The sequence below is a fragment of the Gopherus evgoodei genome, chromosome 4 (genome assembly GCF_007399415.2).
Source record: "Gopherus evgoodei ecotype Sinaloan lineage chromosome 4, rGopEvg1_v1.p, whole genome shotgun sequence".
NCBI classification, from domain to species: domain Eukaryota; kingdom Metazoa; phylum Chordata; order Testudines; family Testudinidae; genus Gopherus; species Gopherus evgoodei.
Window position 1 is genome coordinate 140,355,318 of NC_044325.1, and position 60,948 is coordinate 140,416,265.

The 60,948-nt window shown below is 40.6% G+C and overlaps 1 protein-coding gene across 9 annotated transcripts; it reads right to left on the reverse strand.

Moving 5' to 3' along the window:
* Positions 1-1,561: 1,561 nt before the first annotated feature.
* USP49 (ubiquitin specific peptidase 49) lies at positions 1,562-59,761 on the reverse strand. 9 transcript variants are annotated; one of them, XM_030561454.1, is made up of 11 exons: positions 59,301-59,356; positions 49,183-49,269; positions 34,894-35,125; positions 34,644-34,771; positions 26,060-26,132; positions 23,906-24,053; positions 21,192-22,602; positions 17,874-18,078; positions 13,379-13,487; positions 11,836-12,041; positions 1,562-11,077 (listed from the first exon to the last, which is right to left on the reverse strand). In XM_030561454.1, the coding sequence occupies exons 7-11, from the start codon at positions 22,572-22,574 to the stop codon at positions 10,887-10,889; spliced, it is 2,094 nt and encodes a 697-aa protein (XP_030417314.1). In that variant the 5' UTR covers positions 22,575-22,602; positions 23,906-24,053; positions 26,060-26,132; positions 34,644-34,771; positions 34,894-35,125; positions 49,183-49,269; positions 59,301-59,356; the 3' UTR covers positions 1,562-10,886. The 9 variants fall into 9 exon arrangements, with proteins under 9 accessions (XP_030417314.1, XP_030417309.1, XP_030417310.1 ...); XM_030561449.1 differs by lacking the exon at positions 26,060-26,132; XM_030561457.1 differs by lacking the exon at positions 26,060-26,132 and having other exon boundaries at positions 10,948-11,077; positions 11,987-12,041.
* Positions 59,762-60,948: the final 1,187 nt, after the last annotated feature.

The window sequence follows — 60,948 nt, forward strand, 5'->3', positions numbered from 1 at the left end:
GAAATTCTGACTAATGTAATGTATGGCACAGTCTCACCCTAACCTTATGGTCAGTAATGGATATTACAGTGGGCTTGTCTACATCACAAAGTTGCAGCGCTGGTGAGGGAGTTACAGCGCTGCAACTTAGGAGGTGTACACATCTGCAGGGCATCACCAGCGCTGCAACTCCCTGTTTGCAGCGCTGGCCGTACTCCCGTTTTGTCTCGGGTGTAGAGGATCCAGCACTGGTGATCCAGCGCTGGTAATCAAATATAGACACTTACCAGCGCTTTTCTTGACCTCCGTGGAATAAGCAGGTATCCCAGCATACCTGAGGAAGCCTCTCTGGTAATCCAGCAGGTCTCCTTCCCCGGTTTGCTCTCACGTTCCCCGAACCCCAGTGCAAGCAGGTCTCCTTCCCTGCGGTTTGCAGGGGGGTTCGGGGAACGCGAGAGCAAACCGCGGGGAAGCTGGTTTCCTTCCCTGGTTTGCTCTCGCGTTCCCAGAACCCCAGTGCAAGCAGGTCTCCTTCCCTGCGGTTTGCTCTCGCGTTCCCCAAACTCCCGAGCAAGCAGGTCTCCTTCCCTGCGGTTTGCAGGGGGGTTCGGGGAACACGAGAGCAAACCGCGGGGAAGCTGGTCTCCTTCCCCGGTTTGCTCTCGCGTTCCCCGAACCCCCCTTGAAGCCGCCCAACAGCGCTGCAGTGTGGCCACATCTAACACCACTTGCAGCGCTGGTTGCTGTAAGTGTGGCCACTCTGCAGCGCTGGCCCTATACAGCTGTACTAATACAGCTGTAACAACCAGCGCTGCAAAATTGTAGATGTAGACATATCCAGTGAGCCCTGACCTGATTTTTAAGGTTACCTTAGGCTCCAAAATGCCCTTCAAATGGACAGCAAAATTCAAATTACACAGATTTTTCCTTGATCTACATAATTATATAACCAGGTAAACATGCAAAAAAGTAGATCCTGTAAAACTACAGGTATTTATATTGTGCCCTAAAATAGCATTCAGCTACAAGACTGAACAACACCCATGCATTACCATTAAGAGAACAGTAAGTTGTTTCACAACTCAAAGTGGCATTCTAGGGGAAAACATGATTACCTCAAGTACTTCAGTGACTTCTCACCCAATACCATTTTAATACACTAGACCAGACACTTGGCTCTCTAACCCATCCTTTGTCTGATCTTTAATTGCAGACGTGAATCAAGTGTACCTGCCTCAAGTCTGAAGAGCTTCTTGTCCCAGTGTGACAAGATGACCAAAATGACGATCAGAAGAGTTGTGTGGTGTTTGTTGCTTTTGTTCTCGGTAACTAAAAGTTCAGCAGCAGCTCTAAAATTGTATTTTAATTCAAGCATACTATCATTCCGCAATGAACAGAAGCCATTTAACTCGTGAGATGTTAGTTGTATGTTCAGTTCACCCCACTGAGCTCAATGTATATTAATCAGTTATATTTTCAAGACTTGCAAAGCTGTTTCATATTGAGTTTAATTCTGTACCATGTCTAGAAGATTCTCATTAAATTATCATAAAATGTGTGAAATGATGACATTCTACTGCACTGGAATTTTATTCTTTTAATAGGAAACTTCAGCTTACAAAACAAGGTGTAAAAAAGAGTAAAGATTTACAAAAATCATAAAAACATGATTCATATTTCACACCCAAGAGAGAAAGGAACAAGTCCTAATCCTGTGTTGTAAGCAGGACTTGTCAGCTATTTATTCAAAGAGAAAACAATTTTTTAAAAGCCCTAGGTAAACTCTAACCACCATAAATGTACACGGATAAATGTTCAGACAGGATAAAGCTGGTGCATTTCTTTTATCTTAGAGGAATTATGATTGTATGTTATACTTGGGGAAGAAGCTGTTTGGTGTTGCATAGCATTTTAGTGCCTTGGACTGGTTCTGCTAGTTGCCACCATTAAGTTGTTGGAATCCAGCTGATAGTGGCAAGGCTATTCCATGGGAGGTGAAAGTGATGATATGGAGGACAGGCTCAGAAGCACCACTATTTTCTAGCATTGTTGTGCTACAGCTACACAAACAGTAGCACACGTTCCAGCCCTGAGCATTTTGCAGCACCACTGCAGCATGGCTTCAGATCCTTTGGAATTTTATGCATGAGTTCATCTATTACTCTGTGTTCAAAGGAATCCTACATAGCACTGCTTACAGATTAAGGGTTCTGTTTGGTTTGGGCCCTTAAGAGCAGATGGAGGATAAGTCAATTTCAGCTTTATCAAGTAGTAAGTTAATTGGAAATAATTTCTGCCTAAATTTTCAGAAGTAGTATTCTCATTGTGAACTTAAAGCTCACTAAACTGGAGACACATCCTCTTCCCGCAAAATAAAAAGGGGCCTACGAAGAACATTGGATAGATTTAAACTTGATTCCTAAAGGTTTTTGACTTAACACCCTAACTTCTTCTTAGGACTTGGGTTCAAACAGGGGCTAGGTTATGCAGTTCTAGGTGCATAATTCCGTCATGTTGAGTTACTGGATGTTGTCTTCACAGGCCTTTGACTGACATAGAGTTCGTTTAACTTACATAAGATTAGGAGCTGTCCTTCACCAATACATCTGTGCTCTGAGCTGGCCTGACAGCTGGTCCGTGCTATCAGAAATAGTCGGATTCTCAGCTATCACTTATTAAAGTCCTTGCAGCTAAGACAGCCTTGTTAATTACCAGAGCATGGTGTGTATCAGCACATGTAATTATTGATCAGGTAGCAGAAGCCTGTAGTACAGCTACGCATAGCTTTGACTTAAAGCCCTCACAAAAGTCACTGAAAAGCCAACAACCTGGCCAAGTTTTTCTCTCTCCCCCGCCTCCCTTCACACTTTGGGTTTCTCACTCTAAAAAGCAAAAGAAACAGCCATCCTTCATTTCTGCTTTCAAGAGAATGTTTAGTGTTAAAAGAAAACTCTGTTCTTTCCAGCCTTTGCAAAGGACAGCAGCCTTCCAAGGATCACCAAGCACTTGGCTGTGGGAACAGTCAGCAAAGTGTTACTTTATAATGGGATTTTCAAAAGTACTTGGCCCTGGTCTAACTGCTTCTATTGAAGTCAATGGTGTAATTCCTATTGATTTAATGGGAGAAGAATTAGGCCAATCCAAAGGCTCTTCAAAATCCTAACCTTAATCACTATTCCATAAAGAAGCTTGGAAATCCACAATCAGAAATTGTAAACTGAGTTTAGCTCTTATGTGAACATTTGTTTAAATCAGATTTTAAAACATGAAGAAGGGGAAGACTATTGGAAAAACATTGATGGGGACTTTATTTTGGGCAAACTACTAACTTTTATAACTTGTTTTTCCTCTCATATGAACTCCCTCTTTAATGGACACTAATAGTTATGGCACTGAGTAAGTGTTTCCCCCGGAATTTGTAAATGCTTATTTAAAGCTAAGTTAAAACGGGTCAGTTCTACTTCACACCTTGGGCTCCTCATGGTGCCAGCATCAAGGTCACTCGATTGCCCCTCAAACACTTAAGCAAAGTTGAGTTTTCACACATTTTTGTGTGGTTTATTTGAGGCCGGAGGAAATCTGTACCTATGTGAACTTTAATTGCTGGGCTGAATGGTACTGTCAAGTGGTAAGGGCTTTCTAAGAAGATTAGGCAAGAGTGTATACAGTTGTAGCCTTGCCAGACCAGCAGTACTGAGTTAGACAGACTTAAGGCAACATTACTTATCCAGTCAGAAAGGTGCCAAGATGTATCTAGGCAACTGTTTAAGTTAAGGGGCAGATTCTAGACTAGAGTGCAGCAAAAGTGATTCACCTAAGGCTCTAGCTTGTCCCTTTTGATAAGATACATTCTTTAGGCCTTGTCTACACACAAGAGTTGTAGTAGTTTAACTGTAGCGGTATAGCTAAAGTTGTACAATTCCCCCCTCCTCTCTAGTGTGGCTGCTGTTATACTGATATATACGTATACCACTGCGGCTTATTCCACAAATGAGAAAGGGAATAAGCCATACTGGTATAAGCACCAGCCACAGACAGGAAGTCGTATCACTTTTTTAAAAAAAAAAAAAACCAACCAAATAACTAAGCAACCAAACTACACAACCCTAATCAAAGGTTATAGTGATACAAAATGTGTGCAGATCAGGCCCATTAATGTGCAATACACAGTAGACTTCAGAAAAATACACTCCCAGAGCATGTATTACCCCACCATGTAGACAAGCTCCTAGACTGAGTCTCTAATTATAAGTGCACTAAATGCTGTTCCATCCCAGGCCCTAGATGTTCTTTCTGCTCGTCAAGCAAAAAGCCAGCATCAGAAAGTTCTCTACAGAGTTTAGTTTTAACACGAAAAGAATTCAGTTCCTCCCTCTTATCTAAGGCAATAGTTTTTTACCCTGAAATGCATAACCATGATTTTTGAATATTAAATCCAAGTACAAGCTTTTAATTGTGTCTATCCATTCCTTTCCTATCTCCAAGTATTCACAACATGTTTACACAGTTAACCATTGTGGGGTTTAAGCAGGTGACTTCCTTTATATTTTTCTTTAAATCTCCAGAGAAGTGAGTGGATAGTTTCTGAGAAGGAACAGTTTTCCATTAAATTCACAACCATTCATTCTACAAAAAAGTAAGTGGCAGGCCCTCAAGGGTTAGGATTTTGCTGCTGATCAGATTCCATGCTTGGATTTTACGCCCATCGTGGCTGCCACCACCACCCACCCACAAAAAAAGCATTCACTGCTTGATCCCCTTGTCATTAAACTCTTCCTGCCCCTTATCTACATATAATCAAAACGTTTCACAGTGGTCACCTTCAGCTTTGTCAATGGGTTGTTTTTTTAACTCCTTCCCTTTCCCAAACTCCAACCTGAACAGAATTCAATAAAAGGGCTGTTCAGACAGTGCCCTATAACTACAACGCATTCTGTATCATGCACAAGCTTCAAACAATAAATAGTTAACAGTGGTTAAAGTCAGTCTTGGGCCCACTGGGCTGGTCATTTTTTTTCTCCTTTTGGAAATGTAAGTTGAAAACATTTTTAAGATGACTTGTTCCAGTTTAAAAATTCCTTTTGAAAGCATTTTGGCCAACCATACAAATTTTTCTTAGGACAACTGGAACTCATACAGACACACAAAATAAAATAAGCACAATGGAAGAGATGGCCCAAGCCATACCCTAAAATTAACTAAGACAACTAATTACAAATTGGTACAGGTAACTAATATATGCAGTTTTTGATCATGAAAACTGCTGTGGTTTTACAAATTTAAAACCTTACAAGAATGCTTCATATTCCCACTTGTAAATAAATGGATATCAATGTAATAGAAACCAAAAACCCTCCAAGTTTAGGTTTTATATTCCCACAGGCAAGAAATTCCTACTCAACTCCTTCCTCCCTGCCTAATCTCAAACCAGGTGCAGAGATTAGTCACAAAAGAAGGCAGCGTTCAGAGCAGGCATTGGGTTTTACCATCAACTGTTCAAGTAGAGATATTCAGCAACCTTAAAGAATTGTGCATCTTGCATATGAAACTGCAGTATTGTGGGATTGTTTGCTACACCGCTAACTGTAAATCTGTGCAAATAGTACCATGGCAAAGGTAACTATCTTGCCCCCCACCCTCCCAACCCCCTTCTTAAGTCTCCAATTATCAATCAATATGTTTAAATCAGAAAGGCCTTTCCAAAACTCCTACTACTCTACCAAAATGCTACAAGTGGAGTTTTTATCCCTCGTATAACACAGGTCTTATAAATAAGGTTCTTGTTTTGAGAGGAGTAACCTTACTGACCTGATTGGAAGTGGCCTGAGTAACATAGAAAGAAAATTAAGAAAACAAACATGTTCTGCCTTTGAACAAGTAGTCATTTGAGTTATTACAAACACAGAGATTTCAGACATGTACACCAAAATACACCAAGTTCTGAACTTGCTGGTAAGAACCGTTTTTTTTTTTCATTCACATACAGATATGAAATGTAAAAATGTCAATGATACTGAAAAGTACTTGTAAAAAACATACAGATTTGTCTGCCACTTGAATGATGAGAGGGGAAATTCTCTTAAAACTCCCAGCTTTTCGGTCCCATGCAAAATGTAATTGGATACAAGGCACCAAATTTAATGAATCATATAAAAATTAGTTCACAAAGCTTTATCAGTAGGTAAAACTAACCCATTTCCCAGTCTCCCATTCCACCCCCCCCTTTTTTTTTAAATTTTTCATTCTGTAATACTGTCGACCTCTCCCATTTTATGTTGGGGTATTTTGATGACAGCCAACACCCACTTGCTTGTCTCTCTCACTGGGAGGTAACTAAGCATATTCTGTCAGAAACAGAGCTGTATGGCAGAGAGACTATTTATACTAGAAGCCTTGGCTTTTAAAAACAAAAATAATCTCTGCTTACGAGTCCATAGGACACATTTAACATTTTTACCATTTCCAATTTTATTTCTACACTAAAGATGTCTGGAAGTTCTTAATTGTGTGGAGGTGGTACTGTCACCCAGAAGGAACAATTCCAATATGACAGCTCAGTCCCAGACTGTTTAATATGCATTATTCCATCTACTGCCTCACCTGTGACAATGTTTGAAGTTATCAAACTAGAGTTCATGTAGTCAGTAGATAACAAAAAACTTTGTCAGCTTTCAATATTTTGCATTCAAACTCCTCTTCGTCCAGTGCATAGTTTAACTTGGCAGTGCAGGCAGTAAGAGAGTAATGTATCGGGAAGTAGTTGTAATTAACTTGCTAGTGGTGAAGTTCGCCTAAAACAATGTTTTCCAACTACCTTAGCAGACCTTGGGACTTAACCTGACCATGAAGTTGTAAATTTTAAGATTTTCATTTTTAAAAAACTAAGTGAAATAAAGCGGGTTTACTTAAGATTTAAATATATTAAAGAGGTGCTGGTGGTGCCTCCATATTTCAGGTTGCACATACCTACGAGTATAAGTAATTCATTAATTTACAGCAGCTTCCTATGCTTCTAGAGCCCTATCCTGTAAGGTGCCAATCACGTTCAATTCCCATTAGCTTTGGCTGTTGCTCAGCACAACAAGCCTCTCAGGAGGCTCTATTCACCTGACAGGATTGGGCTCCTAGAAAGCCACAGGAGCAAAGGTAGGACAGAAAAAATGGTGACAATTATTTTTCATCTACTGTAGCACTCTAAGGTTTAAGGCTAGCATTAGTTGCTGCTCCAGAGCCCCACAAATTTGGCCATCGACATCCTTGTTTTTGCATATGCAGCAGCGACCTTTTGCAAAGGGTTTCCATCAAGCTAATAAATTGGTACTGAGCAGGCATAATTTCTTATTCATCCAGTCGTTAAAAAAGAATTGAGATATTAGCCTGCTCCAACCATTTTTTCTTTTTTAAATTGAAGAATTTTAGCTACACATACAGGACCAAATTCTGCTCTTAATTACACCGATTTAAGGAGCTGATTCTGCCAACACTTAGCATGTACACAACTACGCACATGAATAGTCTTATTAAAGTAAATAGAACTACTTGCATGATTCAGGTAGCTCCCATGTGTTATGTGTTTGCAGGATAGGGACCTAAATCGGGAGTAATTCAATTGACTTCAGCTGAGCTACTCTAAATATATGCCAGTGTCTGAGCATAATTTGACTCATAGAATTAAGGAGGGTCAAAGTTTATTTTATAGGTTACACTTCTGTCAAGCTTTCACTTAAGTGGACTTCACTGTAATTGCAAATAACATCTTCATCTTATTGACCTAGACACGTAACTTCCAATCAGAATTTCTGGCAACCAGGACACTATAAAACAGTGTACAGTGCAGCAGGAGCACTGGGCGATGCTTATATGAAGAAGCCTGCAGTAGACAAATCTAAACCAAAACAGCATAAAAAATGCTATACGCTATCGCTTCCAAATAAAAGCTAAATATTACAGAAACCTCACAGTGTTGGAAAAAGCAAGTTTAATTTAAAGTATAATTATTTCCTTCCCTACCAGGGTAAGTCATTTTTCCTGACTGCAATTTCACCACATCTCAGCACTACTGGGTTAATGTCATATGGAGAGGCCACTAATCTCAAAAGATGTCAACAGCAAATGCTACAAATCTGCTTGGGAAAGCTGATACATTGATGGCTAAATGTACATCCTCCTTCCAGCCTCCCTTCCCTCTCTGCAACCTACTCAATTCAAGTGACAACTGTATTACTACCTGAATTCAAATATTAATGCAACACACTCAGTCAAAAGATGAGCATTCATAGTGATAAGTCTAGGCTCACTGCAGTAACAATTGTAATGCTGCATTGTGGTTTGCCTTTATATCACAGACTTTTTTATAACAGGGTTACCATGGCAGGAGTTTTCAGAACGTAAATTTGCCATTATGGTCATCAGTCATGGTCAACTGTGAATCTGCAGTTTAAAAGCAAATAATCTACTTTCTGTTAAATAACGGATCCAATTTCATCTTAAAAGTATTGATAGGCTTGGAAGGATAAGCAGTGCTTTGGAAAAGATCATATCGTTTGGACTAATAAGTATGTACTTTTTGTATTAGCAAAGAACCAATCATGCTTATAAATATTTCATAATCACAACTGCATGATTTTGTTTCAAAATCTTACAGAGCTCAACTTTTACATTCCCTGGGCCACATTTGGACTGCAGTGAATTCAGTGCAGTTGAATCTGCTTACATTCTGCCTTAATTTGGCCCATTACATTTTAAAGAGTTACTATCTATGAGGTTTCTTTTTATTTCCTTGAATTGCCCCCCAAAAAATCAGTACATACATGTAGGAAATAAATACCTGTCAGAATTCATAAGAAATAAAAATCAAATCCTTCCAAGCCTAGTTACAGATAAGGCTTTAAAAAAAACCCAAACAATTTCATTAGCACTTATGGGACTGCCTCAGATTGCTTTGCCTCCAGTGAGTAAAACTGTAGAATTCTGAAATTACAGTTACTAGCAAAACAAAACCAGGCAATTTTTGTAGTCTCCAAAGCAATACGTTGCTCAGACATACAGGAAACATGGATTCCTGAGCAACTCCCACTCCTCAGGACAATGAAGACCAGTGTCTCCTTGAGGTGACACACTCAGTCTTTGCTCTGGAGACAGGAAAGGAGTTGGTTGGTTGCCTGCCCTGCCATACTGCTCCCTCCCTCCCTTCTGGATAGTTGGAGTGATTAACAACAACCTGAGAAGAGAGTCTGTTTTGCCCTTAAGACAGGAGGTTAATTGTCACGATAGTGGCAATGGCAAGAGGGTATTACTTCAGGAAATTTATCCCACCCTTTAGAACAACAGGATGGGCTGGCTCTGCCAATTAGTTTATGTATGATGGGCAAATGCTGAGAAGAATAAAAGGAAATAGGGAAAGAAGGAAAACCAATAATTTCAGGACTTTTTGCCTGGATTCTAAGTTTAAATTTCTGAGGTTTAAAACATCCCACAGGAACACTGGATTTTTAAATTGTTTCCACCTTAGCCATCTCCACCAAACAAGACTGACTGCACAGGGAACAAGAGAACCTCTTTCAAAGTCTCAAGTCTGATCTCTAAAATTGAACATGGACAGCACAATCCTCAAACTAAATAAATGTTTTAAGTGTGGTTCTACTGAGAAAAGGGACTAAAAATGGTACCATGAGGTCCCATGGTTGCTGTGTTTCAGTGATTTCTAGATCAAGCTCAGATTGCAAGTATAAAGATATTTTTACAAGTCTGCAGTTCTGCAAACTCAAACTGGGATTTGAGAGCTAAGCTATCACTTGAAATAAAGATGTGGCTGGCCAAATTCTACCCTCCATAATGTCTATGCAACCTCACTGTCTTCAAACTTGCATAAGTGTAACAGATTGGAATTTAGTAAGCAATTCTGTTTATGCACAAAAAGAAACAAAATCGAACCCACTCCCCTATAGCTGTGTTGGCACTTTACTGCTAACAGGAGTAAAAAATGACTCACACTTATTTTTGCTGCTAGTGTCTGCAGACAGGATTCTGAACATGTACAGGGGGCAGATCTGATCAGTCAGAAGGTTCCACTTTTACATGCTCTCTCTCCAGAGCAGAACCACATTGATCACGTTCCATATCAGAAGTGAACACTCAATTTCCAAGCCCATCCAGTCCAGTTCAAGAAAAAGGCTGCCACGTGTGTACCAATGCTATATTTAGGCCCTGTCAATACTAAGAAAATGACCCGTTGCTAGTCCCTTCCTCTACTGGCGTTGTTCTGTCTGCACTAATCTGTTTTCAAAATGCTTTCAACACTTACAGATAATGTAAGGCCTAGGGCAAAGGGCCTTAGAATGCCCTCCAGCAAGAATGCCTTTTGGAAAAGTACAACTCCACCTCTTCAAGATATTTTGGGGAAACTCAAGTCATTTGGATAAACCCAGGTGGGAAGAGATTGGGTAAGTGATTCACACCAGAGAATATAATTGACAGCAAGGGAATGAAGCTTAAATGAGATTCTACTGTACTTCTTTTTTCTGGAGATTTTTTTTTGTAATCAGTATTAATTACTAGCGAATTTGGGAGTCAGTTGTTTGATAGGTTTGTATTCTGGTTGAACAATTGGGTTGTACTTACTTTTACATGCTTAGTTTAATTTCTGTTTGAAATAAGATGAATGATACTAGGCATCGATGGCTGTTTTGAGGAAAGTGAGTTTTACCAATTAAAAAAAAAGATTCTGACTACAATTTTATATGATGGAATTGCACAGCCTGGTGCACATTTTTCTGGACCCTGCAGTGGCAAACATGGGGATTTGATCTGTTCTTGCAGTAAGCCTTTATTCCTACAAAGAGGAATGATGTGTGAACACCAATGGTTTAAAAAACTGAGAGAGTCAGTTGAGTTATTAATGCTTCCCATCATGGGAATGTCAGTCTTCTGTCCTCATCACTGTTTCTGGACGGCACCTGAGCTTGGAGTTGTGTTTCTGAGATTCCTGCTTTGCCCTGCACTGTTCTTTGAGTGTAAAAAAGAATGTAGGCCTGGGTTTTGCACACCTCCTCCACACTACATACATTCAGTTTGGAATCATTGCAGTGGACCCAAAAACCTAGGAACCAAAGGAAGAAAAAGGACATTAGTAACAAGACCTTAATCCTTTTGATTGTCTCTTATAAATGAACCCAAAACAAAAACAAAAAATCACAAGAAATGGGAATTTTCAGGGGAGAGGGAGAAGAGGGGTTTTTTAACCTGCAGGTTAGCAGGCTTTCACAGCATTTCTATGCTGTTTACCACTATCTAGTTGAGCTGTAACTTCATTTTATATTAATATCCTAAAAATACCTCTTCAACTAATGAAAACTACAAACTTTCAAGACAGGCACAGTTATAATTCTCCATTTTCTGTAATAAGGTGGGGAAGAATAATATCAATACCCATGCTGTGGAAAGAGATAAGTGTTCAGGAATTTAGAAAAAACATTATGGATATTATTCATGAAAAGTCCAGCATCAGTTTCAGCACATTTTCTGTGTTATCTTCTTCCCATCCCAAGTAGGGTCAGAAAGATGCCAATCAGAGCAGCACAATCAAGTTACGTAGCACAAGAAAATGAAACGCTGATGTTACAAAGCAAGCAGTAACGCCATCCCCGTGGGCTACAAGGGAGGGAAAGGAAAAGCAGTCTTTGGTCCTTATGCAGATACATGCTACTAGCAATATGCTCTGGAAATAAAGCTATGGAATGGCAAGAAATTTTATTTAAAACAACTCTGACTATAAACCTTTAAAATACACTAAGTCTATGGAACAAAATATTGAACAGACTTTTAAAATCTGTTTCCCCAGTAATAAGGCACACGCACCTCCCTCTGTGTTGTAGCAATATGCTGTGTAGTGTCCTGAGCCAAACCCTTTACCATGATGCATCACCACAGCGGAGAGGTCATAGACAAAGGTCTCTTTGTCAAGAGAGGAGAGAGAGTCCCTGCAGCAGTAAGGTTCCATGTTTAATACCTGGTCAAAGAGGACATGGACCCCAATCTTCTCACGGTGATTACGTCCAGACCACCTGCAACACAAATGCATGCAATCAAAATAAACCCCCCCCAGACACTCAAGGACTTTACAAAGAAATAAAGTGGTAGGGAACTGGGGAAAAGTGGGGATGGGACCAGTAACCTGCTGCTACTAAGAGATTTTGAAGAATTCTCACTGCTGGGGAGAGGTAGACATTAAATACGTTTTTCTTCTTGCTCCCACTCTGAAGTCTACTATAGTTTGTAGATTGGTGTGAAATAATCCCAGGAAATGCTCTAAGTCTAATATAGCCCCATATAAGTGTTGTCTGAGCACCACTTACGAGATTCAGTTATGGATATAAACTTCCCCAAATATTAAGCAAACTCCCCCATAACAATTACACTGGGGCTGGGTTTATCAGTCAAAAAGACACTTTCCAACCATAATATAACAGATGCTGGAACTATAAAGAAAAAAAAAAAAGAACAAAAATATGACTTAGAAGTGGCAAAAGTGGGAGGGTCAGATAAATTACCAGGGGGAGCAAGTTCCATAGATGAAGACCTACCACAAAATGGGTATGCTACTCTCATTTGACTGCAACTTTTCAGGATTATCCCCATCTTTTCTTGCATGCTTTTATCAGCGCTTAATAGATAAGGTTGACATCTAAATGGTCATAATCAGAAATGTCATTGAATGAACAGAGTCAATTTGAAACTTTTGGAGCTGTTTCAGGCTGCTGCAAACTCAGGCAGGCATTGAATGCACTGCACAAAGGATACACAGTTGTACTATATTAATACTTACACAAGCTGACCAGTGTTTGTATTCTCAAAACATTAAGGCCATGTCTACACAACAGAGGTAGGAGTGTGATTCTCCCACTCGTGTACACACATTCGTGCTAGCCCTCATCAAGATAGTCCAAATATAAATAGCAGTTCAGCCACAGTAGCATGAGTAGTGGCAGTAGAAGCACGCGTGAGCTGAGCCGAGTACATAACTTGCCAGTTTCAGGTGGGTTTGTACTTGGCATGGCTCAGTTGTTCCACCATTACCCATGCCACTGCGGCTGCACTGATATTTATACTTGCACTGGCTCAATGAGAGCTACCACAAGTATGTATACATGAGCCAGGGAATCGCACCTCTCGCTTGTAGCGGAAATGTAGCCTAAGAGCAAGCTACCCATCTTAATAAGGACAGTACACTGAGTACACAAGCATTCTTTGCTGTGAATTAAACATTTGCTGCATGTAAGATGTTTTATTTGCTTGCACTATGCAGGAAATAAGAGAATTTCATAGTGTGTATGAACCAATCACATATTTTCCATGCAATTATTTCACATGCTAAACACTACCTGTGGCCCGCAAAACTCACCTGAATCGTTTAAGGTGCAGCCGGAGGACCTGAGGTAGTCTGTAGATCATTAACTGCTTTTTAGCTTCACTCAGAACAAGAGGTTTAGGAGAAGACTTCCGTCGTTTGCCTACAAAAAATTTAAGAAGAGCATAAAACATAGGTTGGGTTGTAAACTATCTTCAAAAGAGGAAGCGGCACATTACAAACTTTCTTTTTAGAGTCAGGTCAGCTCACAGCAAAGACTTACCAGTGAAATACAAAGCGGATAAGGATAGAGGTACAGCAGGGGAAGTTTTGCTTACAACACCTGCATCTGCAACTTCTAAGCAGGAGGATTCCAACCCCATGGCTTTGTTGGAATGGGAAACCATGCTGTTTAAAATATTCACAACTTCACATTTTGTGCTGCTTATAATCTTCATGCCTTCAGTTATCAGTTTCAAGCTGCTTCTGTTAACATTTCACACTGCGATGTACAACAGGGCTGATAAAGAGATGGCTGGGGCCATAGAGCATACAGCTAGTTTCAACTGCTAAATAATGCTAGGTTGTCCCCAAGTTATTGAAAAACATTGTGGACACTTTTTTTTTTTTTTAATACAGCACCAGAACCGTGTACGGAGCTTTACAGGCACATAGAAGACAGTGTTCCTGTGCTGAAGAGCTGATAGTCTAAGATAATTTTGACAATTTGTTTGACAAGAAATTGCAACCAACATAGTGAGGACAAGGGTTACCATAGTAAGATCATGTGGTTACTGTGGGTTAGCAATGTGTGTATCTGGAAGATTTTTCACTTGTGACTGTGAGGGGGAGGGTAAGGTGTATATGGCTAAATGGAAAAGATGTGTTTTAAGAAGCCACTTGAAGGAGAATACGGTGAAGGCCTGGTGACTGGATCAAAGATGCAGTTTCAAGTGTAGGGGTCCACAAGGGAAAGAATGGAGGTGAGAGTGGGAGAATAAAAGCAAAGGGGTAGTAAGGTGTGCGGCTTGGGTAAGCAAATGGAAAACAGAGGCCCTTAAGTTCTCATCTCCACAACCATTCACTGTCAACTTCTATTTCCAATTTTTTAAAGTAAAATTTTGATCAGTAACAGGAATGTAAAATTAAGAGGTAGCTCCTTATGCTGCCTTGAGCTGAGGGTTTGCAGAGCATGGATTCTACTTTGGAGTGTTGTAATCCATGCCATAAAGTACAACCGACAAGAATAAAATAATTTATTCTAATTGGAGTGATTCGGTACAGCATTGAGTGGAGCTACCACTGCAGAGCACAGATTACAATACAATGAAGGTGCCACAATCAACACTTTTCCTACAACAAAAGCAGTTTGAGAATGAACAGTGAAAGAATCAAAAGGATTCTTAGCCACTATTTACATTCTATCAACTAGCAGATTTTTTATTAAATTAAAAATATAACCATCCCCATAAACCCAGTAGAAGTAGCTCTCTTTGATGGGAGAGAAGAGAATTAGAAAAAGCTACATTCTATAAGCGTTCTTTGTACTTCACCTTAAACAGGTTTGAATTAAACTACAATGGAGGGGCAAATCCCGATGATTGCCTCTCCATCTTTACTCACATAATTGCTCAGGCAAAATTGTTGCCCTTATTGCATCAGGACTTTGTAAAAGCCAAGTAAGGAGTTCTGAATTTGTATCTAAAAACTAAACCAATGTTTATTAACTCTGCTTGTATTCTACTAATTAATCTTCATAGAATTCGACTTATCCCACTTTTAACCATAACAACAAAGAAAAAACATAACGTTTCCCAGTGGGGTATCATTTTCATGCTTAAGCGAGTTGCTAACAAACTGAGGTGGAAGGAAAGTAGTTTCAAAGCAAAACTAAAATAAAATAAAAAGCCACTCTAGTATATATCTAGCGAACACCTCCACCCCTACCCATTGAAAGCAGAGGTCCTGAAATGATGTGCTCTATTTTTTTATAAAGAGAATACAGAGATAACTGCTTCATAACAGACCTTTGGTAACTCAGCATTCAAACAAGGACGAAGTATAGCATATAGTCATTTTGGCTAGTTGACTTTATGCAGCACAGTCTATCTTAAATGTGTGACACGTGGTTTCTCAAGAGACTAAGATGAGATATTTTACGTTGCTTAAAAAAAAATGTAAAACAGCAAATATTAAGACAAACTTTTCAATTTGAAGGAATTACCAAAGGTGGGGAAGAGGGAGAAGGAAAAGGTCTATTTGTTTGTTTTTGGAACTCACTAGAGCTAAACCGTTATATGCAACACCCTACACAATCCATTCCTATCTTCAACATTTTCGTTTTTACCTCCATCCAAAAGGACTGAATATCAGCTTGCAAAATCTGGCACTGTGTTCTACTGACACACTGATTTGACCCACTTATCACACTGCATAGATGGAGCAAGTAATCTCGCACTTCACTATCTTTGGTGGGCGAGGGAGGAGGATGACATTCATATGAATCGAGTTAGAGATGAGAGCTTTCAAGAAGATACCAAGTCCTGGTAGGGCAGAAGGGAAATGTGCCTGCATAAGGAAGCAAGTTTACTCCATAGTAAAGACTTTATTTTAAAATGTATCAACAAAAGATGGGATAAAAGTGGGTGAGAGGAGAGTCTTTTGTTCCTAATCGGAACCTGTCAACTTCTCCAGGGCACAGAGGACACAGCTTAGGGGAATAAATAAATAAATAAATAAAAAATGGACAGGTGACAGCCAGAGCTTCCAATAAGAAATGTACCTGTTAAGTGGATTTCTGCATCTCACTGCACCAATTCAGAACAGATGGGCTGCTCCTTCTCTGTCACTTCTGACAGGCAGTACCACCAATGATTTTTGGCATCCACGGGTAGGACTGCTGCCTCCTGCTAGGATTTGCTTTTTTCCAGTTAATGCTTCTTTATCCAATTCAATTATAAGGCACCTACATCAGCAAACTTAAGGTCTGCACAAACGAGAACTGCAGAATACAAGGCTAAGACGCAAGCCAAACTGAATACTGATCAGATTTGTGTGAACGATTCACAGCAAATAGTTTATCTGATGCAATTAGTTCCCTCTTTTTCTTACAGACTATCCACAAGCAGATGGCTATTTCCTCAGATTTTTTATTTGAAGTAATTAATAAATTTGTGATTAAAAAATACTGATTGCAAATCATGCCACACAAATGTTTGCTATTTCAGCTGTGCCGATTAGTTGTGACAGGTCAAATAAGTCACTCTATTTCCTTTCAACTGGATGAACATACAATGACACCATCATAAATAATCATGTGTCAGAATTTTAAATTCAGTTTTGGTGAACGTGGATGCCAGTAGAACTAAACCGCATGATTATTCACAAGCTCAAAATTACTTCATTCAAAAATGTAAGCAAATGTTCTCGGAAAGTTTTTTGCAGTATTCATCCTGCCCTAATATTAATCCTCAGACCACCAGGAAAGCTAACAAGAGAGATATTCTAAATGAGAGTACTGAGATGCACACATTCACGTAAGAGGGAATACAGTAATTTGAGAGTCAAATAGCAATTTCAGCTCATTGCTAAAGACACCTACTAGTAACAAAGAAAGGTGAGCATCTCTTCTCTGACATGGTGGCTCTGTAGAACTGTTTGCCTGAAAACTACAGCTACAGAGATAAAAATGCTCAAGTCTACCGTGCCTGAAGGAAACATGATGCTAAGCCTACACTGCAACCAGGGCCAGCTCCAGGCACCAGCTCAGCAAGCAGGTGCTTGGGGCAGCCAAGGGGAAGGGGCAGCACGTCGGGCTCTTTGGCAGCAATATGGAGGCGGGTTCCTCGGTCCCTCTTGGAGGGAAGGACCTGCCGCCGAAGAAGAAAGCGGCGCTGTGGAGCTGCCGCCGAAGAAGAAAGCGGCGTAGTGGAGCTGCCGCCGATCGCGGCTTCCCTCCCCCCCCCCCGCACCCTTTGGGCAGCAAAAACCCTGGAGCCAGCCCTGACTGCAACTTACCAAGACTACATTAAAACTCACATACTGAAGGACAAGTAACAACACACCTGCCCAGGATAGTTTGTTCATCTCTGCCATGACAGGGAAGAAAAGAAGATGATAAACTGCCTTTTGTACCCACCTCCACAATCTCACCATTCTCCCCCAATTTACTGTGACTTTTAAGTGGGGCAGAGGAAGCAACCAACTAAAGGAAGTCATAATAGGAGGGAGCAGTTCTCGATGGGGTCAAAATATAATCTTAGCAATCTGTGCTGCTGAATGTAAGGAATGATAAAAGGAGCAGCTGATCAGTTCTGAACTGGTACACAGAAGGTGCAACCAACAGGAAGAACCTGCACCAGAACAGAGTAGCGATGAAGGGTGTGGGTATTTTTTTTTTTTAAACATAACACAAACACTCCTCTCTCACACATGCATCGAGGTACCAATATATAGATTTTCACACACAAAAGTGCACTATGAACATCTCTTACCAGGAACAATGGACAGTGTATCTAAGCTGCAAGTAAAGCATCAGCACTTCACTTACTGTTGCATTGGTCACACGCATATATCCTCCCTTCCAGAGCTTCTGTTTCTGTGAACTTGGCCAACATTTCTGTCAGCATGCACTCTGTCTGGTTAACGGGGACAATCCCTTTCTCAATAGAGTGATAGCGTTCAGGGAATTCCAGGGAAAGATCCCAGAAGGGCTCAATGGTGTTGGATTTGTAGTTGCATGTTATGCAGGTGACCTGGAAAGGAAAGGTTTATATACAAATGATGTTATGTGTACACATACCTACAGTATAGGCATTTATATTCACGTGGGCCAAAGAATCATTTGGTTATGCCTGTGTGGCAATCCAGTCCAGTGGACAGGAAATTGGGCTGGCAGTCCAGAGAAATGGGTTCTATTCCCAATATTGACCATGACTTAATGTGTGATTTTGATCAAGTCATTAAACCTCTCTACGGCTCTTTCCCCATGTATATGGGGATGATACTTATCTTTGTAGTGTGCTTTGAGATCCTCACTTGAAAAGTCCTACATAACTGCAAAGTATTATACATGTCTCAATAGTTCTGAACTATTTTCTAATACTGTCGCCTCTTTTTGACCCAAGTGGCTAGTCAAAGTTCAGGGCCCTGGAGATGTTCAGTGGTAGTCAGATATTTCTTTGATTCAATCTTGTTTATTTACAAAGAACGTACAAAGTTCTGCTTCTGCGAATGCAGGAGGAACGAAAAACAAGACAAGTTTCTTAGGTCTTGTCTACACTGCCACTTTACAGCGCTGCAACTTTCTTGCTCAGGGGGGTGCAAAAACACCTCCTGAGTGCTGCAAGTTTCAGTGCTGTAAAGTGGCAGTGTAGACAGTGCACTAGTGCTGGTAGCTACTCCCTTTGTGGAGGTGTTTTTTTTTTTTCTTTTTATAGTGCCAAGAGAGCTCTCTCCCAGCACGGTGCCGTGACTACACAGCCACATTAATGCGCTGGCTAGTGAAGACATGCCCTGAGCTTACAGCCCCAAACCTCTCTAGCCAACAGACCCAAAAGAGCTCTCTCTAGCTTTTCTAGGGTCACACAGGGCTCACCAGCTACTTCTTGGCTTTCGTGTTTTTGCCTCTGCCTCTCTCTCTGTTCTTAGTATCCATGTCTTCTGCTTTCCCTCACGCACGCACACACTCTCTCTCTCTCTCATTTACTCACACACTCACCCCTTTACTCCTGATCACAATATCCAATGGAACCCCCCCGACATGGTGTTAGTTTCTGAGCAGATTCTATCAGGCCTTGTTTTAGGTGTGGCCCCTCAAGTGTTTCTTACAACTACCTTAAGGGAAGGGCACAGTCACACATCATTTTAAAGGGGTTTTAACTTAACCCATAATAAACTTTCACCCAGCTCATAACAATAGGAAGAATTCATATTAACATTTAGGGCTCAATTCTCACCATTTCTTCAGTTTGCTTGCCTGTGTATTCGAGAATACTATCTATACTCACTTTCGCTGTTATGGTCAGTTTCAGTTCCTGTTTCATGCACTAGCCCTATGAAATCACTGATGCTCTGCTCTGGGAGTGTGGAGGAGGGAGCTCAAATGCACACTGTTCCTCATGTCCTGCAAAATGGTGCTGACCAATAACAAATTGCAGCAAAGTTAAAACTAAAACTAAGGCAGCAGCAGGCAAGGGCATGCAGAGAGAGAAAGGGGAGGAGAGTATATCATGCGGGTTTGGTGTTACTCTCGGTTCTACTCAGTCTATCAAGCTGGAAAATGACCTTTATGAAAAACAAGATTTCTTGATCTTGAGGTATGTTCACTTACTGAAGGGCAAATGTAATTGGTCAGAGGGAGTGAGGACTAGTAGTTAAAGCAAGGGACTGAGAGGGAAGACTTTTGCGTTTTATTTTCAGCTCCATCACTTGCTGTGAGAGACTTTAGGCAAGACACTGCATGGCTGTGTACCTCAGTTTACCTATCCATAAAGTATAAAGCCCCAGATGAGGCTTAACGAAAGAATATTTGTAAAACACCCTGCGGGAACCTTGGATGAAAGATATGATGTGTAAGTGGGAGGTGCATTGTCACATACATAGAATAAACCTCTTGGCAGGAGAAGCATAACATATATACTGTAATGGCTCAAAATATATTCCATCACACCCATTGCATATAATTCATAAAGAGTTGTTAATACAGAAGTCTTAACATTGTGGCTACATCTATGATTTTAGATATGTATTGAACAGTATTAAACAACCAGGAGGATGTTTCTGAACACAGAACATTTAGTTAAAAAAAAAAAGTGTATGAAGAGTATGTGCACAGTAACAACAAGGAGTCCAGTGGGACCTTAAAGACTAACAGATTTATTTGGGCATAAGCTTTCTGCTAGTCTTTAAGATGCCACCGGATTCCTCATTGTTTTTGTGGATACAGACTAACACGGCTACTCCCTGATATATGTGCACAGAAGATACCTTTCAAAATGAACGGTGATTTTAAATTAACCCTTGTTTCCCAGAAAACCCGAAGCCCACATCTAAACAGGGGACTAAAGGGTGTATATATTCTCCTTTAATATGCACATCGTTTCTATTAATGCTAATTCAAGATAACCAGCACTGGAAAAAATGGTAGTAATAGTAATAGTGTCATGTGTCCATTTTTATGGCCCAGTCCTGCAAAGTGTCTCTTGCAAGGTGCTCAACACTTTCAGGGCCCTTCGAAGTCAATGGTAATTGAGGGCTTGCACAGACACACAGCAGCTCTTATTACCAGACCCTTGGGGAATAACGTGAGATACTCAAGGAGAAAATACATATACAAAGGACCAGATATTGAGAGTTGCAGAGCACATGCAACTCTCACAGAAAACAACAAGAGTTATGGGTGCTCAGCACCTCTCATGATCAGTCTCAAAATGCCTGAAAACATTCATTTTAAAACAGCTTTATTCTTTGAGAGACAAAAGACTGGATTCTCTGGCCCTCTCCCCACAACTCCCCTCCCCATTTTTTGAGCACAGAAAAAGATCAAAAAAAGCCAAATCAAGTATAAAAATATTGTGTAAAACAAAACCCACCTTGAACTAGGGCTGAGGACTTGTCTGTCCTGTGTGCAACTGCCATCTTAAAGTGATAAAATATAGCTAAGTTCTGATACCTTTAGATGTGGGTTATATGCTGAAAATGCCAACAGGTCTCTAACAGCTCTACTACAGTGCTATAATAAATTCCATCTTCATTAGGGTCACCTACCTAAGTCCTGCTGAGTATCCAGTGGTTCCACAGAAAACAGAACCTCTGCTCCCTGGCACTGAAAGCAGCAGCTGGTTTCAGTGATGAGCTATGTGCATACCTGACTGAGCAGCTGCCCATGAAAAATGGTGTTCACCACCTTCAGGACCTGCTTGGTGAGCTTCCTCTGTGAGAAAGGGATGAGAATCCTGCGCTTCGTTCCTTCTGACTCCAGCTCCTGCTGCACTTTGTCCAACAGCTCACAGAGAAATTCCTGAGCGTCCTGCTGATCGTAACCTCGAAATGCTGGAATCAAACTCCACACGGAGTGCAGCATGGCAAATGGAGACACTAATGCCCACTTCCCAGACCACATGACTCTGAAGAGGGTGTGCAGTTCATGACAGAGAGATATGTGCTTTGAGCTCGGTTCCTTGGGCTGTATTAGTTCTAAACTCCTGCTTATTGAGGAGCCACCGTTTAAGCCAACTGGCAAGCTTTGCCTGCCATATGACCCCATTTTATCATTCCTCCCTGACTCGTTAGCAGCAGATCCATTTGCCAACTTGCCAGACATTCTAGACTTTCCATTCACGGTTTTGGCTAAGAGTTCTTCAGTTTCACAGAGGTCAAGTGTCAAAAAACATTCTCTGAACTTTTGGAGGTGACTTAGCACTTGAAGAATTGAGTTCATGTAGCATGTGTTTCCCAGATTCCTTAAGCCAGTCACACCAGGAGTCATTAGGGGCTTACGCCGGATGGAATAAAACTGTCTGAATCTGCTGCTCTGCACTCGCCTTGAGGTAGGGGAACTTGCTGCCATCTCTCTAAACTTCCTTGGAATCAAATTCTCTCTGTGAACGTGAGACAGAAGTCTCGCACTCTTTCTAGGAGGAGTGTTTGCCAGTTCCTCCAAAAGTCGCCGTTTCATCTCTTGTCGCCTCTGCCTGGCTGCTTCCTTCTTTCTCTCCAGTTCCTCCATTTGTTTCTTTTGTTCTAGTTTTAGCCTGCCTCTAGAACTCTTATCAAACCAGGTCCGCAGTGCTTTTGCTAGCAAAGATTGGCGCCTGTGCCAGAGAGCAGTGAGCATCTGAGGCTGTCCCTGAGGGGTCCTTTGATGGCTATACACATCCTCCCCCAAAGCCATTGATCGCAATGTCCTCCCACTTCTTGCTGATGGGTCATGCTTCTGACTTCTAATAGCAGACAGAGAGGTTCTTAACAATTTCAAATCGCCCTCAGGATTATCATTCAAAACATAGTCTTCACAAAGGTAACAAAACACATACAGATCATTAACTTCCATAGCCAAGGGATGCTTGGTCTCTTCAAAGTGTTTAAGTGCATGTTCCTCAATGTACCTTCCACAGGCCACGTGGGAGCATTTCAGACAAGCCCATATAGATTCTGTGGTGTTGCAATCCTTGCAGTGCCACTTCTGGGGATTCAGGATAGAATGGTCCTGGGCGAGTCGTAGCCGCCCAACATGTTTGCATCTATCCATGTCTTACAGAAGTCTCCACTGCTTTAACCTTTCAAGACAAAAGAAAAAGGATTTTAGAGCCATAGTACAAATTTGAAGTCATATTTGTAAAGATATAAAAAAAAAGACATAAAAAGACAGATGTGTCATGTCCTGCCAACTCCAATTACAGTATTTCCTTTCACAGACTGAAATACCTCTGGTAGCAATTTTTAGTATCAGTGAAAGATACCGGGTTGACAGACTCCAAAGAATGAAGCTGTCTACCCACCTATTGCGGACAGCCCAGGTGGTGCCACTGCAAGCTGACAACATACCTTAGCGAGCCTGCACCCTTAAGATGGATAAATTTAAGGCCAATATTGAAGATGTTTTTGTGACAGACATATCTGTCCACTAGGAACTGGACTGAGATTATGAACTTTTTTTCATAAAAGCCACACAGATACCAGATAGTTGTCATGACCAAACTGGACTATATTTGAAAAGAAAACCTGAAAGGTAAAGGCTGTATATCACACTATTGGTTTTTTTAAGTCTCTCCTTTCCCACCATGTAATATTTTTTTTTCTGACTTGGGTAGGGTTCAGGAGCAAGAGTTTCAAATATTTCACTAAAGTTGAATATAAAAATTCAGCCATGACAAAAAAAACCCACATTTATAGGTCTCATGTCATTTATGCAGTCATATTATGGAAACCTGTGTATGTGATTGTATTTGAGCAGACATGGGTTTGGTTTTTGGCTCTTTCACCGAATTCTCCACAGCAAACTTAATTTAAAGGTAGAGTTGCAAGCAATATGGGTCACAGACTCATCTTACAAAAGCACTGGGATAAATCCTCAGCTCGTGCAACTGTCATAGCAGTATTGACTTCAATAGGGCTACAACAATTTACATCAGCTAAAGATTTGCCTCTGTACTTCTAAACCAAGGCCAATACATTTGTTTTTAAAAAGTTGTTTGCATATTACATCCTTGCACAGTAACTGCAGGTAGAAAATACATTCCAGGATTTTTCACTTGTGCATTCTGACATAATGCACAATTGAGTACGTCTGCACACAAAAGAAAAGACAACCAATTTACTCTATTTTTAAATCCCAGATGAAGAAAGTGCAAAGCAGGGATACTGGAATTCTAAAGAACCACATGCTTCCACTTGTGTCTTCTACATCCATATGTTTTATAAATGATTCATTTATGTTCTACAAAGAACACAACCACGGAGAGTTCTTCATGCTAGTAAAATGGTTTCTTTAATATAATCAAGTCAGTGATCAGACACAAATGGAAAAAAATCAGGACGAAGATGTGTCAGCCAGATACATACATACAATTCACTACTCACTGTGTCATCTTTAAACATTCTTTTTTTCGCAACTCAATGACCAGAGCCTGGAACATCCCCATTTCAGCCAATAGGAGACTTGGCAGTTCTTCAGGAATTTAATTTCTACTTAGGTCTTCATCACATAAAGAAGCACAGCTTCAAAGCCCTAGAAAGAGAATATTCCTGTGATACATGTAAACAAACTAAAAAAATACCAACAAAAAACTCAACATAGTAGGGCTGCTTTAGAACACAATTAATCCCCTTAATTATAAGAGCTACCACAGAGAATGTATTCATAACAAGGAACAGAACTAGCTGGAAGTCATGACATTAATGCACCTAACAACCCAAAAAACTGGCTGTGAAGAAATGTCAAATGGAAAGGGGTACTCCAGAATTTCATTTTTCTGATTATCTATAAATCTGCTGACCACACGCATAGCCTACTCTTCAAAAGTTTTTCATAGTGGATGGCCTACCATATGGCATAGTAAAATCTCAACAAGAAAACTAAGCAAACTTATACACCTCTTGTGTCCACTTTAGTTTCGGCTATGCAGCAGTATTATGTTTTGGGGGGGAAACCTCTCCATTTCCTATATGTTTTTCATAATAAAAATGTATGAATGGAGAGTTGTCAAATGTAGATGATATTAAAATAAAATAAGCGTAATGGGAAAAAGCTGGGGAGTGCGGGAGATTGTGAATTGCATTATCCCCATAATGGAGGAGGAAAGATAAAGATAGAAAGACAGTTGTTGTTTATTGTAATAATTAAGAAAAGACTATCTCACCTCATACACATATTGTGTGACCACAGTACCTCAATACAACTCAAAGTAATAATATCCAGCCAGACTAGCAATATGCACAATATGGTTACAGATTGTCATCATACCATTCAAAACACAGTTACAGAAGGAGCATGCAGAAAGCCTTATTTCAAAATTCAGAATGCTATTTTATGGGGAATACAGTTGAAATGCAACTAAGGAAATAGCATACTTTCCAGGAGTTTGAAGATGAGCACTGAAACAGCCAACTACAAAAAGCATGCAGATTGCACATTTGACAAGTCCATGAAAATACGCCTTAGGGTCTCTTAAATTTATTATGCAAATTTAATTTAAACTTTATTACTAGCTTCTTATTAGTACCACCATATTAAAGATGGAAGCTTTTAGAGGAAGTTAAACTTTTTCCTCTCCGTCTTTTGTTTGCCTCTATATTTGAAAATAGCAATAGAAGCGGCATCTTTAGAATTTTTATGTCTCTGCAACAGAGATACTTAAACATCAGAGTAACTTTTTTTTTTCCTGGCTGTTAAAAACTGCTCTGGATTTAACTGTGCCTTTTACTTGGGCTATGCTAGTTCATTCACACATGCCAAATAACAGGTAAGGAACTTTCAGAAATAAAGTGAAAAACAAAGAACGGAAATGGTCTACTTATAACAAGATCAAATTGTCCCCCCCGCACCATTACCATTTATTTCTCTTTCTGTCTTTCTTTCCTTCCTTCTGTTCCCTCTCAAATCTTGTCTGAAAATTGGGGAATAATCCTATCTAGCCTTGGTGAGACTAAGTGGCGATTCCAGTTTGAAAGAAAGTAGACACTATGGTAATATTGACAACCTTCATTTACATAAAAGAATACTAATTATGTTGCATCATCAACATCTGCAATTCTGCTCACTGCCATATGCGACAGTGTTGGGAATTTAACCCTTAAGTCTCACAAATGTGCCCAGAACTGCCCCTACAACCGAAATAAATTTGTTTCAAAAAGTATCTAGAATTTCTTATTATAAACAGCAGTGAAGTGCTTCCCCAGCTTCAAAAAAGACAATATTCTTAAAAGGCTTAAAAATTACCCCAATTTTCCAAGAAAACAAGAAATCCCAGTAGGTTGTTCATTTTAAACAAAACAGCCACAAATAAGATACAGCAACATTCTACAGTGTTTAACAATAAAAATATGCTGTCAGTGTTCAAATTACAAGGCCTTTATCAGTTCCTTTTATTTTTCCTGTGTGGACTAGTAAGATTTCCTATTAAAATAATGTTATTCTTTTAAATCTTGGTCACTTAGCAAAACAGACATTTGGAGAGCTAGATTCAGTTATTCATGGCACACAGATATCCTCAGTTTTGTACATACTATTCCCACCTCTTTTTCCTTATACCGCACATTTTCTTGCGAGTGCAGGCCTAGGAGCATACACCAATTACACAGAACTGCTCTGGAAAAGACAACAAAGGAACAGTTTTTATTTACTCAAAACTACTTAAACACACATTATCTTTCAGGTTTACTCCTCCTTCGGCATCTGTCACCAAATGAAATCTTTCCCTCTTCCACCACACTGGTTTTCATGTCAAAACTGAAAAGCAGAAAAAGCAGTCTGCATAGCCAGCTGGGGTGTCTGAATAGTCTGCATTGCTCACTAAACATGCCCTCCCCATCTCCAAAAGCAACTTCGACTTGCCAGATACTACAACCTGAGCTTCAGCTGCTTCCTAGAAGCAGTTGAATCCCTTCTTCAGAGCAGATCATGAATTACTGACTCATGTGAGCCACACTCCTCCTGAGGTCTGGAGTTCTCAAAGTACGAGTTTCTCAGCAACGAGTGTAATGAAGGGACCCACCAGTGTCTGTGGCTCCTATTCTGCCCACAGACACATGCAGGTAACTTCATTAATGAAGTTAGCAAGAGCTGTATGCACATAACTGAAGACAGAGATCGGCCGGTCTCTGTTTTTATACAACTACACAAACAACTGACAGCTACTTCCTTCTTCAGAGGAGAGGATGAAGTCAACACGGACCAAAGTTAATGGGGAAAAATAAAGAGCAAGAGCTAAAGGAATACAAAAAAAGAAGAAAACTGGAAGCTGCAAATAGTTCCAGGGAAAAATAATTAATCTTACTGCAAAGCCTGTAGAGAACTGAAGTAATTCAAAATGTCACAACTATCAAACATTAGTTCATATGGTTGATTAAGTAGGTCTAGTATAAACTGAATAACAGCAGTGTTTAATACTGGAAAGTTAACATCCTAGCTTTTTGTTCTAAGTGGTTAAGAAAACATGCAAGTTCTCTCTTTTTTGTTGAAATTACAGTAACTTAGTTTTATGGGCACCTTTTATCTAGCATTTGGCATCTCGAACTTTTCCATGCTGTGGATCTCATTTTAACAAAGATTATCTTATAGACCCCTCCTCTGCCAATTGCTGACTGCTTCATGAATAGCTGAAAAGCAGTGATTGCTCTGAATGGAGATATGATACACGGGGAAGTGCTAAACTGCATTAAAATACAGCTAAAAGAATACATTAAACAGATGGAAAGAAAGAAAGAAAGAAAGAGCCAGCACTATGCAACCAGCCAGCTCTCTGGTGGATCATCAGCAAGGGTTCAATGAACTGTTGCTTGAGCAACTATAATCTACAAGGATCCCATAGGACTTAAAAATGGTGCCAAATCCACTTCCCTTACTTACATGGGTCCTCCTAACCCTGTAATTTATTGGGGTGAGATTCTGTGCTGCATCTCTAAGAAGAATAGCATAAAACTCACAGTCCCAGGGAAACAGGGTATAAGGTGGTTTTAAGCCACTTTTGTAGTTGCTCTATACCAGGGGTGGGCAAACTTTTTGGCCCGAGGGCGACATCTGAATATGGAAATTGTATGGCGGGCCATGAATGCTCACAAAATTGGGGCTGGGCTCCGGCTGGGGGTGCAGGCTCTGTAGTGGGGCCAGGAATGAGTTTAGTGTGCAGGAGTGGGCTCTGGGCTAGGGCAGGGGGTTGGGATGCGGGGAGGAGGGGGGAGTTTCCAGCTGGGGGTGCAAGCTCTGGGGTGGGGCTGGGGATGAGGGTTTGGGGTGCAGGAGGGTGCTCCGGGCTGGGACAAGGGGTTCAGAGGGCAGGAGTGGGATCAGGGCTGCAGGTGAGGATGTAGGCACGGGAGGGGGTAAGGGGTACAGTCTTCGGGTGTTGCTTATCTCAAGCAGCTCCCAGAAGCAGTGGCATGTTCCTCCTCCGGCTCCTACACGGAGGCGCAGCCAGAAGGCTCCGCACACTGCCCTGTCTGCAGGTGCCACCCCTGCAGCTCCCATTGGCCGTACTTCCCGGCCAATGGGAGCTGTGGGGGTGGCACTTAGGAGGGGGCAGCATGCGGAGCACCTTGGCTGCCCCTATGCGTAGGAAACATGCCACTGCATCCGGGAGCTGCGCAAAGCAGGGCAAGCCCCCGACCCCACTCCCTGATTGCAGAGCTGAAGCAGGGCAAGCCCTGGACCCTGCTTCCCAGCAGGACCTCAAGGCCTGAATTAAAATGTCTGAAGGGCCACATGCAGCCCCAGGCCATAGTTTGACCATCCCTGCTCTATACTAACCCTGAGCTGTTCCAGGGGTTGGAGAGCACACACTCTAAGCTTGTAATTTAGACAGTCCTGGGGTCCCGTCTAAGTTACAGAAGCCTCCCTGGGCTTCCCTACCTCCCCAGTGCTGTAGCACTGAATGTTGTGTCTCGGCCTCAACATTGCACCCTCCATGCTGGAGCTTGTGAGGGGTTGTGCGTGAGGTTGCCTGATAGCTGGTCTTCCACAGTGCCTGCACCAAAGGTCTCCTACCACACTACTCCACTGTAAAGGGCTAGAGCACAGGGAAGGATCTCACCTTTACTGTCCAGCTTACTAGCACGGACAGTTCATGTAGAGTGAGCAGGATATTGTTCATGCATTTTTAGAAGGACGAAACAAACTTCACCCACCACTGAAATACACCCACCTCTGGATAAAACATGACGGCAACGTTCTGTGATCATTTAGGGCAGGAAATGAACAAAGTTTCTTTAACTCATAACACCAAAGCATACAAAAATATGAAGCCATTTAGCCACGTTTTGCTGTAACACTATTTAGTGACTATCTGAGAAGTATTTTTCAGCGACTAGATGTAAGAAGTGTTAATAAATGAACATGTGGATATATTATTATCCTTTGTACTGTACCTTTCCTGTTTGTGTCACATATCTGGAAACAAGATTGCCAAATTTCTATAGATTTCTTCAATCTATAGAGAGTTTTGTTTTTAACTAATCATGTGTGTGAGAGAACCATTCAGCAATGATGAGGAGTGTTGGACTGATAGCCCTGGAAACTGAAAGTTCTCCATTTATTCATGGGAAAGATACAGCACAGGGAGCAGCAAGGTTCCTCCACACCAACCTACCGAAGTCCCTTATCCACAACCTAGAGACCATCTTTTGATAATGGTGGGAAGAAAGTTCACCCTCAATGGCCCTTTTGTTGATTTAATCCACCTACTGAAACTGGCAAGAGGAAAAAAGAACAGTGACAGATTTGCTTGCAGACCTCTGTCTACTGTGAGCTGGAATTACATTAATACTAACTTAATTTTTTTTTTTTTTAACAATGGGGAGAGGGGAAACACCCTTGAATCCTATCAACAATAGAAAAACAGGGCTCAATCTGAGTCTAATTAGGCCAGCTAATTTTAAAATTTTTATGGAATTTTTTTAAATTTGTCCCTTTATTTTGATACAGGAGCCTACTTTTCAAACATGCATCCTTAGTCTTACAGCAGAATTTTCTCTCTGCTGCATACATTCAGAAGTTCTCAAACTGGAGCTGACAATAGTGAGAAAAAAGAGAAACGTCTAAAATTGTGTGCAATTGCTCACAATCTTTGCTCAACTGCTGATTGTTTAACCAGTCCTTTTTCAAGGATCACATACGATGGCCGAGAGTCTATGATTGCACATGGATACTGAACTTCTGAATCTATCATTCCTTCAAAACTGGGCATGTAGGTATCAAACGTCTCACAGTTAAAATGGTAACTGGCAAACTCAGAAGCATACCCATTCTGTTTGTTCATTGCTGCAAAGGAAATGAAACAGAGCAGGAAGGATGAGTTTTGTGATAGCCTCCTGTAAAATGCAATAGAGTAACATATTTATTTTCTTGAAGGAAAGTGAGCCAATACATTCTTCTTGTTTTAACTCTGCTGACCGGACTGCTTGGGTTTTATTTAATTATTCATAGGAAAATGCTGCAGGAGTGTGTTTCCTAAAAATGCCAGGCTCTCTGAGATGGTGTTTCTGTTAGTCATTTCACAAATGAAATTGATCTAGACTGTTTTCTTTAGTGAATTATTTTGCTTAAGGCATTTGCGTGTGTTCATGCATGCAGTTCACTTGTTGGTATTTATAGCAAATTGGCCCATTCTGTTGCACTAATTTATATTTATTTGTAGTACTATAGTTTGGGCACTGCAATTCAGCTTCATTTTTTTCTCCTCCAGCCTTAAACTTACTTGCAGTTAAATTACACTTGGACATTAGGGGATGCATGAACGAGAATACACCATGGGATTATTATTAGGTGTGTTCTCATTTCTGCAATCCTTATTACCCTAACATTGGTCTGGCCTATTCTTCTGGACAAGTAGGGATGGACACAGCTTTTTTTTTTTTTTTTTTTTTTTTTAAAAAGCTCATCTACCTGGTTCATAGTCAGTCAGGTACAGGGGACTGGAGACAGAAATGAGATGGATGATTGTCTAAATCAACCAAAGTAAGGAGCAACACACTCCCTTCCTCCGTAACAATCTGTGGCCACATGGATAGAGACAGGTTCATCAGCTAGCTCCATACATGGAAGAAGGGGAAAGAACTCATAACCTTCTGCTCCAAAGAGTCACAAACCTCTAAAGGAAAGTCCCTCACAGCAGTCAACCACAGTAGAATGTATAGCCGCTATTTTGTTCTCAAGCCACTAGAGAGTGAGACTATTACAAACTAATAAACAGTTAAGTAAATCTAATATTCCATTCAGAAGAAGGAAGTGCTATACATATCAACGGACAAACTAGCACTAGCACTACTTTACTTCTCTCTGTTCAGACTCTATGATCCATCTTTCTGAAATTACTGGTGTACTGTCCACCAGGATCATCTGCTGACTCCACACCCATAGTATGTGGCTGCTCAGTTAAAAACCAAGCACTTTTTTCAGCTTTTCTTTCTCCATGGAGTAGTCACTTGGCACAGAAATCCACTCTCCCAGTTAGACTCTCACTTGCTATTCTTAAGCTTTCAAATCCCATCTCTAACAAATAGTAACAGTCCTAGCAATTTTTTAGTTTGTATCTAAAGCATATTTTCTCAAAAGCTGTCTGCTCTATGTTCAAGAATTGCTGGATTATCTCTACTCAAGACGACAAATTATCAAGTAAATGGCCTGGATGCAAATTAATACAACTGCCAAAGAAATAAAAAAGAAAAAGAAAAGAAAGGAAAAAAAAAACACATTAGCAAAAGCATCAGAAGATTGTGAATATAGTGCATCTTTGAAAGGGGAAGGGCAATCAGACCAGAGAATTAAATAGCTGCTGTGACTCAGAGTAGAAAAACATGAAAAAAGACTGGTATATAAAACTCAAACCCCTAGTACTTGCTGAGTTTATGGCATTCTGAAACATACTTTGTTAATAACACACACAAAGAAGCTCTCAAGATGACTAGAGCTCTCTATTTATTCTTTTGGAGTTGCAACAAACTCACGCAAACGTTATCTTACCTCTGTATTTCAATGCACAAAATACATTAGCAAATCTCAGGGCCTAATGTACATCTTTCTGCTTTCAAGAGTCAGCTTAAGTTTGAAACCATAAACACAAGAGTGATGGACTAAAACTCAACCTTAATGCCAATTTCCACAACGAGCTCTGTTTTATAAACTCAAAGGAGTTCACTATAATCATGTTAGTGTTAAACAATTTCCAGGAGTTCATATTGTGCTGTAAAAATTTGCTCTGGGCTGAAAGCTAGTACCTTAGAATTTTCAAATAAAGGTGGCCAATGCAAAATGGAAAAAAAAAAGTGTGGAAGTATTAAAAAAAAATCCTATTTAGTTTGACTTCCACCTGAGAATTTCAGATTAGTAATATGGCCTGTGTAGAATTTAGCCACTCATACAAACCAGGATGAAAGAAGCTAAAAGTGAAGGGGATGTGGGTGGATACTGGAATTCCAGGTGCTTTTCATTCAATTCCAAATCAATATTAAACCGAGTCTAAAAATACCCAAACCCACAGTTATTCCAAACATTCCCTATTCCTTAAAGAAAAGGACACAGTAAGGCTCTAAGGATAGACTCAAATTCTAGCTGGAAAGGCACAGCTGGACACTGGGAACACTGCTCCTTCCCTACAAAGTGCAGATATTTTTGAGAAGGATGGATGGAGATAGAGATAAAACCTGCCTCACAATGACAGAGGTAAATAACTTCCACTGCTGAGCTTGCTGAATAATCATTCTGATTCCATTCTGAAATATGAACAGAGATTCTCAACAGAGATATTGAGACCCTGTGAACCTACAAACCCGGGGGGGGGGAAGTCCACCAGATTTTTGGGGACTAAAAGATAAGTGACAGAACACATTTACCTCTTCTTCCTCACTCTCAACTTCCATTCTTCAGGTATGAACCTAACTGACTGTTAACTGATTTCACGCAGTAGTGTATTTCTATCAGACAAATTAAGTCATAAGATTCTAGGAAATATACAGACTCAAAAAAGGCTGAATTCAGTTAAATACCCCCACAGTCTGATAATTTCCACTTTAGTAAAAATATCACCTGTGTGCCCCTTTAGGCAAACAATAGGCTTATGAGCCATAGAAAGCTTTTAGCAGACTGCGTAGCGTCGGATGAGGGGAAAAAAATGAAAAGCATCTCTCTTTTCCTTAGACTCTGTAAGCTGAGAGTACTTTAACAAAAGGATTGCAGTCTCTGAAATTATTTTATATGGGAGGAAGGCACTAAACAATTCTAACTGTTTTTGTTATGCTAGGATACATTTGGAGCTTTAAAAAAATCCCACTGTCTTCATGGAACAAGAGGTCACACCTCTAAAACACAAGCTCATAAATGCTTACATTAGAAACCTTGTCTTCTAAGTTTACAATATCATAACACATTTTTTCCTGCTGAAACAGCTGCTTTGTTATGGGCCAAAGTTGATATCCACCAGGAACTTAGCTGACAGTTTATGGGTTGAAAATAATCACACAAAGGCAAACAGAAAAGGGCGATTCCTTTAGCTCTCAAATCCATTTCAATATAGCCCTCTTAAAAGCTGAGCACACCAGATTTTGCATGACTGTCCTTCTGCTAACCAACCTCTATTGTTCCAGACACCCTTTTAGAGCTATGTCCATTTTTCAAATAAAGACTGAAATCTTACGATACATGAGAATGGTCTCAACAAAAATTATGTATTTCTCTTATTTCCTTTACAGACAGGAATATTTGCATTAAAACAGGATATTTAAGAATTGATCTGCCCCTGCTATTTATCGCCACATGAAGTTATAAACCTCTGCGCGATCACAGCTGACTTCGTTGTAATTATGTCGTCACAAACAAAGGATTCTGACTTCATGTGGGAAACAGCAGCAGGAGCAGATGAATGCTTAAAACAAAGATCCTGTTTTTTTTGTTTAAGATCCCTACTGAGGGAAGAAAAAAATCCCAGAAGACATGTTACACGAGAAGAACTATTCCGAAGGGTAATTGTTATCAGGGTTTTCCACAAGGCATCTGTTACTCTTTAAGAGATTCCCTGGGTGGCTGAATCCTCTCCATCAGGATTATAGTCCTTTTCCCCATGGCTGTGACACTGCTCTGTTGACCTTATGAGTTTTTGATGCAGAAATTACACAGATTTAAAATATTTGTGGCAATGCAAAGTACCAGCCTGATTTCCCCCGCACTTGTCAGCTAGCTTATCAACAGCCTCCTGAACAAGGAAAAGTATATCATGCCTGCTGTCAGGACCTGAATCCTCATTTAATTTCAAGCTCCTAGATACCATACACAGAGGAGAAGCGTATTTCCCCTCATTTATTTGAGGTGGGCCTTTTCATCCCCTTAGAGTTCCAAAGATTTTCTCCACAACTTCTTTAAGCCCCACTGGAGCCCATTAATGCTGCTCACTTAGCCAGAAGTTGCTGTTAACATAATGAAAATGCACACTCAAGCCTGGTCTACACTTAAAAGTTTTGCCAGCATAACTATAGTGATTAGAGTGTGAACAAAATAACAGACACCCCCAAACTGACAAAGCTGTGATGGAAAAAGCTCCAGTGTAGATGCAGCTATACTGGCAAAAAAAGTCTGTTTTCCAGTAAAGCTTACTTTGTTCCAGGAACTGGCATCAGTTATGCAGGCAAAAAAACAATTTTGCTGGTATAAGATGCGTTTCCACTAGGAGGGCTTGCCAGTATTGCTATATCAACAACCCTTTCTAGTGTGAATGATGCCTCAATGTACTGCACTTGCAGAACACTTCCAAGAGAGAAATTCAGACCTGAAATCAAACTCAGATCTTCTTTAGGGCCATGCAAAATGTTACCACTAGTTTAGGATCAACTTCTGAACTTTTTAATTATGTTCTTTAGGTTAAATAGCCTACTATCTGTACTCTTTCATACACGTCTCTTGGCATATTGCACTCAAAGATGCATCCCATAATGCAAAACCGAGGACTAAAAATGGTTTTGGAAGGTAGAGAAATAAATGTAGGTACCAAAAGGTGGAGGTAGCCCTGGAATTGTCCCTGGAACTAAATATGAACTAGACTGCTCTTCCATTTTACAGTAGAAATTCGTACAAAAAGGAGCCTGTTCTTTTAGCTGATTCAATATCTGATTAACTCACTTTGCCATAGCTGGAGTCTAACTCAACTGTCCATTATGATCTGGAGAATACCAGAGGGACCGAAGAGTTCCAAGTCTGACCAGTCAGAGGATGGGCCAATAAAACCAACAGCAATCCATGCCAACTTCCTGTGGGAAAGAGAAAGAAAGTGATAGAGCTAGGTCACTGAAGACTTTTTTTCATGGTAGAAACGACTCAAGATATTACCTTGTGAGGCTGGAGGCTGTTTAATTATTTTTAGATGACTTACTTCTCCATGCTGCTTCCTGTTGCAGTAGAGACAGAGCCAAATAGATACAGGCACAACTCCCATTTATTGCTTACAACAGAGCTGAATTTGTTCCCAAATCTGAAGACCAAACTGAAGACTTGTCCCTTCTCCTTTCTTTTGCTGGAGAAATCACCACCTTTCAGATCTTCTAGGCCTTTAATTGGCTGGAACCTGGCTATCTCAGGGGATGCCTCTCTCTGTGATTGTGACCCTTCAAGATAAATACATTCATCAGACATGCTGGAGCTTACTTTCTAGCTAAGACTCAAAGATCCATAAAGGCTGGACTCTTAAAGCAAGTGGCTCACTGCTACCAAAAGTCCTCAGACCAGCTATCCGGCTCATCATGCATCTCACCTCCTTCATAATAAAATGCCAGGTTCATATCTCCACTTTAGATCCTCCATTCTACCGCAAGTGCAATAACTACCCTACAAGGGATTTGCGGGAGGAAACAAAACCCACAACACAACATTCTATCAAGCATTCACAACTCTCTTATGAGAGAAAAGGGTCATGGATATAGTCTGATTTTTTGTGCTCAAACTCAATATTACAAGTCTTCTAATTAGTTTTCTATCATTTTGTGAAGGAAAAAAACTAACTATCCTTCTCCATATCACATTACATACAAATATTACTTTTGTAAGAAAAGTGACAGAAAATTCACCCTTACTAATCTGCCTTACTTCTGAATTTCATGCGGGTTTTATTGCGTTCCTATCACAGCCTCCATGTTAACTTTCTGTTTTCCGTTTAACTCAAAGACTGTTGAACTCAGTGAGCCATGAGATAGAACTCTGACAGTCAAGCAAGGTTTTGATGGTTACACCTGTTAAACCTTCGTAATTATTCTGACTTGAACTAATGAGCTAGGTAATTTTTCTCTATATAAGAGTCTCCAATTACAGAGCTTTGGGAAGCAACCTTTCATGCAGTGAAAAGATCACACAAGCCTAGAAGTTTGTTTAGAATGGGACTCCCCTCAAGGTTCACTGGCTCAAAATTTTGACTCACCCTAAAAATAATATTTTCTGTTTCAAATACTTAACACACCGACAGTCAAATTTGGAGGTCCTTATTCAGTCAAGCTCCCATTTCCTTTTACCTGAATAATGGATGAGTAAAAAATGAATAAAGATCTCAGGATTTGCTCACAAAATAGCTAGATTTTAATGGGATGATCAAACTCTGAACTCACCAACTTTGAGAATGGCTGTTGAGAAACTGGGTTTCCCCAATGGTATGCTATATGAGCATGGAGTGAACCAGTAGCTTTGTTTTGTTTTAACAGGATTACCAAGAAAGCATAAAATGTGAAAAAATACCATTACAGGTTCCAAAGGTCCTTGAAAATGCTTAAGTTAACTGTGCATCAACCGTGGATGTTATACTGAGTTATTGGAATGCCGTGTAATTCTCATTTTACGGCAATTCAGAACTTATAACTGTTTTTTACTCGCATAAATAAAATCTTTTCCATTAATTTCAATAGGCTTCTAAGGTGTTTTGTTTTTTTAAAATCAGCATCAAGTTGAGAATCATGTCAGAGTAGTCTGCATGTGTGAGATGTATATACAGATATACTCAGTAAGCATTAAATACAAACATTTCACTTGTTGCCTATAATCTCCATCACTGGGATTAAAGGCAAAAAATCAAGGCACAAAATTCTGCTATTAGTTACCCTATATAAACCTGGAGTGACTTCAAAAGAGATAAATGACCAGAATCTGATACAGAAAAGTGCTTTGAGTTGGAACATTTTTTTGTTTTAAATTTAGCTGTACAATACAAAGAAATAATTGCACCTCTCAAAATAAGACCAACCAGGTTTTAGAATCTATAAAGTCACAGTGTTTTCTACACCTCTACCCCGATATAACATGAATTCAGATATAACGTGGTAAAGCAGTGCTCCGGGGGGAGGGGGGGGGGCGGAAGCTGTGCACTCCAGCGCAAAGCAAGTTCGATATAATGCAGTTTCACCTATAACACGGTAAGATTTTTTGGCTCCTGAGGACAGCGTTTATTGGGGTAGAGGTGCACTTCCATAACCTATGCCAACATCATCACAGATCCTGATTCACAGACAAGGTTCCTCTAGAAATCCCCCAGTGTAAAGACCACATCATTCTGTAATAATTGTTATTTGTATTACTGTAACACCTAAGAGACTCAGTCATGGACCAGAACCCCATTGTAGTAGGTGCTGTCCAAACACAGTCCCTGCTCCTAAGAGCTTTAAGTTTTCTATACATTTTCTTCCCTTAACATCTCCTTCCCTTACACACCAAAATTATAACTACTAAAACAGACAGGGCCAGAACGTCATGTTGTGTAAATTGGAACTATGCCAATTTACATCAGCTAAAGATCTGCCATTCTCCCCCCTCCCATTTTTACTTTCCCAAATTCTCCAAACTTTCGGGGTGCAGACTGAAAGAGATGACTTTCTGCCTCCCTCTGCATTTACTAATGCCCCAATCCTGCAAATACATGAGTTTGATAAAATTAAGAACGTCTCTAAGTGTTTACAAAGTCAGGACCTAAATTCTTGATGGAAACCCTGGTGAACAAAAGGCCTTAAGGCTAGTAAAGTGCTACAGAAATTAAACAAAACGAGCCATGTTGTATTTCTGCAGTGTGCCGTTTTCCTTGATACTCTGCACTTTTTAATCACTGTCTACTATATTTCAACAGAAAATATACAGATGTTTTAAGAATGCAGAAACCAATATCCTAAAGATGGAAGATACATCTATACATATGTAGATATAAATGACTGCATTTCCTATCACGTGCTGTGTAAAGCATACATTCGAAGCTGAAGTTAATTCTCATGGCTCAGGCATTATGTTAAAAATACCTCCAGATTTCACAGGCTCTCTTTCTAAGAATAATTTGAACAGAATCCTTCTGGCTGTTTTATCAATAATATTCATTAACAGGATGATTGAACTATTTTCCAATACTGGAAACACTTTAAAAAAAAACAAAAACCTTGAATGCCACTCATTTTGACCTACTGCAGAAAATGTCTTAACTCATCCCTTAATAACTGTTATAACAAATAATTACTTCCTACTGTAGTATTAAAATATGTATGTGTAAGAGTTATAAGAAACAACCATCTCAGAAGTATGTTTTATAGCTAGATCACAGAGAATTCTCTCAGTTCTGATCACCGATTCAACTGATTGCTGAAGTACAGATCAATTTAACAGCCCTCACACATACAAGCAGGCCAAAATTCTCTTCAAGAATCTCCTCAGGACAGACACAAAAGATGAATTATACTAGACAGTGAGGATTTGGTAAATTATGGCCAGTTTTCTTCTGATTTTCCTCATTTTAATTCTCATTCATCTTGGCAAAATCTTAAAAAGACTATTAACTAATCTCCTAAAATAACATCACAGCTGACACAACATATAAAATAAACAGCCAGTTGATAACCCAAATAAGCATGCCAGGACCAATAACTCATGTTATTTTTAAAATAATAATACATAATATCTCCCTTCACAAACTATTAGATTGTGGTTTCATTATTTTCACAGCCACAATGAATAACTAGCAACCCATATTAGACATAGTCACAGTATTAGACATATGTAAAGTCAAACAGAGTTGGGTTTCAAAGGCTTCTTCAGTACATGTTGTTTGAGACATATTAGAGATTAAAACAAGAGAGTAGAAATCCTCAGTAATCTAAGTCGTTTTTCCATCTTTTTTTGCTTGATTTTCCAATTAATAATGGTATTTCTTTTTAAAACCCTTAAGAGGGGAAAAAAATAAAATCGCACATTGCCTTCTTTCACATCCTTTAAGAGTTTTTAAAAAGAAATACTGTTCTTAACTGGCAAATGAAGGAAAAGAAAATGACAGGAAAATGACTGAGACAACTTGTCCAAGGACAACCTGGATTTCAAAATGTTTTCTCCAACATCATCATCCCCATGTATTATTATTTGTATAAAGCTTGTAAAAAACTATATTATATGGATTTTGTACATCTCCTTGCTCTAGGGGAGGCTTCTGATCTGATCTGACCCGCATTTAAAAATCCTGTGTGAACCTACTGCTATGCCTGATCCAAGGCCCCCCCATAGTTTTCTAATTAACATCAAAAAGTAGAAACACAGAGATTTGCCTGGCACTTCGCTAAATTCCTCCTTTTGCTCTGTTCAGCCATTGTGCCCCACTTAAGCAAGAATGTATATGGCTTACTCGCACTGTCCCGCAGTATAAAATGAAATGCAACTACTGCTCAGTGGCATTTACAAGGAAACTGAGGCAGCAGCCCAGTTTTCATTCTCACCTCAGGTCTGGCAGGTTGGACAGTCAATGCACACAGAATTTTTGCGTCTATATCAGCAGATTGTCTGGTAGGCAGAAAGTAATACAATTTCACTTGTTCAGACCTGTTTTTGTTGTTGTTACAGACTGCCTGACAATAGGGTTTTCCTAGCTTGCATACTATGGGTCTGTCTTAGCCTGGCTAGAATCCCTTCTGAATGCTTATACCAGATGTCTCTGAGAAAGACAATCCCCCTCAATAATACACCTAGATATTTGTGATTATATACGCAGAAGGCGGGGATTGAGAGCTTTGTCTCGGATATGACACCACAGGCAATTGGTCTCCCTGAATAATTTAAAATCAGTTGAGATCTGATTCTGTAGTGTCTGTCATTTTAACAGATGATCCCAGTCAGAGTTTCAGAGCTCACTCACTCAGTTAACTTGTCATCAGGTGGCTGGTAAACTAGAGAAGAAATAAGAGGGGGAAAGGCAAAGAGGTGATTTGATTGTGACGTGTCAGTCCCACCATCAACAAGCAGCAGTTCATAAGGCGGCAGCACCACGGGGAGAGGGTTTCACTAAACACATTTTCAAGTGTATACCGTACTCAAAGGAAAATTTTCTCACTCACTAAGTGTGCTCTTTCTTCCCTATTACTCCAGACTCATGTATTAGGTTTCCCTTCAACCCACTGCCCAGGGAGAAAAACGAAATATATGAGCAAATCTTGGCATATACAAAAGCAAGGTGAAAAGCAGAGTTTTATAGTGTCATATTTTCAGCCTGCCCTTTTAAAAAAATAGTTGCCAGTTATTTTCATTCTTTATTTCATCATGAATATAATTTTCTCAAAAGAAAAGACAGTTGTGAGACAGATATTCAGTTCATAGTGTACTCATTATTCTTAGCTAATTAAAATAAACAGACCTCCTTACAATCTTGGCCTGATTACAGATTAACCCATAACTGGCAGGATTACATAGATTTATCTCCTAGGCTAAATCACTTCTGTATCTGCATTACAACTTATAGTTCTTTAAAAGCTTAGCTGAACAATTTTTAGTATTTCCTGTTCATTGTATTTTCACAAAATAAATGATTAAATTAAATGATTAGTGACTTTAAATCTCAACCTCTCCAAAGCTCAAATAAATGACATGTTCAAAAAGATTTAAAAAAAAGAAAAGAAAAAGAAAAAGGCCTTCCACAATTTTACCCAAGCGCCTCCCTCTCGAAACACTTAATACCATTTTCAAGCTTAGAACTCCTCCCCCCCCAAAATGAAACCATATTCCTCAAATCCTGAACAATATTAGGAAAGCAAGAACACATTTTTCTACACATAAACAACCTTCACTATTCTCCCCAGAGTTAAAAGGCTTGCCAGCACAACCTGCTACTTTTCACTCAGCAGTCTGTTTTTATTATCCCTCACAATCTGCCTAAAAACATAATGACCATCTAATTCCATGAAGCCTGAAGACCTGGCAGTCACATTTAATAATAAGTTAATGGTTTCTTTCTACTGAGAAAACCCATCAGCTGCCAACTTGAAATAGATTTTTAAAGATTTTTATTTTATATTAATAGAAATACTGTTTATATTAAATAGTAAACGTATAAAATTAAATAATTCTCAGCGTGCTTCCTAGAGGACAAATTTCCACTTCACAAAACCACAACTGCCAACAGGGGAGTCAGAAAAGGCGACAAGGATTAAGCAGATATCAAAACAGAATTACCCTTTCACCCACAGAGGTGTTCTCTCCAGATGCATTAGTGGGGGAAGTTTGCAATGCTGTTTCCCACGCTATGCCAGTGTTGGGAATTTGAGATCCTATATGATCAGGTACTGAGCAACTATTCAAAAGTGCTAAGTGTCCTCAGCTTCTTCTGATTTCAACAGGAGTTGAGAGTGCTCAACACATGACAGGATCAGTTCCAAAAGGGGGATAAAAGACTTCAGAACTATTGGTCACATTGACACTTTTCACTAGCACTAAGTTTCCTAATAACAGTACAATAAATTTTAAGTTTATATATTTCTAGGACAACTGTGAATAAGAAACATTCACAAAAGGTTGAAGGCTTGTCAACTGTTAGATGAAGTGCCAAAGTTGCTACTTTCCAAGGCCATCCTTCCCCTCTAATTAGCCATGTCCAAAGTTTGTACACATTGCAAACAATTCCTGAAGCATTTACATTATTTACACTCATTAAAACAAAATAAACAGTTTTCGCAACTCAGAATTAAGGTCAATGGAAAAATGAGACTGCAGGTCACAAAGAATGTTTAGGTGGAAAAATTCTGTCTAATTCAGTTTAATGGAAAGGGATCATGCTTTGTACATCACAAGCCAAACCAACATTCTCAGAGATCAGATATTTCATAAGATTTGAGTACCACTGACAGTATAAGTTTGGCATTAAGAGGGTTCTCATAGTCTGATGGAGTTATATTGAGAAAAGTATGTTTACAGTTTGTCAACTAATAGTTTGATTTCATGGGCTTCAGCTAAGCAGAAACAGAAATTGTGCTTATACAGCACCTTTCACAAGGGCAGACCAAGGTCTAACAAGCAAAGCTCAGTCAATCAGAGCACACAAAAGAAACCAGTGAAATTTGAGTTTGGATTGAAAAACAGAGTTAAACAGACCATGTCAAACTTCCACAGGCAATGAATTCCAAATTCAAGAGGTGCAGTAGCAGCTGGGAAGCATGACATCTCAAATACTTGGATAAAAAGCTGGGAGCTGTCAGGAAGCCAGTAGTGCAAGTGATCTCACAGGGCAACCATGCATATAGGAAGGCAGCAGGTCAGTCAGGTAGCATAAAGAGAGCTACACTGTTGCATCATCTTTAAAGTTAATGTTGTGATGATCAATTTAATGGGCAACCAATGCAGTGACCAAGTAGAAGAGTAATGTTCCGTCAAGTCAGAATGTGTGTGTGAAAAACAGACAGGCCCTTCCGCTACCACATTAACTCAGGATTTAAATGTGCTGGGTAATCAGAGGGATCACAGTTTTGTTAAAATGCCTTTACAATTTCACTTCCCCCACAACAGGAGAGTCCCAGCCTCACTAGAACCTCTCTTCCCCAATGAGCCTGCAGCAACGGGAGGGGAAGGAAACTCTGTCTTCTGAGCAGGTACCTCAACTCTTGAGCCAAGGAGGCCAGCTACTGGGAGTTAAAGCAAGAGGTTTGAGGGAACCTTCAGAACTGCTAGAATGGCTCAAGGGGAAGGGATCACAGACATCTCCAGGGAACAATGTGGCAAACAAGGGTGACAGAAGAGACACTTCTTCTGGGGAAGAGGAAGGGGGCAAAGAAAACTCACCAGGGAAGGAAAGCAGCCAGGCACCTTGCCTCAAGTCAAAGTCCCAAAGGGGAGGGAGCAACAGACTACCATAAGCTGGAGTGGGCAAAATGAGGTTGAAAAGGGAAAGAGACTATATAAGGAATCAGAGAGCAAAGACAGACAAGAGGTGATGAAAGCAGCAAAGAGTCCTGTGGCACCTTATAGACTAACAGACATTTTGGAGCATGAGCTTTCGTGGATGAATACCCACTTCGTCGGATGCATGTAGTGGAGGTGATGAGTTCCCCATAAAATCCAGAGGACTAGGGGGACAGAGAATATCTGAGCAACAGTGAATTGCTTATGTTTGTGTTGAGTCTTGTAGATGGATTTTTTAGCTACCAATCTAATTATCTCAGTCCAACAGAATGACAGTCAAAATCATTCAAATAATGCTTCTCTCTAAATTCTTTTCTTATTCCTTCTCTACCCCCGCATTAGGAAAAGTGGGGGGTTCAGAAAGAAGAGTGCCCCTCAAAGAGAAAAATAAATCAGAGTCCAATATCTGCTAATCAAGAGCCATAAAGGGGAAAGCTGGAGACCAGGTGAAGGAGAGAGAGGCTAAGTAAGCCCGCTGCCATCCATATTCCAGGTTGCACTGAACTCAGCCAGGGACCAGAGGAAGCTGGGCCACCTGGAAACACTATCCCACATTCTGCAACCCCCTGATTTACACAACAGTGAAGAGTGTGTTTTGAAGCAGACGACCAATCAAAATTCAGTTAATCTATCATTAAATACTTCTCTGGCTCATATTAAGTTAACCAGAGTTTCCAAAATAGAACATCTCATTTTTCACTGTTCATGAATCAGTAAAAAACCCCTAAATATCCCACAAAAACAACAAGGAGTCCGCTGGCACCTTAAACACTAACAGATTTATTTGGGCATAAGCTTTCGTGCCACTGGACTCCTTGTTGTTTTTGTGGATACAGACTAACATGGCTACCCCCTGATAAATAACCCACAGCAGCTAGTGTTGCCCAGTCATGGAGATATTTTTGGTGTTGACACATTTCCAAGAGGACTGAATGGATTCCACCTGTTCTATCTAATGTATAACTAAATCTCTAAGTGCTATTATATATCTGCCATCTTCAGGAAGAGATGGTTGCTATTCTGGGGAGAAAAAAAATTTTTTTTACAGGCCTAGTCCTATAAAGTGCTCAGCCTCCTTTGATGTCTATGGATGTTGAAGGGCCTCGGTTTCAAGAGCCTGGCAACATACACTATTCTATACTGACAGCTCGTTAGCATTTCCATTGTGAACTCTTATTTTCCAATTCCTATTTTGTCTGAAACTTATCAAACATCCCCCAGAATGGTTTGGTTTAAAATTAATTTCTAAACATTATTGGAATGTAGGATATCACAACCACAGTAAATAAAAACACCAAAAATGTCATGGGCATTAAGAAGCAGACCACTAGCCTCTCTGCTAAATTTGTGGCCTAGAAAGGAAAATATATAAAAATCAAATAGGCATTGGATTCAACTCCTTATTCATCAGCTTTCAATTGCCTGGCATTTTTAACCAAAATTAAATTAAGAGTTAGAGAAGATTTAAAAAAATGAAAGCCATCAATTTATATAGACAGCACTCAGTAATACTTAAACTAAGAAACAAAGTATGTGCCTCATACAAGAAAAGGTTTTCAGACTCAGGAGTCAGGACCATACTTGGTCCTAGTAACAAAAAACACCAAATAAAATTAACACTTTCATTCAAGACATCTTTATCGCCAAAATGGCTATATTATTATTTAAAACATTCATTCTGAGCCTATTAGGGTAAATAGGATTATCTGAATCAGTAGATATTACTCAAGTGAATAATGGTTGTGGGATCTATCCTTTTTACTTTCTAGACTATCAAGTAAGGAGAACAAAGCTTAACAGCCACATCAATATTTGGGGAGGGGGAGGCAGCTTTGAACCAATATAGTTTAGTTGAGTGGGAACCGACTGAAAAATCACAATCAAATACTACTGAACGTGTTTCAGTTGTAAGCAGCTTCATGTAATAGAACTTTGAAACCTTCCAATAAAGTAAAAGGTCAAAACTACAACTGTCTCTTTAGATTGAAAAGTAGTGTATCAAACAAGCCAAAAAATATTAACAAGCAAAAGGATACTCCACACGAGTTTGATCTCCCCATGTTTGGAGGCAAAGACAAATTTGAGAGATTCATGACCTGATACACAAACTGAGGGTACAATAATCGAGGGAAGTAGCATTTCAAAGACCTTTGTAAGAACTGAAAAAAAGAAACTATGTTTTTCTTATGTGCAGCACCAAATCAATTCCTCTTAAAGCAGCAAATCATATATTGATGAAGAAAAAAAACAACTGTAATTTAGTCCAGCTGCCAACCACCAGAAACATGTTAAAGGACAAACTACAACACAGGTTACATTTGAAACTCTGACACTGAAACAACAAATTTAAGTGCCATGCAAAGAAGAGCTAGATTTATATTAAAAAAAATACACCAACAAATGAAGCCAAAAATCTTATCTACCAAGACAGATTTATATTAAAGGAAAAAGGTGAAGCAAAGGAAATACACATTAGAGAAAGTGTGAATTATTTTGTTCTTAAGCCCACCCAGGCTAGCATATAATAACATGAAAGGTTTATTTACCCAAGAGCTGTGTATGAAAAATGATTTGTTCTTATAGACCACAGTTCAACATTCAGTAAGACAGATATTGCTCTAAATTAGAAGTCAACTACAAATATCACATAATTTCCTTAAAACTCACTGCCCTTGTTATAATTCAGTTGGACTATGTTAAGTGTGCAATAGTATAATGTGAAATTCTAACCAAGTTATTTTAAAATTCTATTCTTATTAAGTTAACTTGGTTGCAGAACCAGTGTCAAGGAGCCAGACAGTTCGTATCACATTTATGGCAATAATGAAAGCATCAGTATAAAATACACTTTTTAAAAAGGGGGGAGGGGGAAAGAACACTTCTATTATGCGTCTATTGGAACAGAGAGAGGAGAATATGGGATCAGAGCCACTGATCCTTCTTAGGAGTCTGGGGAACAAAGCAGTTAGTGGGACAGAAACACAAACCAGCACTGCCTGCTCTTCCTTTCTCAAGACATTCATTTAATATTTCTGACCAAATGGCACTTCTCTGTCAGGTCATCTGCATACCCACTTACAAACGCTGCAAGAATGCTTCCCCCTCCCCCTTTTTTTAATTTAAATAAAAGCCTTGAATATGTCTTCTGAGGCTTTCCCTTTCATAGTATGCACAAGAGAGGAAAGAGAATGCAACTGTTGGACAGTATTTCTTAATCAGATCTAAAGCCACCCACTGAAACTGAATGGGAGAATATGATTGCAAGGCAGCACTTCTTGATCAAGTGTACGGATCTGCCTTTCAAAGTGAATAAGGCTCTGGTCACCATTTTTTAATTGGCTCAGCTGATACCCTATACAAGTTCTAAATGGAAGAACACAGCTGTGGCCTATAATTCTTGACTTGATCTTCCACAGAAAAGACTGAAAGAACACAAATGCACTAAAGCATTTACCCTATTAAATCAGTTCTTCTTTCAAAATATTCACTGGATTCACCATGAGAATGCTTTATTTCTTATTCACATGATGAAGTGTTCAGTGTAAAAGCTTTCACTACGCTCACACCATAAAGAGGCAAGACGGCTGCTTTTGCTCAGGTGTTCTCGGTTTCCGAACATCACAATCTTAATTTCAATTTACCATAATATCTTAAACTGTACTATTTACATTTTTTTTTAATTTTCACCAACATCTCATTGGAGGAAGTTAAGGTTAAGGCATTGATTTTAAAAAGAAACTTCCTCCCTTAATTCCTACAATATATAATTGTCTAGATATCTTACATGATTTTTAAAAATTCCACCTGAAGAAACACTTTTTTGTGGTGCTGACAGTGGTTTTTCTCTCTGAAATTAAAAAAGGGTGCTTCACCAGAAAAAAAAGTGTTTGTTATGGTTTGTATGTTATACAAGAAAAATTTCAAGTGAAAAAATTCATACTATTCCTGAGATAACAGCATCTAATATATCAATTTTCTTTCTCTGTATATGGAAACACTGTTGAATTATACAAGCAGGGTAGTGTGGGACACAGGAGCTTCTGCAGAGAAATAAAAGATATTGGAAAAGGCTTCTGCCATTTCAGGGCTAAAAATGACAGACTTCTCCCTGAATCGCATAATAATTACCTAATTAATAAAACCCATCTAGTGGGTTTTCTTAAAAATGTCTTGACTGCTGGAGAGGTGCCCCTAACAAGTATTCCATTTTCTCAAAGATTTCACACTCTGATCTTTGGCTGCCAATATACTGTAGGTGTTACAGTTAATGTATACTCATTACCATGCTGCAAACAAAAACTGATGAACACAAAGCAGTGAGTTTTCTCCACACAGAGAAGGAAAAACAAAAAGGATACTAATCACGTTCACATTTTGCCAAAAAATTATGATTTTCTCAAAAGAAACAGTAACTGAGTGCAATGCAGTAAAATATATTTGATTTTGCATTTTGATATATACTGCATGGTGATGTTAAAAATCATGACTGCACAAAGAGCTCACCATAGGCAATCTGAAAATTATCACAGGGTGACTGTGTCAAAAGTAGGGAGCTTGACATTAAACCTACCCACTTTTGTTTCAGTTTCTATAGCACACAGTAGTTGCCTTATCTTTGTCTAAGGTTTTCCGTATCTTGCCAGATCTCCATTTTTCTATATTTCAATACTGCCAACTCACATGAATGAAGCAAGCAAACACAACTGCATTTTGTAGATCGTCTTTCTTACATATCATACACAACACAGTACATGACATATGCATATCCATGCATGGGGGCACACCAGTAACTGAAAGCCCCATATTTGCTCAGAGCAGTTACCCAGCTGAATTTGAAAAGTGCAGATTTTATCTACACTGCAGCTCTAATTTTGGGACTACCAACAGATTTTTCTGGATAAGTATGAGGTCAGTTTAAAAACAAAAAACTGCACTTTTGTTCTTATCAATCTTGACATCCTCTCTTTATCTTCAAACCTAAGACCTTTCAAATCTTTCTCTCCTCTCCCTCTGATATCACACATCCTTTACACCTGGACCACAGAACATCCAGATGATCCACTACCCAGGACCTGGGAACTTTCTACATACCACTGTGGTAAGTTAGATAATTCTTGGATGTGCTAACTCCCACAAGAATAACATGACCCAAAGGACATCAGAAAGTCCTGGATCTCCCTACATAAACAATAAAACCCTCTCCTGCCCTTCTCCTCCTCTTTCTCTCACCTCTACTTCCCCATGCCCACTCTCTTTGTTCCAATCTCCATGCACCAAATAATTTCAAAACAAATTTAAAATTTTGCATTTGGCAAAATGTTTCCATGCCTCCTCCTAATCCCCTCTATGGCACTGACTACACTGGCAATACTTCTATGACACCACTTGTGTCCCATTATGCCAACACACTGGATGTGCACTGTAGTTCAGATTGCAACGTGCCTTGTGTTTGGCACAAGGCACTTTCCAAAATGAGTTTTCAAATACAAAAAAAATAATAATTTCATCACAGGGAGCCCAGAGCTCTCCACTGTACAAGCCATGGAACCTATTGGCAGAGCCTGAAAATTCTACTTCCTTATGGCAAGTGAGTCACAATGTTGACAACTGTAATGATATTTGGTGGTGTTTTTTTTTAAAGTCTTAGCTCCTGGAAGCATGTGATTAGATGAGAACTCTCAACTTCCATTTTTTAAAAAGTTTCTAGCCCTCGCGACTGGAGAGAAGAGCTTGAAAATGTTATCCAAATTCACCTAAAGGCACAAAAAACAGAACATGTTGAGGGTTTCTGTCTCTTTCTTTCTTTTTTTCTTTTCTTAAATCATGATTATTAAGCCAATCTCATTTTTGAAGGGCTAACAATACTGATTTTACCAAGCTGCAGCAGACTTTTGTCTGGTATTTTGAACCCTGACAGCAACAATGGAACTGACAAGAATCAGGTCTATTTCACTCTGTGCTGCTAGTGAAAGCTATGAACCACAGCAGAGGCAGGTCAATGACAGAAGTAGTGAGAGGTCTGTCTCCTCAACAGCCAGGAAGTTCCACAGGGAAGCAGATTAAAGACTTGTCTACATGGAGAGTTTTTTTACATGGGGTTTGTTTTTTCTAATCAAAATGATGTGCATCAACACAATGCAATCCCTTCCTGCAAATTAACTTGCCAATTATTATGAAGGAGATAATCCACTTTGAAAGCGGAGTAAATTCATTGCAGAATGAGTAAGGTTTGTATGGACACATTTGTATTTTGCAGTTACTTGGCAGTCCTCCAACTACTATCCTATGCTGCATCCTTTCACCCTAAGACTGACCAGCAAGGAGAGGGGTGTGGGAGGTCTTTCAAATTTTATCAGACATCTAGTAGACCAAGAGAGAGCATTTCTGAGCAGAGTTCAGAGACAGCAACCTAACAGAAAACCCCGCACCCTCCCCTTTCCTTCCATTTGGCAAGTGAGAGTTATTTTCTGACTTGGGCATAAAGAGCAGGGCCACTCACCTTTCATCTTAAATCTTAGACTGGCATTGTTTAGTCCTCTCTGACTAGGAGACATCTGGTAATATTTCCAAGCACTAGTGTGGGTGGCTGGGTGGGAAAAAAATGATGGGAAAAGTTACAAAAAAGAAATGAGGAACTGAGAAATTTCTGTGGTTGGGAAAAAGGAAGAAAAGAGAAAATGTAAGGCCACGTCCAGACTAGATATTAAAATCGATTTTAGATACGCAACTTCAGCTACGGGAATAACGTAGCTGAAGTCGAATTTCTAAAATCGAGGTACTCACCCGTCTGGACGGCGCTGCATCGATGTCCGCGGGTCTCCGTGTCGATTCCAGAACTCCGTTCGGGTTGATGGAGTTCCGGAAACGATGTAAGCGCGCTCGGGGATCGATACATCGCGTCCAGACTAGACACGATATATCGATCCCCGAGCAATCGATTTTAACCCGCCGATGCCGCGGGTTAGTCTGGACGAGGGCTAAGTGAGAAGAGAGTGAATGGAATGTGAGGACAGTGACAAAGAATGGGGTGTGATTAGAGAGGAGGAAAAGGAGTGACAGATTTGTGAAAAAAGAGAAGATACACAATAATCTGTTACAGAAAAGAAAATGGAGAAAAGCAAAGAAGGGTAAAGAGATGTAACAAAGATAAGGGATGTTGTAAGTTACGTTTTAAAATTTATTAAATAGAAAGATGATTATTGACATTGTTAGAATTAAATACAATACACAACTGTTTTATTTCTTTAAATTGCCCAGAGGCATGGCTTCAAAGTCATGGCACTGTGTGTGGAAGAAACATAGCAACATGGCACTTTTCATCCTAGCTGACTCCTGAATTAGTAAAACAACACTGGTTAAACTTTTCAAGCTCCTGAGTACATGTGCCTGCCCTCCCCGCTCAGCAGCTTTTCCTGCAACCATACCTGGAGTACCAGATGTTTCCACACAAGGAAAACACTCCTATGTTGATGGGAGAGCTTCTCCCATTGGCATAGTTAATCCACCACCGCAAGAAGCTCTCCCGCTGACTTAGCACTCTGCACTGGTGGCTAGGTCGGTATGCCTCTGTCGCTCAGGGGTGTGGACTTTTCACACCTCTGAGTGACACAATTATACCAATGTAAGTCTGTAGTGCAGACCTGGCCACAGACAAATTAGAAGAACTATTAAAAAGCGTAAATTGCTAGTTAGCCAAATGGATGCCAAAAAGATACAGTCACTGTCACAGAGTAGGGTTGCAAACAGATCCGTATTCTACCCTTCATAATATAACTGGCCTCAATTTTCAGATTTGGGATATATATTATGATGTTCTGCAGTTGGAATGCAAAGAAACAGAAATTTCTCTTCTATCACTTCTCCTCTCCAAGTCATCCAACTTGCTGCCAACATCCTTTCTCTTTTCTGCTGCTCCAAATATGACTATTACCCTTCAAATCCCTTTGCTTGCTTCCCAACATCTATTTCAAAGTTCTTCTCTTCCACATAAAATGCAAGATTCTTCTCTCTAAGGCATGCCACTGCTCAAATCTCTACCCTCATCTCTCCCTATGCCCCCTCCATCCAAGTGTTACTCCCATTTGGTCTTTTTTCTCCACTCACTCCCAACAATAAGGTGCTTTCTATACCACCCCTTATGCCTAGAACAGTCGGGTTATAAAAATGTGAGGTTCCCTTACTCTCCTACTTCAAAACACTCCTAACAGCCAATGTTTTAAATGCAGTTCAATTACAATAAACCATTCTTCTCTTGGGAATCAGCTCCACGTTCAAACTGGGGAGGATTGAGTACACCTCTCTGATATAGGTACCAATTTGTTCCTGGATGATCTTGGTATTAGGTTTGCCAAACTTCCAGGTAGCCTGTGAGGGGTGGGGTGGGGTGGAGGCAGCCAAGGTGACGCTGACACTGGCTTCTGGCAGGTGCCCAGGGTAATAACTCACTGATTTAGGCTCTGGATCCAAAATGGTAACATAGGAGGCATCCCGAAGGGATCTCTTAAGGGATAGGGGCAACACGTTTAACCCCCTGGGGCCAAATGCAAACCAGGGGCTGGGACACTAGCCCACCAATGTGCTTTATGGCACTGCTGACTGGGGTCAAGGCCCCCTCTCACCTCAACCCTCAAAAAGGGGAAGAATGGGTTTTTTTGTCCCATCCCCCCACCCTGAGGAGAGTTTTATGTCTTTTTTATTAAAAAAAAAATAATGGAGTGCAAGGGGTTTGGAGTTTGGCTCATGCAGTAACTGGGGTCAATACCTCCAACATGTGAAGAGAGTCTCTTTCCTTGTTCGCCCCCCAACAAAAGCTAGGAGCCAAGCAGCTGTGACATAAGCTCCCACCACCTGGCCTCTCCTTGCCACCTCCAAACATGACAGCTACAGAACAGAGGATACATGAGGTTCCCAGGGTTTGAAGGCCCGGGTTAGGAAGTTTTGGATGCAGCCACTCCAGGGTGGGAAGGAACATATGATGCTTGATGGGGGCACACCAGGCTCCTTGTGATTTATACAAGTTTTGTGTGACCCAATACGTTTTTCTAAGTGAAAGTTGGAACATACAGGACCAGCCCCAACACCCAAAGACCAGTCCCCAGAACAGCTGTCTTTGCCACAGAGTCTCTTTCACTTAGAGTCCTCTCCTCTAGCCCAGAGTATTCAAAGTGTTAAGCTTTTGGAGACTGTACTGGAGGCTGGTGGGGAGGGGGGGAGAATGCCAGTCGTGCCAGGCATGTGATCAGAGCTCCGGGGAGGACAGCTCATTCTGCCCCTGTGGGCTAGGCACCTTGAGCTCTGTGTTGTTCCAGACCAAAGTGAAGAGGCTAAGGATAGCCAGCAACGCCACCATCATTATCACGGAGCATATGGTGAACATGTGCCTGGTACCAATCTTGTAGTTGCTGTCATGGAGGAGGAGCATGCCAAGGCAAGCCAGCAGGTTCAGGGGTATGCGGAATTAGGGTGACCAGACAGCAAGTGTGAAAAATCAGGACAGCGGGTGGGGGGTAATAGGAGCCTGTATAAGAAAAAGACCCAAAAATCAGGATTGTCCCTATAAAATCGGGACATCTGGTCACGCTATGTGGAATATTAGTGGGCAGGTAGAGGCGTCCAGAGAACTTCCTATTGCAATGATTGGCTCCCCCTGTGGTGGGAGCACTCCAAGAATTGGCAAAGGATCAGTGGGATGCAAGCGACTGTACTGTGCTGTCCTCAACAGGAACCTTGGCTGTAATTTGACTAATAAAGTTGCAGTCTGGCTAAAACCCATGCCACATATTCTTGCCTTCTTCTACATAGGAAGCACACCAATAAACCACTCTATTCTAATCCAGTTCAGTGTTGTATCTCTAGTTTAGCACTGAACCAGTTTGTGCCTTTAGGATGTAAGCAAGTCACTGTCCTATGTGTCAATTTCCATCTGTATAATTACGATGATAGTATTTCCCGGATCAAGGGATGTAAAGTGCTACATAAGACCTAAGGATTTTTAATGCATACACTATGTGCACATTTACACAACACAATCAGAACATTTAAGTCTTTAAATATACTAGAATTTGTTTTTTTTAAGTATTAATTTGTGTTTAATCAGTTGAAATTTTACATCACTGCCCATCCCTTTCCAAAACAATAAATCTTTTACGTTTTCATACTAATGAGGGAGATCTTCCATCCACTGAAATAAGGGGGAGTGGGGGTTGGGAGAGCATACCACAATCAAATTAACAGGCTGTTCACAGTGGCTAAGTGTTTAGGAAGCTGAACTGTTTATTACCTTGTGTGTCAACAATAGGGCAGTTGAGTTGAAAATCTCCAAGAGGGTTTGTAAGTCTGGGCTTGTTTTTCTCCCAAAGAAAAACTTGATATTCAGCCTGATAGCCAAAGAGTGTGCTACATCAAGTTAAAAAGAGAGCAATAGTTCCATACAGGTGCACATCTTCCAGCCCTGAAACTGCACCCTAAATCTTCCTTTCTGCTGTGAAGCATAAGGAGCTATACTCTTCAGCTTGCATGGCATGAATCCTCTGCCAGGCTCCCACAATCCTACCTTTCCCTCCTCAAGCAGCAGCACTGTATTGACTGATTCTGCTGCATTAAGGGTTTTCCATACCTGGAAGAACAGGAGGCCATAATTTGGTCCCGTAATAGGATCTTTTATTATACGATCCACAAAATATATATGCAATACTAACTGCTATACATGCAATTGATGGTTATATAGAAAAGTGCATTCAGATGCAAGAAAAATTTTAATTTTCATGAATTCTTGAAAGGTGCACTGGATAAATTTACCACCTAAGAAAGATTGGCAACTAGGCTAAAATAGTATCAGATAGGATGGTTTATTATATTTATAAATAATGTAAGGCACCAAAATCCTACAGTAATTGACAATGTAGGTAAATAAATTTCAACATAGTTACCGAGTTTTACTGGAGCAACAGTAGTTCCTTTTCATTATATTGCACTTGCTGAATATTCACATTGATCATTGTTGCATGTATGCCTTACAATAAGGTCCTTCACGGCAAGATGAAAAAAATGGTCAGAGCTAAGGTTGCTGTGGAAACTTGATCTCTGAATTCCCTGATTTTTGTGCAATTAAAGCCTCATCCTTACTGTTACTTTAACATACTTTGCAGCTTTCAAAAAATCTGTATAAATGTCCTTTTTATAATGCATTTCAATAAATATTTTGTCAGAAGATACATTTGCATTTATTTTAATGACTGGTCCTCAAAAAGAGCATTTCTCCAAACTTTCTAAAACACTATTTGACTTAGGGGCCCCAAGAATAATCATGAGGAATTTCAACTCAAAAGGCAGTAATTCAGGAAAGTCATAAGCCACTAAGAATGACATACATTAGAAATGGGAGATCCATCCTTTATATCATCTTATGCCAACGCAGATTTATTTCGCACAGCATATTCTTAAATGTTTTGCTTCAACCATGACTAATAAAAACAGCTAATGATTAAGTGAATTCTGGCAAGGGAAAAAAAAAAAGTGTTGCAAAGCCTGATGTGGACAGGACAGAACACTGAAAGGATTCCAAGTGGGCAAATATCAAATCAAGGATTATCCTTATTTGTGAGGAATCCATTGCAGTAAGAAATTGAACCAGAGACCTTCACATCTAGAAGCAGAAGGGCTACATATTGAACTAAATGAGAATCTTCTTTTTCTGTCACAGTAGTCCTATGGCTGTGAATAATAATATGGTGCACAAAAGATACACATTTCAAAGACTTCTCTTTGAGGGCCCCAGCCCAAGTATTAACCAGGCCAAGCCTTGCTTAGCTTTGCAGGCCAGATCAGATGAGGCCTATTCAAACCTTATCGGGTCTTAAAAACAGCCAGCAAATGTCTTGTCAACCACAACATCCTGTAGCACTTATAATTTGAGTCATCCCAGAAATCACAGTGAAAGATAGCTTAATTATTTCAAAATTTAATCCTCAAATGCACACCTGCTAAATAAATTAGTTTGTTAAATTATCAGTTTTAACATTTTATAAATTATTATTTGAAAATTTGAAAGAGCTATTGTCAAGCAGAATTCATTCTGAGTCAAAGGGGAAAACTCTTTATAAATGAATGAATGAAGCTTGTATGAGGCCAAGAAATATCCACAGATCTGAAAAACTGTCAGTTCCAAACTACCCCTTTGACTCTTGTGAAATCAGCTAGAATTGTTAGGAGAATAATTGCAAAAACAAGCATCTGCCTTAGGAATATTTGGAATGTCATACTTTGGTGCACACTTAAGTCAGAGAAAAGCTATACATCGTGAGTGGTCAGCACCAGATTTTCAAACATTCACATCTTTTTATTTCTAAACAATTTTTTTAAAACAAGCATAAATTTGAATTTCTCATTCAGAGGGGACAAGGTTTAAAGCAAAGCCATTTCTCTGCTACCTGAGCATGAAAACAGATTCTGAAAAAAATTTCAACTGGTGAAAAATTTCGCTCCTGATTCGCACCGTTTACTCAGAACTGAAATACTGCTGACAGGCTTTTATTAAAAAAAAATGTATAAACTCCCTTTTAGGGTGAAACCAAGTATGAGAAATTTAAATACAACAAATATTTTGAGAAATGTAAGTGAATGAAAATAAAGGTTTGATACACGTGTGCCATTTCCACTTTTATTGTATTGCTACAGTTATGCGAGTCCTTTCAAGCAAAGATGCTCAGAAGATGATTGTGCAACTGAGAGAACTAAAAAAGTAATATTTGATATTTAACTATGCCATAGGATCCACCTGTCAAGAGTTCAACTGGACTCAACCACACGATATAAAACAGAATCATACTTGTGAAATCTGCAGTCTCAGAAAGCAGAAACAGAAAGTCTAATAACAAATGGTAATAAAGCACGTGGAACATTACCAGCTGACAGATTCCAGTTCTTCAGCTTTCAATTTATAGTATGTACCAAAACTTTGAAACTAAAAATACGAAGCAAAATGACCCAAATAAATAAAGCCTGGATACCTACTAGATACCAAATCCTCCTTCAGTTTAATTAAAAAATATATATTATATAATAAATATTAAAAAAACAACAACAAAGCAATGTGTTGAAGATGCCATTGTCAAATAAGTCACAGCATGCTCGAAGTATATCTTAGACATACACCAGCAGAGATCAAGCACAAGACACCAGGGCCAAATTATCCACTAGCTTAAACAGGCTGCTTATTCTATTGACTTCAGTTAACTAATACCCATTATGACAAAGGTGAATTTGGCCGACTGTATTTACACAAACGGAAGGATCTTCTCATCCATCAACTTATCTGCTCTAATTCCTCTGCTCCCCCTCCCAATATCCACTACTCTTTTAATCTTTTTCCTACCCCTATCTTCCAGCCTTATTCATGCTGTTCCCTTCTCTTGAAGCAGCGTCTCAGATTTCATCCACCAAGAGCCTTCTCTTCCCATCCAAATATCACTTTAAACTTGTTTCTTCCAGGAATCCTTTTAAGCTTACTGTCCATTCCAATCATCCCTCTTACCATCCTTAACCTAATGTGTGGTCCCCAGTTTTTGCCTAGTCTTTCTATGGGTCTGATCTGTATTTCCTTAAGAAAAACATCCTTTGAAGTCAGTTAGAGTTTTGTCTCAGTAAGGAAAAAGTAGTGCATGTCAAACCTCTTCACTTCAAGCTCTTCAGGGCCCAGAAAGCAACTTAATCTATATTCTGTGAAGCAGCACTATGCAAAGAGGACAGATCTTGCAAACCCACTTGAGGGGTTTGTGGAATCCAGCTCTAACCGATTATTAAAACAAAATACAGCTTTTTTTTTTTTTAAACTTTCATCTATATAATCCAAAGCGAGCTGACACACCTTCATGAGAGCTCTGAATTCTTTAATAAACAAACATTTCTTAATATTAGGAATTATTTCTTTCAGGAACACAAATTAGCATGTTTGCATTTCCAATGCATTACAGAACACTATACAGCAAATATCTATTTCTCTAAACGAGCAGCTTTTCAAAGATCTACTCATGTTTGTTTATGCAAACATATACATAAATACACTGATAAATGTATTTAGAGAGACAGAGACAGATTTTAGCGGACAGTGTGTTTATTTCTACAAGGCAGAAATGTTTTCAGATCTATCCCTTGTGAACATAACAATAAATCTGGGATTTTCTAAATCAGATGAAAGAGAGGGGGACCAGAAATAATCTAAAAAAAACCTTAGTTTGCGTATCACAAACTTTTAGAAATTAGACTTGTAACTTCAAATTCACTTATAAAAACACTAAGCTTCTTGCATTCCCAAAAATTATGTATTCTTAGAGTCTTTTTAAAACTATTCCAGAAACTAAGCATAATTTGAGTTTACTTTTCTTTATTGACAGGGGGGAAAGAGTATGTGTTTGTGGGAGGAGCATTCAAGCTGCTGCCAGTTCTCCAGGTTGCAATTATGTTTTAAATGCAATTTAAATGTGGGTCTGACTTCTCAAGACTGACAGTAACAATCAAAAGAACTAAAAGGAGATGCCTATATTTCTGCCCCTCTGCTATTAATTTCTATTTCTCTCTCTCTGCAATGCTTTTGGAGAACATTGCTTGTATCAAAGATGCTAAATCAACTATTATGTATTTCTCTTTGTTAAAAACCTGTCAGTAAACACTTATTCTTCCAACCTCAACTTCTTCCCCCCTACCAACACTAAGGCTCGCTCCTCTCAAATAAAACAAAACAGATGGAAACTTCAAACGAAGTGAACAAAAGAGATTTTTTGTTCCCTCTTTTCTAAAAGATAGAGGATAAAATCATGGTAGCTGGAAGAAGAAAAGATTTTGTGTTCCATCCTGCAACATTTACTCAAGCATAGTGACTTCAATGGGACACGTGAGTAAGGACTTATTCATGGAAGCTAGGGCTGCAAGTCTCTAGCAGGTCATGTAGTCCACCCCCCTAACACTATCAAATTATTTCCCTTAGTATGTGTATACTGGGGCTTTGGATAAAATTGGAATTAATCATTTTGTTTATAAAGAAGCACCCAACACACACTCTGCCATTGATCTGGTTAGAGAGAGGGGGAGCTTGAGTGCCATACATTTAAAATGAACTTTAAATATTGTTATAAAACTATATGGATTTGTTATTTACAAAGCATCACCCTCAGAGTCACTATGTTCAAACAGAAGTATCTACACAACTTAACTCCTGTTCTCCTTAAACTCGGAAGTCACACAGACTTCAATGGTTCTACTGGTGTGAGTAAGGCAAAAAGGATTTAAGGAAAAGTTGCTACACAATTAGGGCCCAATTCCGGGAGGGACCTGGCCTCTTCATAGTTAGTTCCTGTTCCAACTCTCTACCCAGCAACCCATTATTCCTCTCTATATTGCCTGTTCCAATCACCGAGGGCCCCAACCACTACTCAACCACCATCCTAGCCTCTCCCTTGATCCAGCCTCCACTCATCATCCCTTGCTCCCAGACCTACCTTTCCCCTTCAACACTTGCCTCAGCCTCCCTTAGAACATCTGGGCCCAGGTCCCCTTCACCTCCAGCACCTGCCTGCTCTAGTTTTCAGCCCATCTCAGCTCCCTCAACCACACCTGTCCTCACTCTCTGAGCTCTTCCTCCAGCTCCCTGAGCCCCTCCTCCAGTCATGTACCACTCCAGGACTGAACCTCACCCTAGCCATCAAAGGGCAGTAAACTCTCCCTTGGCCTCCACCAGCAGCTTCCCCCCAACCTCACAATGTAGGGGGTGACCCCCAGCCTCCTTGTCCCCACTCGCTATTGTGGGCTTGAAAGCCCCTTTAGCCCCTGCCTGGGGGCGTGTGAACCCCGCATGGAGATGAACCCTTTCAGCTCCCCACCCCCCGTCACTCTGGGAATAAACCCACCAGATCCCGCCCCCCACTGAGCAATGAAGCACTTCACGCTCCAAACTAGGGATTAAACCCATTAGACTCCCCCCAAGTCTCCCCACAGGGGGATGAAGCCCCCTTACACCTCACCAACTGGGGGTTAAGCCCCTCAACCCCTCCTGTACCCAACCCCCATGGGGGGTTAGACCCCCCCAGGCTCCCCACAGGGGGATGAAGCCCCCTTACACCTCACCAACTGGGGGGTTAACCCCCCCAACCCCTCCTGTACCCAGCCCCCCATGGGGGGTTAGACCCCCCAGGCTCCCCACAGGGGGATGAAGCCCCCTTACACCTCACCAACTGGGGGTTAAGCCCCTCAACCCCTCCTGTACCCAGCCCCCCATGGGGGGTTAGACCCCCCAGGCTCCCCACAGGGGGATGAAGCCCCCTTACACCTCACCAACTGGGGGATTAACCCCCCCCAACCCCTCCTGTACCCAGCCCCCCATGGGGGGTTAGACCCCCCAGGCTCCGCACAGGGGGATGAAGCCCCCTCACACCCCACCCGGGGGGTTAGACACCCCGTACCCAGCCCCTGCGGGGAGGTGAATCCCCCCAGACCTCCACCCATAGGGGGGCTCACACCCCCAGTTTGCGGTTGAACCCCTTCTCCCCAGCCTCCCTCGGGGGGGGGGTGAAGCCCCCTCCCCCGGGGGGGTCAGAGCACCCCTCCCCCATCAACCCCTTTATTTACCGCCATCATCAGCACGCGCGAGCTGTCACCGAGCGCGAGACACCCCAACCGGGGCGGGCCCCGCCCCCTCCCCGCCCATTGGCCGCCAGCCCCGCCCCGCCCCCCGACGCCATTGGTCGGAAAGCACGCCACACATTCCATCCTCCCCGCCCTTCGTTAGCGCTGTACGCCCCATTCAGCTACGCTACTTACGCCATGTCCGCAAGGCTCTTGTGAGCGGCCCTGCGGGGTTCTTCGGCGCGTTACGCCCGTGACCGAGCACAGCGGAAACTTTCCTTTATTTTATGCTGTTTACCCTGCCCAGACCGCGAACTTTTTACTACTGTACGTGAAGTGCGCAGACTGCCGATGAATTCCCCGCGGCTTTACGCTGCTTGCGTTGCTCGAGATTTCGAACGCGGGACTAGCTTACGCCGCTTGCGTAGCCGGCCGGGTCAGGCTCTTCAGTGGCTTAGGGCAATTGCGCTGCGGAATAGGAGGGGGGAGAAGGGCGGAGGGGCGTGGACTCCATAGCCCCACCCCGGGACGGTGACGTAGCTGGGCTTTGTGAATCGCAGTCTGAAGTTTGGTTGAGTCACACGAGGGTAAATAAGGATGTTTCAGAGACAAAGAGACTCTTAAAGGGGCAGGAGCGTCTTGTGCGGCGCCTCCCGCTCAGAGGGGCCCAGGCTGAAGGGAGCTGAGCTCCCCTCCCCCTCATTGCAGCCACACAGGGTCCAATCTAGGGCCACGGCCACATCAGGCTTTCCACCCTGTCGGGGCCACGTCCCGCATCACCATTGCACAGGGCCACTACAATGGGGCCACTTCCGGCACCACTAGTGCATGGAGCCACGTCTGGCACCACCATTGCACGGGGACACTGCCACGGGGCCTTTCTAGCAGCACCAGTGCATGGGGACACTACCACGGGGACAGTTCAGGTGGTGCTGATTGCACAGGGCCACATCAGGCACCACCATTGCATGGGGACACTGCAATGTCCAGGCCATGTCAGGCAGGGCCATTGCTACGGGACATGTTGAGCCTCATCATTGCATGGGAACATTGCCATGGGGCCACATAATCCGCTGCCACACCACAAAGGCCACGTGAGGCACCGCCGCTGCCTAGGTCACTGCCATGGGGCACGGGACCTGTGTGGTACAATGCAGTGGCGAGTTAGAGAGGGACATTTTCGATGATTAGCATCTACCGAGGTAGCCTCAGCCTTGAAGAAGGCAGAACCACTCCAATAAATCCAGACTGTCCTGGCACAGTAGATCCCAGACAATCACAAAGCACTTCACAAACCCACACAAAAATCAAAGAAGAGGTCATCTAAATTGCCTTTGGAAATTAATGGCCAAAGAGCACTGAGCCCCTCTGTCTACTAACAACCACCATTTCCTCATTAAAATCTCTCCTTAAAACTCACTTCTTCCAGGAATCTTTCAATCTTTCTTCATACCATCACCTTTAGCCCACCCCTGGTCTATTTTAGGCCCTGGTCCTAAACAGAGATCCACCCTGGTACTTGGGCTTCAATGGGATTTTCCCCATAGAGTGCACCCTTAGACTGTGAACTCCTGCAGCCAAATTCAGTCTTAGAGTAATTCCTTTAACATCAAAAGAAGTTAAACCAAGGGTTACTTTGGCCTTTTATATA

Bases quoted from the DNA above. Each gene is read 5' to 3' on its own strand.
- USP49 (XM_030561453.1), bottom strand. From the start codon at position 22,574: ATGGATAGATGCAAACATGTTGGGCGGCTACGACTCGCCCAGGACCAT. The intron at 18,079-21,191 runs GTATGCACATAG...TTTCCTTTCCAG, and splicing joins ATGGGCAGCTGCTCAGTCAG to GTCACCTGCATAACATGCAA. The intron at 12,042-13,378 runs GTGAGTTTTGCG...TTTGTGTTGCAG, and splicing joins CTGCACCTTAAACGATTCAG to GTGGTCTGGACGTAATCACC.